Raw genomic sequence first — 69,983 nt, forward strand, 5'->3', positions numbered from 1 at the left:
TGCTGCACTGTCAGAGGGTCAGTACTGAGGGAGTGTCGCACTGTCAGAGGGTCAGTACTGAGGGAGTGCCGCACTGTCAGAGGGTCAGTACTGAGGGAGTGCTGCACTGTCAGAGGGTCAGTACTGAGGGAGTGCCGCACTGTCAGAGGGTCAGTACTGAGGGAGTGCTGCACTGTCAGAGGGTCAGTACAGCGTGAGTGCTGCACTGTCAGAGGGTCAGTACTGAGGGAGTGCCGCACTGTCAGAGGGTCAGTACTGAGGGAGTGCCGCACTGTCAGAGGGTCAATACTGAGGGAGTGCCGCACTGTCAGAGGGTCAGGACTGAGGGAGCGCTGCACTGTCAGAGGGTCAGTACTGAAGGAGTGCCGCACTGTCAGAGGGTCAGTTCTGAGGGAGTGCCGCACTGTCAGAGGGTCAGTACTGAGGGAGTGCCGCACTGTCAGAGGGTCAGTACTGAGGGAGTGCCGCACTGTCAGAGGGTCAGTACTGAGGGAGTGCTGCACTGTCAGAGGGTCAGTACTGAGGGAGTGCTGCACTGTCAGAGGGTCAGTACTGAGGGAGTGCTGCACTGTCAGAGGTGTCCGGGGAGCCGGGGTGGTGTCCGGGGAGCCGGGGGTGGTGTCCGGGGAGCCGGGGGGGTGGTGTCCGGGGAGCCGGGGTGGTGTCCGGGGAGCCGGGTGGTGTCCGGGGAGCCGGGGTGGTGTCCGGGGAGCCGGGGTGGTGTCCGGGGAGCCGGGGTCGTGTCCGGGGAGCCGGGGTCGGGTCCGGGGAGCCGGGGTCGGGTCCGGGGAGCCGGGGTCGGGTCCGGGGAGCTGGGGTCGTGTCCGGGGAGCTGGGGTCGGGGAGCCGGGGTCGCGTCCGGGGAGCCGGGGTCGCGTCCGGGGAGCCGGGGTCGCGTCCGCGGAGCCGGGGTCGCGTCCGGGGAGCCGGGGACAGGTCCGGGGATCCGGGGTCGTGTCCGGGGAGCCGGGGTCGCGTCCGGGGAGCCGGGGTCGCGTCCGGGGAGCCGGGGTCGCGTCCGGGGAGCCGGGGGTCGTGTCCGGGGAGCCGGGGTCGTGTCTGGGGAGCCCGGGGTCGTGTCCGGGGAGCCGGGGTCGTGTCCGGGGGAGCACTTCACCGACGGCTCTTCAACTTCCTCGTGGAAGTTTGGGAATTTTCCGATGTCTTTGGGAGCGCAGGGAGCTTCCCAAGGTGGAAAAACAAGGTGGTCCCCAGACACACTGGCACCGGGGAACTGGACATTCAGGAGCAAACGCAGGGTCTCAGAGAGGACCCTCCCGCGCTTCCCACACAACCACTCCCCCACCCCTCACCCACCGCCCCCACCCCCACACACCACTCCCCCATCCCCCCCACCCCCACCCCCCCTCACCCCCCACACCCACACCACGTCCAAACCCCACATCCCCCTCACCCCCCCACCCCCTCACCCACCGCCCCATCCCCCCCCCCACCCGCCTCCACCTCCAACCCCCCCACCCCCACACCCCCACCCCCGCAACCCCCACCCACCTCCAACCCCCCCCACCCCCCACTCCCCCATCCCCCCCCACTCCCCCATCCCCCCCCACTCCCCCATCCCCCTCACCCACCGCCCCCCCTCACCCCCCACCCACACCACGTCCAACCCCACCATCCCCTCACCCCCCCACCCACCGCCCCCACCCCCACACCCCCTCACCCCCCACCACCTCCAACCCCCCCCACCCCCACTCCCCCATCCCCCTCACCCCACCGCCCCCCCCCATCCCCCACACCCCCGTCCCCCAGACACATAGCCAGAAACTTGTCACCTACATCAATGAGGGTGGAGATGTCGCGGATGAAGTAGTCACTCACAGCCGCGTTGGCCACCGACATGTCAGCAAATACTCGTTCCGCGCTTTGGTGCATTTCAACTGGTTCTCCAGGTAACGTTGCAGCTTCTGGAAGAGAAACTGCCGCTTAGAGACAGCGAGAGTGCAGAGGGAGCTAACACCGTGCTGTACCTGTCCTGGAGTGTTTGATGGGGACAGTGTAGAGGGAGCTTTACTCTGTATCTAACCCCGTGCTGTACCTGTCCTGGGAGTGTTTGATGGGGACAGTGTAGAGGGAGCTTTACTCTGTATCTAACCCCGTGCTGTACCTGTCCTGGGAGTGTTTGATGGGGACAGTGTAGAGGGAGCTTTACTCTGTATCTAACCCCGTGCTGTACCTGTCCTGGGAGTGTTTGATGGGGACAGTGTAGAGGGAGCTTTACTCTGTATCTAACCCCGTGCTGGACCTGTGCTGGGAGTGTTTGATGGGGACAGTGTAGAGGGAGCTTTACTCTGTATCTAACCCCGTGCTGTACCTGTCCTGGGAGTGTTTGATGGGGACAGTGTAGAGGGAGCTTTACTCTGTATCTAACCCCGTGCTGGACCTGTCCTGGGAGTGTTTGATGTGGACAGTGTAGAGGGAGCTTTACTCTGTATCTAACCCCGTGCTGTACCTGTCCTGGGAGTGTTTGATGGGGACAGTGTAGAGGGAGCTTTACTCTGTATCTAACCCCGTGCTGTACCAGTCCTGGGAGTGTTTGATGGGGGACAGTGTAGAGGGAGCTTTACTCTGTATCTAACCCCGTGCTGTACCTGTCCTGGGAGTGTTTGATGGGGACAGAGTAGAGGGAGCTTTACTCTGTATCTAACCCCGTGCTGTACCTGTCCTGGGAGTGTTTGATGGGGGCAGTGTAGAGGGAGCTTTACTCTGTATCCAACCCGTGCTGTACCTGTCCTGGGAGTGTTTGATGGGGACAGTGTAGAGGGAGCTTTACTCTGTATCTAACCCAGTGCTGTACCTGTCCTGGGAGTGTTTGATGGGGACAGTGTAGAGGGAGCTTTACTCTGTATCTAACCCTGTGCTGTACCTGTCCTGGGAGTGTTTGATGGTGACAGTGTAGAGGGAACTTTACTCTGTATCTAACCCCGTGCTGTACCTGTCCTGGGAGTGTTTGATGGGGACAGTGTAGAGGGAGCTTTACTCTGTATCTAACCCCGTGCTGTACCTGTCCCGGGAGTGTTTGATGGGGACAGTGTAGAGGGAGCTTTACTCTGTATCTAACCCCGTGCTGTACCTGTCCTTTACTCTGTATCTAACCCCGTGCTGTACCTGTCCTTTACTCTGTATCTAATCCCGTGCTGTACCTGTCCTGGGAGTGTTTGATGGGACAGTGCAGAGGGAGCTTTACTCTGTATCTAACCCCATGCTGTACCTGTCCTGGGAGTGTTTGATGGGGACAGTGTAGAGGGAGCTTTACTCTGTATCTAACCCCGTGCTGTACCTGTCCTGGGAGTGTTTGATGGGGACAGTGTAGAGGGAGCTTTACTCTGTATCTAACCCCGTGCTGTACCTGTCCCGGGAGTGTTTGATGGGGACAGTGTAGAGGGAGCTTTACTCTGTATCTAACCCGTGCTGTACCTGTCCTTTACTCTGTATCTAACCCCGTGCTGTACCTGTCCTGGAGTATTTGATGGGGACAGTGTAGAGGCAGCTTTACTCTGTTATCTAACCCTGTGCTGTCCCTGTCCTGCGAGTGTTTGATGTGGACAGTGTAGAGGGAGCTTTACTCTGTATCTAACCCCGTGCTGTACCTGTCCTGGGAGTGTTTGATGGGGACAGTGTAGAGGGAGCTTTACTCTGTATCTAACCCCGTGCTGTACCTGTCCTGGGAGTGTTTGATGGGGACAGTGTAGAGGGAGCTTTACTCTGTATCTAACCCCGTGCTGTACCTGTCCTGGGAGTGTTGGATGGGGACAGTGCAGAGCGAGCTTTACTCTGTATCTAACCCCCGTGCTGTACCTGTCCTGGGAGTGTTTGATGGGGACAGTGTAGAGGGAGCTTTACTCTGTATCTAACCCCGTGCTGTACCTGTCCTGGGAGTGTTTGATGGGGACAGTGTAGAGGGAGCTTTACTCTGTATCTACCCCGTGCTGTACCTGTCCTGGGAGTGTTGGATGGGGACAGTGCAGAGCGAGCTTTACTCTGTATCTAACCCCGTGCTGTACCTGTCCTGGGAGTGTTTGATGGGGGAACAGTGTGGAGGGAGCTTTACTCTGTATCTAACCCCCGTGCTGTACCTGTTCTGGGAGTGTTTGATGGGGACAGTGTAGAGGGAGCTTTACTCTGTATCTAACCCCGTGCTGTACCTGTCCTGGGAGTGTTTGATGGGGACAGTGTAGAGGGAGCTTTACTCTGTCTCTAACCCCGTGCTGTACCTTTTCCTTCAGTTTTCTCGATCTTTCGGAGGGAGCTCCGTCTCTGGATCTTACTGTCCAATCCGAGTTGGCCTCCTTGCTCGCTGGGCTTTCCCATCTGCTTCTCTTCCAGCTTCTCGACCTCTTTCAGCTTGCTCTCTGCATTGGTGCTCTCCAGGTGGTACATGTGATAGTTCTTCATGGCCTGCTTCAGGAACACAAGTTAGAGCCACTGCCGATCTTGCCACACTGGGACAGGGTTCTGGTGGTACCTGGATAGCGGGGATTCCCCTCCCAGTTCACACCCACGGGATTCCCCTCCCGTTCACACCCGCGGGATTCCCCTCCCGTTCACACCCACGGGATTCCCCTCCCGTTCACACCCACGGGATTCCTATCCCGTTCACACCCACGGGATTCCTCTCCCGTTCACACCCCACGGGATTCCCCTCCCGTTCACACCCACGGGATTCCCCTCCCGTTCACACCCACGGGATTCCCCTCCCGTTCACACCCGCGGGATTTCCCTCCCGTTCACACCCGCGGGATTCCCCTCCCGTTCACACCCGCGGGATTCCCCTCCCGTTCACACCCGCGGGATTCCCCTCCCGTTCACACCCGCGGGGATTTCCCTCCCGTTCACACCCACGGGATTTCCTATCCCGTTCACGACCCGCAGGGATTCCTCTCCCGTTCACACCCACGGGATTCCCCCTCCCGCTCACACCCACGGGATCCTCTCCCGTTCACACCCGCGGGATTCCCTCACGTTCACACCCGCGGGATTCCCCTCACGTTCACACCCACGGGATTCCTCTCCCGTTCACACCCGCGGGATTCCCCTCCCGTTCACAACCCGCGGGATTCCCCTCCGTTCCACACACGCGGGGATTCCCCTCCCGTTCACACCCGCGGGATTCCCCTCCCGTTCACACCCGCGGGATTCCCCTCCCGTTCACGACCCGCGGGGATTTCCCTCCGTTCACACCCACGGGATTCCTATCCCGTTCACACCCGCAGGATTCCTCTCCCGTTCACACCCACGGGATTCCCCTCCCGCTCACACCCACGGGATTCCTCTCCCGTTCACACCCGCGGGGATTCCCCTCACGTTCACACCCGCGGGATTCCCCTCACGTTCACACCCACGGGATTCCTCTCCCGTTCACACCCGCGGGATTCCCCTCCCGTTCACACCCGCGGGATTCCCCTCCCGTTCACACCCGCGGGATTCCCCTCCCATTCACACACGCGGGGATTCCCCTCCCGTTCACACCCGCGGGATTCCCTCCCGTTCACACCCGCGGGATTCCCCTCCCGTTCACACCCGCGGGATTCCCCTCCGTTCACACCCACGGGATTCCCCTCCCGTTCACACCAGCAGGGATTCCCGTCCCGTTCACGCCCGCAGGGATTCCCCTCCCGTTCACTACCCACGGGATTCCCCTCCCGTTCACACCCACGGGATTCCCCTCCCGTTCACACCACGGGATTCCCCTCCCGTTCACACCCGCGGGATTTCCCTCCCGTTCACACCCGCGGGATTTCCCTCCCGTTCACACCCGCGGGATTCCCCTCCCGTTCACACCCGCGGATTCCCCCTCCCGTTCACACCCGCGGGATTCCCCTCCCGTTCACCACCCGCGGGGATTTCCCTCCCGTTCACACCCACGGATTCCTATCCCGTTCACACCCGCAGGGATTCCTCTCCCGTTCACACCCACGGGATTCCCCTCCCGCTCACACCCACGGGATTCCTCTCCCGTTCACACCCGCGGGATTCCCCTCACGTTCACACCCGCGGGATTCCCCTCACGTTCACACCCACGGGATTCCTCTCCCGTTCACACCCGCGGGATTCCCCTCCCGTTCACACCCGCGGGATTCCCCTCCCATTCACACACGCGGGGGATTCCCCTCCCGTTCACACCCGCGGGATTCCCCTCCCGTTCACACCCGCGGGATTCCCTCCCGTTCACACCCGCGGGGATTTCCCTCCCGTTCACACCCACGGGATTCCTATCCCGTTCACACCCGCAGGGATTCCTCTCCCGTTCACACCCACGGGATTCCCCTCCCGCTCACACCCACGGATTCCTCTCCCGTTCACACCCGCGGGATTCCCCTCACGTTCACACCCGCGGGATTCCCCTCACGTTCACACCCACGGGATTCCTCTCCCGTTCACACCCGCGGGATTCCCCTCCCGTTCACACCCGCGGGATCCCCTCCCGTTCACACCCGCGGGATTCCCCTCCCATTCACACACGCGGGGATTCCCCTCCCGTTCTACACCCGCGGGATTCCCCTCCCGTTCACACCGCGGGATTCCCCTCCCGTTCACACCCGCGGGATTCCCCTCCCGTTCACACCCACGGGATTCCCCTCCCGTTCACACCAGCAGGGATTCCCGTCCCGTTCACGCCCGCAGGGATTCCCCTCCCGTTCACACCCGCGGGATTTCCCTCCCGTTCACACCCGCGGGATTCCCCTCCCGTCACAACCCGCGGGGATTCCCCTCCCGTTCACACCCACGGGATTCCTATCCCGTTCACACCCGCGGGATTCCCTCCCGTTCACACCCGCGGGGATTTCCCTCCCGTTCACACCCGCGGGATTCCCCTCCCCGTTCACACCCACGGGATTCCTATCCCGTTCACACCCGCAGGGATTCCTCTCCGTTCACACCCACGGGATTCCCTCCCGCTCACACCCACGGGATTCCTCTCCGTTCACACCCGCGGGATTCCCCTCACGTTCACACCCGCGGGATTCCCCTCACGTTCACACCCACGGGATTCCTCTCCCGTTCACACCCGCGGGATTCCCCTCCCGTTCACACCCGCGGGATTCCCCTCCCGTTCACACCCGCGGGATTCCCCTCCCATTCACACACGCGGGGATTCCCCTCCCGTTCACACCCGCGGGATTCCCCTCCCGTTCACACCCGCGGGATTCCCCCTCCCGTTCACAACCCGCGGGATTCCCTCCCGTTCACACCCACGGGATTCCCCTCCCGTTCACACCCACGGGATTCCCCTCCCGTTCACACCAGCAGGGATTCCCGTCCCGTTCACGCCCGCAGGGATTCCCCTCCCGTTCACACCCGCGGGATTCCCCTCACGTTCACACCAGCAGGGATCCCCCTCTCGTTCACACCCGCGGGATTCCCCTCCCGTTCACACCCACGGGATTCCCCTCCCGTTCACACCAGCGGGGATCCCCCTCTCGTTCACACCCGCGGGATTCCCCTCCCGTTCACACCCGCGGGGATTCCTCTCCCGTTCACACCCACGGGATTCCCCTCCCGTTCACACCCACGGATTCCTCTCCCGTTCACAACCCACGGGATTCCCCTCCCGTTCACACCCGCGGGATTCCCCTCCCGTTCACACCCGCGGGATTCCCCTCCCGTTCACACCAGCGGGGATTCCCCTCCCGTTCACACCCACGGGGAATGCCCTCCCGTTCACACCAGCGGGATTCCCCTCCCGTTCACACCAGCGGGATTCCCCTCCCGTTCACACCATTGGGATTCCCCTCCCGTTCACACGCGCGGGGATTCCCCTCCCGTTCACTGACGCGCGGGGATTCCCCTCCCGTTCACACCCGCGGGATTCCCCTCCCGTTCACACCTGCGGGATTCCCCTCCCATTCACACCCGCGGGGATTCCCCTCCCGTTCACACCCGCGGGATTCCCCTCCCGTTCACACCAGCGGGATTCCCCTCCCGTTCACCACCCACGAGGGTTCCCCTCCCGTTCACACCCCCGGGATTCCCCTCCCGTTCACACCCGTGGGATTTCCCTCCCGTTCACACACGCGGGATTCCCCTCCCGTTCACACCCGCGGGATTCCCTCCCGTTCACACCCGCGGGATTCCCGTCCCGTTCACACCCGCGGGATTCCCCTCCCGTTCACACCCGCGGATTCCCCTCCCCGTTCACACCCGCGGGATTCCCCTCCCGTTCACACCCACGAGGATTCCCCTCCCGTTCACACCCACGAGGGTTTCCCCTCCGTTCACACCCGCGGGGATTCCTCTCCCGTTCACACCAACGCGACGCTGAGTGCCTTTCGCTGCTGGGCGGGGAATTGGAAAGACGGGAGCGGGCAGGGGGGTGGTCGCACAGTTTGGGATAACGGGAGGGGCGATTGTCTAGGACAGGAAGGATTTTGTTCATTGGCAACGATTGTGAATGTTTGGGAATCTCTGCCCCAGAGGCTCCTGCGTTGAGCACATCTGCGCTGTTGTCTGGAGCCGTACTGGAGCCTGCATTGGGCCCAGTTCCGTCCTGGGACCTGCTGCTCAGGGTGGGCTATTGCACCTTGGAGCAACGCAGATTCCCCAGAATAATCCCAAGGGGCAGAAAGGGTTAAATGATGAGGGCAGGTCTCGCAGACAAGGCTCATATCCCGAGTTGTCGAGGATTAAGGGGGTGAAGTTATTGAGGGTTTTTAAGGTGATTAAAGGATTCGATGGGGAGGGGAGAGGTGAAACAGGCTGGAGAGGGGCTGAATGGGCCCTCCTCCTGTTCCTGTGTAACAGGCTGGAGAGGGGCTGAATGGGCCTCCTCCTGTTCCTGTGTAACAGGCTGGAGAGGGGCTGAATGGGCCTCCCTCCTGTTCCTGTGTAACAGGCTGGAGAGGGGCTGAATGGCCACCTCCTGTTCCTGTGTAACAGGCTGGAGAGGGGCTGAATGGGCCTCCTCCTGTTCCTGTGTAACAGGCTGGAGAGGGGCTGAATGGGCCTCCTCCTGTTCCTGTGTAACAGGCTGGAGAGGGGCTGAATGGGCCTCCTCCTGTTCCTGTGTAACATGCTGGAGAAGGGCTGAATTGGCCTCCTCCTGTTCCTGTGTAACAGGCTGGAGAGGGGCCAAATGGGCCTCCTCCTGTTCCTGTGTAACAGGCTTGAGAGGGGCTGAATGGGCCTCCTCCTGTTCCTGTGTAACAGGCTGGAGAGGGGCTGAATGGGCCTCCTCCTGTTCCTGTGTAACAGGCTGGAGAGGGGCTGAATGGGCCTCCTTCTGTTCCTGTGTAAACAGGCTGGAGAGGGGTTGAATGGGTCTCCTCCTGTTCCTGGGTAACAGGCTGGAGAGGGGCTGAATGGCCTCCTGTTCCTGTGTAACAGGCTGGAGAGGGGCTGAATGGGCCTCCTCCTGTTCCTGTGTAACAGGCTTGAGAGGGGCTGAATGGGCCTCATCCTGTTCCTGTGTAACAGGCTGGAGAGGTGCTGAATGGGCCTCCTCCTATTCCTGTGTAACAGGCTGGAGACGGGCTGAATGGGCCTCCTCCTGTTCCTGTGTAACAGACTGTAGAGGGGCTGAATGGGCCTCCTCCTGTTCCTGTGTAACAGGCTGGAGAGGGGCTGAATGGGCCTCCTCCTGTTCCTGTGTAACAGGCTGGAGAGGGGCTGAATGGGCCACCTCCTGTTCCTGTGTAACAGGCTGGAGAGGGGCTGAATGGGCCTCCTCCTGTTCCTGTGTAACAGGCTGGAGAGGGGCTGAATGGGCCTCCTCCTGTTCCTGTGTAACAGGCTGGAGAGGGGCTGAATGGGCCTCCTCCTGTTCCTGTGTAACAGGCTGGAGAGGGGCTGAATGGGTCTCCTCCTGTTCCTGGGTAACAGGCTGGAGAGGGGCTGAATGGGTCTCCTCCTGTTCCTGGGTAACAGGCTGGAGAGGGGCTGAATGGCCTCCTGTTCCTGTGTAACAGGCTGGAGAGGGGCTGAATGGGCCTCCTCCTGTTCCTGTGTAACAGGCTGGAGAGGGGCTGAATGGGCCTCCTCCTGTTCCTGTGTAAACAGGTTGGAGAGGGGCTGAATGGGCCTCCTCCTGTTCCTGTGTAACAGGCTGGAGAGGTGCTGAATGGGCCTACTCCTATTACTGTGTAACAGGCTGGAGACGGGCTGAATGTGCCTCCTCCTGTTCCTGTGTAACAGGCTGGAGAGGGGCTGAATGGGCCTCCTCCTATTCCTGTGTAACAGGCTGGAGAGGGGCTGAATGGGCCTCCTCCTGTTCCTGTGTAACAGACTGGAGAGGGGCTGAATGGGCCTCCTCCTGCTCCTGTGTAACAGGCTGGGGCGGGGCTGAATGGGTCTCCTCCTGTTCCTGGGTAACAGGCTGGGGAGGGGCTGAATGGGCCTCCTCCTGTTCCTGTGTAACAGGCTGGAGAGGGGCTGAATGGGCCTCCTCCTGTTCCTGTGTAACAGGCTGGAGAGGGGCTGAATGGGCCTCCTCCTGTTCCTGTGTAACAGGCTGGAGAGGGGCTGAATGGGCCTCCTCCTGTTCCTGTGCAACAGGCTGGAGAGGTGCTGAATGGGCCTCCTCCTGTTCCTGTGTAACAGGCTGGAGACGGGCTGAATGGGCCTCCTCCTATTCCTGTGTAACAGGCTGGAGAGGGGCGGAATGGGCCTTCTCCTGTTCCTGTGTAACAGACTGGAGAGGGGCTGAATGGGCCTCCTCCTGTTCCTGTGTAACAGGCTGGGGAGGGGCTGAATGGGTCTCCTCCTGTTCCTGGGTAACAGGCTGGGGAGGGGCTGAATGGGTCTCCTCCTGTTCCTGGGTAACAGGCTGGAGAGGGGCTGAATGGCCTCCTGTTCCTGCGTGACAGGCTGGAGAGGTGCTGAATGGACCTCCTCCTATTCCTGTGTAACAGGCTGGAGAGGGGCTGAATGGGCCTCCTCCTGTTCCTGTGTAACAGACTGGGGAGGGGCTGAATGGGCCTCCTCCTGTTCCTGTGTAACAGGCTGGAGAGGGGCTGAATGGGCCTCCTCCTGTTCCTGTGTAACAGGCTGGAGAGGGGCTGAATGGGCCTCCTCCTGTTCCTGTGTAAACAGGCTGGAGAGGGGCTGAATGGGTCTCCTCCTGTTCCTGGGTAACAGGCTGGAGAGGGACTGAATGGCCTCCTGTTCCTGTGTAACAGGCTGGAGACGGGCTGAATGGGCCTCCTCCCATTCCTGTGTAACAGGCTGGAGAGGGGCTGAATGGGCCTCCTCCTGTTCCTGTGTAACAGACTGGGGAGGGGCTGAATGGGCCTCCTCCTGTTCCTGTGTAACAGGCTGGAGAGGGGCTGAATGGGCCTCCACCTGTTCCTGTGTAACAGGCTGGAGAGGGGCTGAATGGGCCTCCTCCTGTTCCTGTGTAAACAGGCTGGAGAGGGGCTGAATGGGTCTCCTCCTGTTCCTGGGTAACAGGCTGGAGAGGGGCTGAATGGCCTCCTGTTCCTGTGTAACAGGCTGGAGACGGGCTGAATGGGCCTCCTCCTATTCCTGTGTAACAGGCTGGAGAGGGGCTGAATGGGCCTCCTCCTGTTCCTGTGTAACAGACTGGAGAGGGGCTGAATGGGCCTCCTCCTGTTCCTGTGTAACAGGCTGGGGAGGGGCTGAATGGGTCTCCTCCTGTTCCTGTGTAACAGGCTGGGGAGGGGCTGAATGGGTCTCCTCCTGTTCCTGGGTAACAGGCTGGAGAGGGGCTGAATGGCCTCCTGTTCCTGTGTAACAGGCTGGAGAGGGGCTGAATGGGCCTCCTCCTGTTCCTCTGTAACAGGCTGGAGAGGGACTGAATGGGCCTCCTCCTGTTCCTATGTAACAGGCTGGAGAGGGGCTGAATGGGCCTCCTCCTGTTCCTGTGTAACAGGCTGGAGAGGGGCTGAATGGGCCGCCTCCTGTTCCTGTGTAACAGGCTGGAGAGGGGCTGAATGGGCCTCCTCCTATTCCTGTGTAACAGGCTGGAGAGGGGCTGAATGGGCCTCCTCCTGTTCCTATGTAACAGACTGGGGAGGGGCTGAATGGGCCTCCTCCTGTTCCTGTGTAACAGGCTGGAGAGGGGCTGAATGGGCCTCCTCCTGTTCCTGTGTAACAGGCTGGAGAGGGGCTGAATGGGCCTCCTCCTGTTCCTGTGTAAACAGGCTGGAGAGGGGCTGAATGGGTCTCCTCCTGTTCCTGGGTAACAGGCTGGAGAGGGGCTGAATGGCCTCCTGTTCCTGTGTAACAGGCTGGAGACGGGCTGAATGGGCCTCCTCCTATTCCTGTGTAACAGGCTGGAGAGGGGCTGAATGGGCCTCCTCCTGTTCCTGTGTAACAGACTGGAGAGGGGCTGAATGGGCCTCCTCCTGTTCCTGTGTAACAGGCTGGGGAGGGGCTGAATGGGCCTCCTCCTGTTCCTGTGTAACAGGCTGGGGAGGGGCTGAATGGGTCTCCTCCTGTTCCTGTGTAACAGGCTGGGGAGGGGCTGAATGGGTCTCCTCCTGTTCCTGGGTAACAGGCTGGAGAGGGGCTGAATGGCCTCCTGTTCCTGTGTAACAGGCTGGAGAGGGGCTGAATGGGCCGCCTCCTGTTCCTGTGCAACAGGCTGGAGAGGGGCTGAATGGGCCCCCTCCTGTTCCTGTAAAACAGGCTGGAGAGGGGCTGAATGGGCCTCCTCCTGTTCCTGTGTAACTGGCTGGAGAGGGGCTGAATGGGCCTCCTCCTGTTCCTGTGTAACAGGCTGGAGAGGGGCTGAATGGGCCTCCCCCTGTTCCTGTGTAACAGGCTGGAGAGGGGCTGAATGGGCCTGTTCCTGTGTAACAGGCTGGAGAGGGGCTGAATGGGCCTCCTCCTGTTCCTGTGTAACAGGCTGGAGACGGGCTGAATGGGCCTCCTCCTGTTCCTGTGTAACAGGCTGGAGAGGGGCTGAATGGGCCTCCTCCTGTTCCTGTGTAACAGGCTGGAGAGGGGCTGAATGGGCCTCCTCCTGTTCCTGTGTAACAGGCTGGAGAGGGGCTGAATGGGCCTCCTCCTGTTCCTGTGTAACAGGCTGAAGAGGGGCTGAATGGTCTCCTCCTGTTCCTGTGTAACAGGCTGGAGAGGGGCTGAATGGTCCTCCTCCTGTTCCTGTGTAACAGGCTGGAGAGGGGCTGAATGGGCCTCCTCCTGTTCCTGTGTAACAGGCTGGAGAGGGGCTGAATGGTCCTCCTCCTGTTCCTGTGTAACAGGCTGGAGAGGGGCTGAATGGGCCTCCTCCTGTTCCTGTGTAACAGGCTGGAGAGGGGCTGAATGGGCCTCCTCCTGTTCCTGTGTAACAGGCTAGAGAGGGGCTGAATGGGCCTCCTCCTGTTCCTGTGTAACAGGCTGGAGAGGGGCTGAATGGGCCTCCTCCTGTTCCTGTGTAACAGGCTAGAGAGGGGCTGAATGGGCCTCCTCCTGTTCCTGTGTAACAGGCTGGAGAGGGGCTGAATGGGCCTCATGTTCCTGTGCAACAGGCTGGAGAGGGGCTGAATGGGCCTCCTCCTGTTCCTGTGTAACAGGCTGGAGAGGGGCTGAATGGGCCTCCTCCTGTTCCTGTGTAACAGGCTGGAGAATGGCTGAATGGGCCTCCTCCTGTTCCTGTGTAACAGGCTGGAGAGGGGCTGAATGGGCCTCCTCCTGTTCCTGTGTAACAGGCTGGAGAGGGGCTGAATGGGCCTCCTCCTGTTCCTGTGTAACAGGCTGGAGAGGGGCTGAATGGGCCTCCTCCTGTTCCTGTGTAACAGGCTGGAGAGGGGCTGAATGGGCCGCCTCCTGTTCCTGTGTAACAGGCTGGAGAGGGGCTGAATGGGCCTCCTCCTGTTCCTGTGTAATAGGCTGGAGAGGGGCTGAATGGGCCGCCTCCTGTTCCTGGGTAACAGGCTGGAGAGGGGCTGAATGGGCCTCCTCCTGTTCCTGTGTAACAGGCTAGAGAGGGGCTGAATGGGCCTCCTCCTGTTCCTGTGTAACAGACTGGAGAGGGGCTGAATGGGCCGCCTCCTGTTCCTGGGTAACAGGCTGGAGAGGGGCTGAATGGGCCTCCTCCTGTTCCTGTGTAACAGGCTGGAGAGGGGCTGAATGGGCCGCCTCCTTTCCTTGGTTCTTGCCTCAAGATACTGATTCTTGTTGGGGTTCAGACTCACTGGGGTTCCCGGGTATCTGCTGCTCTTGACCTTCTAGATGGTAGAGGGCGTGGGTTTGGAAGGTGCTGCCTAAGGGGCCTTGGTGAGTTGCTGCAGTGCATCTTGTAGGCGGTACACACGGCTGCCTCTGTGCTTCGGTGGGGGTTGTGGTGGGGGTTTAAGGATGTGGGTGGGCCTGAATACTGTGAACTATTCCACACATGTGGGCCTCACCTGACCTCCAGTCAGATTTTGCAGCTTCGGGTGGGCTGCGGCGGGCGTCACTGGGCTGGGGGGGGGGGGGGGGGGGGGTCACAGGGGGGGTCACTGGGCTGTGAGTGGCTGGGGGGGGGTCACTGGGCTGTGAGTGGGGGGGGGGGGTTGGTACGGGGGGGAGGGTTGGCACGGGGTGTGGGTTGGTTGGGGGTGGGTTGGTACGGGGGGGGGGGGAGGGTTGGTACGGGGAGGGTTGGTACGGGGGAGGGGGGGTTTTTACGGGGGAGGGGGGTTGGTACAGGGCGGTGGTACGGGGAGGGTTGGTACGGGGGGGGTTGGTACGGGGGGGGTTGGTACGGGGGAGGGGGGGGGTTGGTGCCGGGGGGGTTGGTACGGGGGGGGGGGTTGGTGTGGGGGGGGGGTTGTTGCGGGGGGGGGGGTTGGTACGGGGGTTGGGGCTGGTACGGGGGGGGGGGGAGGGTTGGTGCGGGGGGGTGGGGGTTGGTGCGGGGGGGGGGGGTTGGTACGGGGGGAGGGGTTGGTGCGGTGGGGGGGGGGGTTGGGGCGGGGGGGGTTGGTGCGGGGGGTGTGGGGGTTGGTGCGGGGGGGGGGTTGGTGCGGGGGGGGAGGGGTTGGTACGGGGGGTGTGGGGGTTGGTGCGGGGGGTGTGGGGGTTGGTGCGGGGGGTGTGGGGGTTGGTGCGGGGGGGGGGTTGGTGCGGGGGTGTGGGGGTTGGTACGGGGGGTGTGGGGGTTGGTACGGGGGGTGTGGGGGTTGGTGCGGGGGGGGGGTTGGTGCGGGGGTGTGGGGGTTGGTACGGGGGGTGTGGGGGTTGGTACGGGGGGTGTGGGGGTTGGTACGGGGGGTGTGGGGGTTGGTGCGGGGGGTGTGGGGGTTGGTGCGGGGGGTGTGGGGGTTGGTGCGGGGGGGGAGTTGGTGCGGGGGGGGGGGGTTGGTACGGGGGGAGGGGTTGATGCGGGGGGGGGGTTGGTACGGGGGGGGTTAGTGGGGGAATTCTCAGGCCCACCCCGAACCCTGCCAGTGAAGTGGCAGAGAGAATACTCACCGTCTGCAGCTCATTGGTGACCTTCAGCAGCTCCTCCTGCATCTGAATTGCAACCTCCTTGCTCTGCAGAGGGAACGAGAGGCTGGTTACCGGCGGCACTGCTGCAATGTGATAAACGACCCAATCGTCGGTTTCATTGGGTGATATCGGTGAAGGATAAATATTCATCAACGATTGGCCCACAGTCCCTGAATTGGCCAGGTGGGGTCAATCCCAGAGTCAGACGTCACTGCTCAGTGTCAGGGGTCGTCGCTCAGTGTCAGGGGTCATCCCACAGGTTCAGGGTCATAACCCAGTGTCAGGGGTCATCCCACAGGTTCAGGGTCATAACCCAGTGTCAGGGGTCATCACCCAGTGTCGGGTCATCCCACAGGTTCAGGGTCATTACCCAGTGTCAGGGGTCATCTCATAGTGTCAGGGTCATTGCTCAGTGTCAGGGGTCATCCCACAGTGTCAGGGTCATTACCCAGTGTCAGGGGTCATCCCACAGTGTCAGGGGTCATCCCAGTGTCAGGGGTCATCCCACAGTGTCAGGGTCATTGCTCAATGTCAGGGGTCATCACCCAGTGTCAGGGGTCATCCCACAGTGTCAGGGGTCATCCCACAGTGTCAGGGGTCATCCCACAGTGTCAGGGTCATCCCACAGTGTCAGGGTCATTGCTCAATGTCAGGGGTCATCACCCAGTGTCAGGGGTCATCCCACAGTGTCAGGGGTCATCCCACAGTGTCAGGGTCATTGCTCAGTGTCAGGGGTCATCACCCAGTGTCAGGGGTCATCACCCAGTGTCAGGGGTCATCCCACAGTGTCAGGGTCATCACCCTGCCCGGTGTTCGGTGTTATCAGTGGGGGGAATGTTCCATTTCTGGTTAAACAGCCGGCAATGGGCAGGCGGCCCAACCAAATTGTTGTGAAGCGAGACAGACAGTTGCCGGGGGAGACAGGCAGGCAGTTGCCGGGGAGACAGGCAGGCAGTTGCCGGGGGAGACAGGCAGGCAGTTGCCGGGGGAGACAGGCAGGCAGTTGCCGGGGGAGACAGGCAGGCAATTGCCGGGGAGACAGGCAAACAGTTGCCGGGGGAGACAGGCAGGCAGTTGCCGGGGGAGACAGGCAGGCAGTTGCCGGGGGAGACAGGCAGGCAGTTGCCGGGGGAGACAGGCAGGCAGTTGCCGGGGAAGACAGGCAGGCAGTTGCCGGGGAGACAGACAGGCAGTTGCCGGGGAGACAGGCAGGCAGTTGCCGGGGGAGACAGGCAGGCAGTTGCCGGGGGAGACAGGCAGGCAGTTGCCGGGGGAGACAGGCAGGCAGTTGCCGGGGAGACAGACAGGCAGTTGCCGGGGAGACAGGCAGGCAGTTGCCGGGGGAGACAGGCAGGCAGTTGCCGGGGGAGACAGGCAGGCAGTTGCCGGGGGAGACAGGCAGGCAGTTGCCGGAGGGTGCAGGCAGGCAGTTGCCGGGGGAGACAGACAGGCAGTTGCCGGGGGAGACAGGCAGGCAGTTGCCGGGGGAGACAGGCAGGCAGTTGCCGAGGGAGACAGGCAGGCAGTTGCCGAGGGAGACAGGCAGGCAGTTGCCGGGGGAGACAGGCCGGCAGTTGTCGGGGAAGACAGGCAGGCAGTTGCCGGGGGAGTCAGGCAGGCAGTTGCCGGGGGAGACAGGCAGGCAGTTGCCGGGGGAGACAGGCAGGCAGTAGCCGGGGGAGACAGGCAGGCAGTTGTCGGGGAAGACAGGCAGGCAGTTGCCGGGGGAGTCAGGCAGGCAGTTGCCGAGGGAGACGGGCAGGCAGTTGCCGGTGAGACGGGCAGGCAGTTGCCGGGGGAGAGGGGCAGGCAGTTGCCGGGGGAGACGGGCAGGCAGTTGCCGGGGGAGACGGGCAGGCAGTTGCCGGGGGAGGCGGGCCGTTGCCAGGGAGGCGGGCCGTTGCCAGGGAGGCGGGCCGTTGCCAGGGAGACGGGCTGTTGCCAGGGAGACGGGCCGTTGCCAGGGAGATGGGCTGTTGCCAGGGAGACGGGCCGTTGCCAGGCAGCCGGAAGATTGGCAGATGGTGATTGACTTGGTTGTTCCCTCCATTGTGTCCGGGGGCTCCGGCTCTGTCTGGGGTGAGCGGAGTGTGGGCAGCGTGAAGGACACTGTCTGACCCCAGGCTCTGGCCGAGGAGGGGGGAAGGGAAGGGTAAAGCTATGGACAGTATAATAGTTAATGGAGAGCAAGGCAGCAGGTTACGTGACAGGTTACTATGTAGAGATATGGGTTCAAAGACAAGGAAAATTAGGAGAAAGGGTAAGAGGAAAAATAATTTGCAAAAAGTTACTGATCAAGATGTTAGGATTCATAACAAAGACATAAAAAACAGCATAAGTGTACTTTACCTGAATGCTCGTAGTATACGGAATAAGGTGAATGAGTTGATGGCACAAATCATCGTGAATGACTATGATTTAGTGGCCATTACTGAAACATGGTTAAAGGATGGTCACGACTGGGAGTTAAATATCCGAGGGTATCAAACTTTTCGGAAGGACAGAGGGGATGGTAAGGGAGGTGGTGTAGCTCTGTTATTTAAGGATGACATCCGGGCAACAGTAAGGAATGACATCGGTGCTATGGAGGATAAGGTTGAATCCATTTGGGTGGAAATCAGGAATAGTAAGGCGAAAAAGTCACTGATAGGAGTAGTCTATAGGCCACCAAATAGTAACATTATGGTGGGGCAGGCAATAAGCAAAGAAATAACAGATGCATGTAGAAATGGTACAGCAGTTATCATGGGTGATTTTAATCTACATGTTGATTGGTTTAACCAGGTCGGTCAAGGCAGCCTTGAGGAGGAGTTTACAGAATGTGTCCGGGATAATTTCCTGGAACAGTATGTAATGGAACCTACAAGGGAACAAGCGGTCCTAGATCTGGTCCTGTGTAATGAGGCAGGATTGATTAATGATCTCATTTTCTGGATCCTCTTGGAAGGAGCGACCACAATATGGTGGAATTTAAAATACAGTTGGAGGATGACAAGATAAAATCAAACACTAGTGTTTTGTGCTGAAACAAAGGCGATTACAATGGGATGAGAGAAGAACTAGCTAAGGTAGACTGGGAGCAAAGACTTCATGGTGAAGCAGTTGAGGAACAGTGGAGAACCTTCCGAGCAATCTTTCACAGTGTTCAGGAAAGGTTCATACCGACAAAAAAGAAAGACGGTAGAAAGGGGAAAAGTCGACCGTGGAGATCTAAGGAGGTGAGGGAGAGTATCAAATTGAAGGAAAAAACATACAAAGTGGCAAAAATTAGTGGGAGACTAGAGGACTGGGAAGTCTTTAGGGGACAACAGAAAGCTACTAAAAAAGCCATAAAGAAGAGTAAGGTAGACTATGAAAGTAAACTGGCTCAGAACATAAAAGCAGATAGTAAAAGCTTCTACAAATATATAAGACAAAAAAGAGTGGCTAAGGTAAATATTGGTCCTTTGGAAGATGAGAAGGGAGATTTAATAATAGGAGACGGGGAAATGGCTGAGGAGCTGAACAGGTTTTTTGGGTCAGTCTTCACAGTGGAGGACACAAATAACATGCCAGTGACTGATGGAAATAAAGATGATAGGTGAGGACCTTGAGATGATTGTAATCACTAAGGAGGCAGTATTGGGCAAGCTAATGGGGCTAAAGGTAGACAAGTCTCCTGGCCCTGATGGGATGCATCCCAGAGTGTTAAAAGAGATGGCTAGGGAAATTGTAAACGCACTAGTGATAATTTATCAAAATTCACTAGACTCTGGGGCGGTCCTGGCGGATTGGAAAGTAGCAAACGTGACACCACTGTTTAAAAAAGGAGGTCGGCAGAAAGCGGGTAATTATAGGCCGGTAAGCTTAACTCCGGTTGTAGGGAAAATGCTGGAATCTATCATTAAGGAGGAAATAGCAGGGCACCTGGAGGGAAATTGTCCCGTTGGGCAGAAGCAGCATGGGTTCACAAAGGGTAGGTCGTGTCTGACTAATTTGGTAGAATTTTTTGAGGACGTTACCAGTGCAGTAGATAACGGAGAGCCAATGGATATATCTGGATTTCCAGAAAGCTTTTGACAAGGTGCCACACAAAAGGTTGCTGCATAAACTAAAGATGCATGGCATTGAGGGTAAAGTGGTAGCATGGGTAGAGGATTGGTTAACTAACAGAAAGCAGAGAGTGGGGATAAATGGGTGTTTCTCTGGTTGGCAACCTGTAACTAGTGGGGTCCTTCAAGGATCTGTGTTGGGCCCGCAGTTGTTCACAATTTACATAGACGATTTGGAGTTGGGGACCAAGTGCAATGTGTCAAAGTTTGCAGACGACACTAAGATGAGTGGTAAAGCAAAAAGGGCAGAGGATACCGGAAGTCTGCAGAAGGATTTGGATAGGTTAGGTGAATGGGCTAGGGTCTGGCAGATGGAATTCAATGTTGCCAAGTGTGAGGCGATCCATTTTAGGAGGAATAACAGCAGAATGGATTATTATTTAAACGGTAAGGTGTTAAAACATGCTGCTGTGCAGAGGGACCTGGGTGTGCTGGTGCACGAGTCGCAAAAAGTTGGTGTGCAGGTGCAACAGGGGATTAAGAAGGCTAATCGAGTTTTGTCTTTCATTGCTAGAGGGATGGAGTTCAAGACTAGGGAGGTTATGCTGCAATTGTCTCAGGTGTTGATGAGGCCACATCTGGAGTATTGTGTTCAGTTTTGGTCTCCTTACCTGAGAAAGGACATATTGGCACTGGAGGGAGTGCAGAGGAGATTCACTAGGTTGATCCCAGGGTTGAGGGGATTAGATTATGATGAGAGGTTGAGTAGACTGGGACTGTACTCATTGGAGTTTAGAAGGATGCGGGGGGGATCTTATTGAAACATATAAAATTATGAAGGGAATAGATAGGATAGATGGGGGCAGGTTGTTTCCACTGGTCGGGGAAAGCAGAACTAGGGGGCATAGCCTCAAAATAAGGGGAAGTAGATTTAGGACTGAGTTTAGGAGGAACTTCTTCACCCAAAGGGTTGTGAATCTCTGGAATTCCTTGCCCAGTGAAGCAGTTGAGGCTCCTTCTTTAAACGTTTTTAAGATAAAGATAGATGCCTTTCTAAAGAATAAAGGGATTCGGGGATATGGTGTACGGGCCGGAGAGTGGAGCTGAGTCCACAAAGATCAGCCATGATCTCATTGAATGGTGGAGCAGGCTCGAGGGGACAGATGGCCGACTCCTGCTCCTAGTTCTTATGTTCTTATGAGGAGGGAAGCTGGGTGACACACCGTCTGCACGGTGTCTGAGATATCACAGAGAAAGATTCCCTAACCCGGGATCCTGGAGAGGCAACAGGGAGTGGAAACGCTCTCTCCGGGGCCATTACCTTCTTGCACATGCGTGTCACATCCTCACTGACGTGCGAGAGACGCAGAACGATGTTGTTACTGTAAATCTCACTCAGAGCACCATGGTCCTTGCTCTCGCGACGGGTCTGGTCCAAGATGAGGTACCAGCAGTTGACGGGAGAGAGCAAATTCTGATCCTTCCTATAAAAACAAAGAAATTTCCGTATATCCAGTGTGTGTCCGTACCCCAGTGAGCGTCAGTGTGTGTGGAACCCGTACCCCAGTGAGAGTCAGTGTGTGTGGGACCCGTACCCCAGTGAGAGTCAGTGTGTGTGGGACCCGTACCCCAGTGAGAGTCAGTGTGTGTGGAACCCGTACCCCAGTGAGAGTCAGTGTGTGTGGGACCCGTACCCCAGTGAGAGTCAGTGTGTGTGGAACCCGTACCCCAGTGAGAGTCAGTGTGTGTGGGACCCGTACCCCAGTGAGAGTCAGTGTGTGTGGAACCCGTACCCCAGTGAGAGTCAGTGTGTGTGGGACCCGTACCCCAGTGAGAGTCAGTGTGTGTGGGACCCGTACCCCAGTGAGAGTCAGTGTGTGTGGGACCCGTACCCCAGTGAGAGTCAGTGTGTGTGGGACCAGTACCCCAGTGAGAGTCAGTGTGTGTGGGACCCGTACCCCAGTGAGAGTCAGTGTGTGTGGGACCAGTACCCCAGTGAGAGTCAGTGTGTGTGGGACCCGTACCCCAGTGAGAGTCAGTGTGTGTGGGACCCGTACCCCAGTGAGAGTCAGTGTGTGTGGAACCCGTACCCCAGTGAGAGTCAGTGTGTGTGGGACCCGTACCCCAGTGAGAGTCAGTGTGTGTGGGACCCGTACCCCAGTGAGAGTCAGTGTGTGTGGGGCCCGTACCCCACTGAGCGTCAGTGTGTGTGGGACCCGTACCCCAGTGAGAGTCAGTGTGTGTGGGACCCGCACCCCAGTGAGAGTCAGTGTGTGTGGGACCCGTATCCCAGTGAGAGTCAGTGTGTGTGGGACCCGTACCCCAGTGAGAGTCAATGTGTGTGGGACCCGTATTCCAGTGAGAGTAAGTGTGTGTGGGACCCGTATCCCAGTGAGAGTCAGTGTGTGTGGGACCCGTACCCCAGTGAGAGTCAGTGTGTGTGAGACCCGTACCCCAGTGAGAGTCAGTGTGCGTGGGACCCGTACCCCAGTGAGAGTCAGTGTGTGTGGAACCCGTACCCGAGTGAGAGTAAGTGTGTGTGGGACCCGTACCCCAGTGAGAGTCAGTGTGCGTGGGACCCGTACCCCAGTGAGAGTCAGTGTGTGTGGAACCCATACCCTAGTGAGAGTCAGTGTGTGTGGAACCCGTACACCAGTGAGGGTCAGTGTGTGTGGAACCTGTACACCAGTGAGGGTCAGTGTGTGTGGGACCCGTACCCCAGTGAGGGTCAGTGTGTGTGGGACCCGTACCCCAGTGAGAGTCAGTGTGTGTGGGACCCGTACCCCAGTGAGAGTCAGTGTGTGTGGACCCGTACCCCAGTGAGAGTCAGTGTGTGTGGAACCCGTACCCCAGTGAGAGTCAGTGTGTGTGGAACCTGTACCCCAGTGAGAGCCAGTGTGTGTGGAACCCCTATACCAGTGAGAGTCAGTGTGTGTGGGACCTGTACCCCAGTGAGAGTCAGTGTGTGTGGAACCCCGTACCCCAGTGAGAGTCAGTGTGTGTGGGACCCGTACCTCAGTGAGAGTCAGTGTGTGTGGAACCCATACCCCAGTGAGAGTCAGTGTGTGTGGGACCTGTACCCCAGGGAGAGTCAGTGTGTGTGGAACCCGTACCCCAGTGAGAGTCAGTGTGTGTGGGACCTGTACCCCAGTGAGAGTCAGTGTGTGTGGGACCCGTCCCCAGTGAGAGTCAGTGTGTGTGGGACCGTACCCCAGTGAGAGTCAGTGTGTGTGGGACCCGTACCCCAGTGAGAGTCAGTGTGTGTGGAACTGTACCCCAGTGAGAGTCAGCGTGTGTGGAACTGTACCTCAGTGAGAGTCAGTGTGTGTGGGGCCCGTACCCCAGTGAGAGTCAGTGTGTGTGGGACCTGTACCCCAGTGAGAGTCAGAGTGTGTGGGACCCGTACCCCAGTGAGATTCAGTGTGTGTGGGACCCGTACCCCAGTGAGAGTCAGTGTGTGTGGGACCCGTACCCCAGTGAGAGTCAGTGTGTGTGGGACCCGTACCCCAGTGAGAGTCAGTGTGTGTGGGACCCGTACCCCAGTGAGAGTCAGTGTGTGTGGAACTGTACCCCAGTGAGAGTCAGCGTGTGTGGAACTGTACCTCAGTGAGAGTCAGTGTGTGTGGGGCCCGTACCCCAGTGAGAGTCAGTGTGTGTGGGACCTGTACCCCAGTGAGAGTCAGAGTGTGTGGGACCCGTACCCCAGTGAGATTCAGTGTGTGTGGGACCCGTACCCCAGTGAGAGTCAGTGTGTGTGGGACCCGTACCCCAGTGAGAGTCAGTGTGTGTGGGACCCGTACCCCAGTGAGAGTCAGTGTGTGTGGGACCCGTACCCCAGTGAGAGTCAGTGTGTGTGTGGGACCCGTACCCCAGTGAGAGTCAGTGTGTGTGGGACCCGTACCCCAGTGAGAGTCAGTGTGTGTGGGACCCATACCCCAGTGAGAGTCAGTGTGTGTGGGTCCCGTGCCCCAGTGAGAGTCAGTGTGTGTGGGTCCCGTACCCCAGTGAGAGTCAGTGTGTGTGGGTCCCGTGCCCCAGAGAGAGTCAGTGTGTGTGGGACCCGTACCCCAGTGAGAGTCAGTGTGTGTGGGACCCGTACCCCAGTGAGAGTCAGTGTGTGTGGGACCCGTACCCCAGTGAGAGTCAGTGTGTGTGGGACCCGTACCCCAGTGAGAGTCAGTGTGTGTGGGACCTGTACCCCAGTGAGAGTCAGTGTGTGTGGAACTGTACCCCAGTGAGAGTCAGTGTGTGTGGAACTGTACCCCAGTGAGAGTCAGTGTAAAAGCAGTGGATTAATAATAACCGAATGATGAGAAGCTGAAAGGGGCAGGATTGTCAAAATGCGATTTATGCCAAAACATAGTAAGTTCTACAAGGGAGGGGGCTGTGCTGCACTGAGCTTTCGGAAATGAACCCGGGCAAGAGGGAGGAGTTTCGGGGGGAGCAATCCGGTGATAGTGACCAGAACTCAGGAGAATTTTCGGTCTTTATGGAAAGGGACAAAGATGGACCGGAAGTAAAAAGTATGCGTGGGCAGTCGTCGGGCGGGGGGGAGATCCGACTCCAGAGGGGGGCGCCCACGGTAGCCTGGCCCGCGATCGGGGTCCACCGATCTGCGGGCAGGCTTGTTCCGTGGGGGGCACAGCTTCCTTCGGCGCCGGGACCCTGTAGGGGTCCGCCATATTGCCCAGGAGAAGAGAACCCCCCCGTGCATGCGCACAAATATGCCGGCTAGTCTGTGCATGTGTGGAATCAGGCCGGCGGTTCCGGGCATGCGCGAGATCATGCCAGCCGTTCCGCGCATGCGCGAACGTGCGCCATCCCTTCGCCGCCAGCTGGAGCGGTGCCAACCCATCTGCCGTCCACCTAGCCCCCTAGATAGGTGAGAATTCGTCACCTTGGGGGGCCGTTGACGCCGGAGTCGTTGGCGCCGGTTTTCCTGCCGGCGTGGGGACTTAGTCCCCAGAAGGGAGACTCCTGGCCCTTATCTTTTGACTTTAATCGTTATTATTTTTACCGCTTTCCACCCCTCTGTGTTTGTCTGTCTTGTGCGTGTGGGTATAGGGTGGGGCAGTTAAAGTGGGGGGGTAACCTGTTATCCAGCTGGAATCACTACATGTTTCACCTTTGTTTAAATTATAAATAAACAGTAATTGTGTTGGTATTTACAAACCTGGTGACTGTAATTATTGGGCGACCCTGGGTATTTTAATCGGATTTATTGGTTGACGTGTTGGGACTCGGGGCCTGTGGGGCTGGGATTGACCGTGTACTCGCCCAGCGTGTCGGGAGAGTACAGAGGACGAGAGGGACTTTGGGGTGAATGTACACAGCACTCTGGAGACAGTAGGGCGGGTAGATAAGGTGGTTGAGAAGGCCGATGGGATTCTTTGTCGTTATTTACGGAGGCGTTGAATTGAAGAGCAGGGAGGTTCTGATGGAGCTGTATAAAATCGAGGGGAATGACCAGGATGTTGCCTCGGGTGGTTGGGTTTTCTTTGTTTGGGATGGGGGAGGGACAGTTGGTTTGATGTCCGGGGGTGGGAGAGGGGTTCGGGGGCGGCGAGGGGTGGGCTGCTGTCGGTGAAGGTCTCTTTGTTGATTGGCTGGGCGGAGGCGGCCGCCATCTTGGGTGATGAGTGGGGAGCTCAACTCATAGAACAGGCCCTTCGGCCCACCATGTTGTGCCCAACTAGTCTGAAACTAAGATCAAATCAACCTACTCCCAATCATTCTAGTGCCCTCCATGTGCCGATCCAATAACCGCTTGAAAGTTCCTAAAGTGTCCGACTCCACTACCATAGCTGGGAGTGCGTTCCACACCCCAACCACTCTCTGAGTAAAGAACCTACCTCGGACATCCCTCCTATATCTCCCACCCTGAATCTTATAGTTATGCCCCCTTGTAACAGCTACATCCACCCGAGGAAAAAGTCTCTGAATGTCCACTCTATCCCTCTCATCATCTTGTACACCTCAATTAAGTCACCTCTCATCCTCCTTCGCTCCAAAGAGAAAAGCCCAAGCTCCCTCAACCTTTCCTCATAAGACCTACCCTCCAATCCAGGCAGCATCCTGGTAAATCTCCTTTGCACCCTTTCCAATGCTTCCACATCCTTCCTATAATGAGGTGATCAGAACTGCACACAATATTCCAAATGTGGTCTAACCAAGGTCCTGTACAGCTGCAGCATAACCTCACGGCTCTTAAACTCAATCCCCCTGTTAATAAACGCTAACACACTATCGGCCTTCTTCACGGCTCTATCCACTTGGGTGGCAACTTTCAGAGATCTATGGACATGAACTCCGAGATCTCTGCTCCTCCACATTCTTCAGAACCCTGCCGTTAACCCTGGAGGCACTGCCAGGCTGGAGGCCCTGCCCGGGATGGAGCCCCTGCCCAGGCTGCGGGCTCCGCTCGGGGCTGGAGGCCCTGCCCGGGCTGGAGGCCCTGCCCGGGCTGGAGGCTCTGCCCGGGATGGAGGCTCTGCCCGGGATGGAGGCTCAGCCCGGGATGGTGACCCTGTCTGCGGTGGAGGCCCTGGCCAGGTTGGAGGCCCTGGCCAAGCTGGAGGCCCTGGACAGGCTAGAGGCTCTCCCCGGGTGGGAGGCTCTGCCTGTGGTGGAGGCCCTGCCCAGGCTGGAGGCCCTGTCTGCGGTGGAGGCCCTGCCCAGGCTGGAGGCCCTGCCCAGGCTGGAGGCCCTGCCCGGGTGGGAGGCTCTGCCCGGGTGGGAGGCTCTGCCTGTGGTGGAGGCCCTGCCCGAGCTGGAGGCACATTGGCTCTGTGCAGTCTGGGAAGGCTTCAGGCCCGGACAGACTCCCAGCGGAATTTTATTAAAACATTTGTGACACATCTGGGGCCACATCTAACCGGGATGTTCAACGATTCGTTGTCCCGGGAGCTGCTGCCAACCGTACTGGCACGGGCTTCCGTCTCCCTAATCCTGGAGAAGGATAAGGATGGAGAGGAGTGCGGGTCATACCGGCCCATACCCCCGATGGGCGACAGTGCTGGCATCTCACTTGCCAGTCTGTCTGCCGGGGGGGGGGGGGGGGTTAGTTGAGGATCTGACAGGGTTTGTGAAGGGCCGACAATTGTTGGCCAATATAAGGAGACTTCGGGATGGGGCGATGTCGGAGGTAGTAATCCCCATGGACACGCAGAAAGGGTTTGACCGGGTAGGAAGGGAGCATCACTGATACTCAGGAGGTTTGGGTTCCATTCCAACGCATTGACCTCTGGGTATTTGTGACTGTATTGGGGAATAAGGCAGTGGTGTCCGCCCTGTCCATTACTTATTGCGTTGGCAATTGAGACCCTGGCTACTGTACTGAGGTCGTCCACAGAGTGGGGAGTACAGAGAGGGGGTATGGAACATCGGGTGCCCCTATATGTCGATGATTCCTTGTCTCCGGTGTGGGATAGATTATGGAGGGATTTAAGTGAGTTTGGGTCCTTTTCAGGATATAGACTTAATGCGGGGAACATAGAGAACAGAACATACAGTGCAGAAGGAGGCCATTCGGCCCATCGAGTCTGCACCGACCCACTTAAGCCCCTCACTTCCACCCTATCCCCGTTACCCAATAACCCCTCCTAACCTTTTTTTTGGTCACTAAGGGCAATTTAGCACGGCCAATCCACCTAACCTGCATGGGTTTGGACTGTGGGAGGAAACCGGAGCACCCGGAGGAAACCCACGCAGACACGGGGAGGATGTGCAGACTCCGCACAGACAGTGACCCAAGCCGGGAATCGAACCTGGGACCATGGAGCTGTGAAGCCACAGTGCTAACCACTGTGCTACCCCAAAGAAGAGTGAGGTGTTCCCGATGAGCGTTCAGCGACAGGGGGCACCTATCCCGGTGAACACTCAGGGACAGGGGGCACCTATCCCGGTGAACACTCAGGGTCAGGGGGCACCTATCCCGGTGAACACTCAGGGACAGGGAGCACCTATCCCGGCGAACACTCAGGGACAGGGGGCACCTATCCTGGTGAACACTCAGGGACAGGGGGCACCTATCCCGGTGAACACTCAGTGACAGGGGGCACCTATCCCGGTGAACACTCAGGGACAGGGGGCACCTATCCCGGTGAACACTCAGGGTCAGGGGGCACCTATCCCGGTGAACACTCAGGGTCAGGGGGCACCTATCCCGGTGAACACTCAGGGACAGGGGGCACCTATCCCGGTGAACACTCAGGGACAGGGGGCACCTATCCCGGTGAACGCTGTGGGACAGGGGGCATCTATCCTGGTGAACACTCAGGGACAGGGGGCACCTATCCCGGTGAACACTCAGGGACAGGGAGCACCTATCCCGGTGAACACTCAGGGACAGGGAGCACCTATCCCGGTGAACACTCAGGGACAGGGGGCACCTATCCCAGTGAACGCTCAGGGACAGGGAGCACCTATCCCGGTGAACACTCAGGGTCAGGGGGCACCTATCCCGGTGAACACTCAGGGACAGGGGGCACCTATCCCGGTGAACGCTGTGGGACAGGGGGCACCTATCCCGGTGAACACTCAGGGACAGGGGGCACCTATCCCAGTGAACACTCAGGGACAGGGGGCATCTATCCCGGTGAACGCTGTGGGACAGGAGGCACCTATCCCGGTGAACACTCAGGGTCAGGGGGCACCTATCCCGGTGAACACTCAGGGTCAGGGGGCATCTATCCCGGTGAACACTCAGGGTCAGGGGGCACCTATCCCGGTGAACACTCAGGGTCAGGGGGCATCTATCCCGGTGAACACTCAGGGACAGGGAGCACCTATCCCGGTGAACACTCAGGGTCAGGGGGCACCTATCCCGGTGAACACTCAGGGTCAGGGGGCACCTATCCCGGTGAACGCTGTGGGACAGGGGGCACCTATCCCGGTGAACGCTGTGGGACAGGGGGCACCTATCCCGGTGAACACTCAGGGACAGGGAGCACCTATCCCGGTGAACACTCAGGGACAGGGGGCACCTATCCCGGTGAACATTCAGGGACAGGGAGCACCTATCCCGGTGAACACTCAGGGACAGGGGGCACCTATCCCGGTGAACGCTGTGGGGCAGGGAGCACCTATCCCGGTGAACACTCAGGGACAGGGGGCACCTATCCCGGTGAACACTCAGGGACAGGGAACACCTATCCCGGTGAACACTCAGGGACAGGGGGCACCTATCCCGGTGGACGCAGTGGGACAGGGGGCACCTATCCCGGTGAACACTCAGGGACAGGGAACACCTATCCCGGTGAACACTCAGGGACAGGGAGCACCTATCCCGGTGAACACTCAGGGACAGGGAGTACCTATCCCGGTGAACACGCAGGGACAGGGGGCACCTATCCCGGTGAACGCAGTGGGACAGGGGGCACCTATCCCGGTGAACACTCAGGGACAGGGAGCACCTATCCCGGTGAACACTCAGGGACAGGGGGCACCTATCCCGGTGAACACTCAGGGACAGGGAACACCTATCCCGGTGAACACTCAGGGACAGGGGGCACCTATCCCGGTGAACACTCAGGGACAGGGAACACCTATCCCGGTGAACACTCAGGGACAGGGAGTACCTATCCCGGTGAACACGCAGGGACAGGGGGCACCTATCCAGGTGGACGCAGTGGGACAGGGGGCACCTATCCCGGTGAACACGCAGGGACAGGGAGCACCTATCCCGGTGAACACGCAGGGACAGGGAGCACCTATCCCGGTGAACACTCAGGGACAGGGAGTACCTATCCCGGTGAACACGCAGGGACAGGGGGCACCTATCCCGGTGAACACTCAGGGACAGGGGGCACCTATCCTGGTGAACACTCAGCGACAGGGGGCACCTGTCCCGGTGAACACTCAGGGACAGGGGGCACCTATCCCGGTGAACACTCAGGGACAGGGGGCACCTATCCCGGTGAACACTCAGGGACAGGGGGCACCTATCCCGGTGAACACTCAGGGACAGGGAGCACCTATCCCAGTGAACGCTCAGGGACAGGAGGCACCTATCCCGGTGAACACTCAGGGACAGGGAACACCTATCCCGGTGAACGCTCAGGGACAGGGGGCACCTATCCCAGTGAACACTCAGGGACAGGGGGCACCTATCCCGGTGAACACTCAGGGACAGGGAGCACCTATCCCGGTGAACACTCAGGGACAGGGAACACCTATCCCGTCGAACGCTCAGGGACAGGGAACACCTATCCCAGTGAACGCTCAAGGACAGGAGGCACCTATCCCAGTGAACGCTGTGGGACAGGGGGCACCTATCCCGGTGAACACTCAGGGACAGGGGGCACCTATCCCGGTGAACACTCAGGGACAGGGGGCACCTATCCCGGTGAACACTCAGGGACAGGGGGCACCTATCCCGGTGAACACTCAGGGACAGGGGGCACCTATCCCGGTGAACACTGTGGGACAGGGGGCATCTATCCCGGTGAACGCTGTGGGACAGGGGGCACCTATCCCGGTGAACACTGTGCGACAGGGGGCATCTATCCCGGTGAACGCTGTGGGACAGGGGGCACCTATCCCGGTGAACACTCAGGGACAGGGGGCACCTATCCCAGTGATCGCTCAGGGACAGGGGGCACCTATCCCGGTGAACACTCAGGGACAGGGGGCATCTATCCCGGTGAACACTCAGGGACAGGGGGCACCTATCCCAGTGATCGCTCAGGGACAGGGGGCACCTATCCCGGTGAACGCTGTGGGACAGGGGGCATCTATCCCGGTGAACACTCAGCGACAGGGGGCACCTATCCCGGTGAACACTCAGGGACAGGGGGCACCTATCCCGGTGAATACTCAGGGACAGGGGGCACCTATCCCGGTGAACACTCAGGGACAGGGGGCACCTATCCCGGTGAATGCTGTGGGACAGGGGGCACCTATCCCGGTGAACACTGTGGGACAGGGGGCACCTATCCCGGTGAACACTCAGGGACAGGGGGCACCTATCTGGGCACATTGCCATTTCGGCTGGCCAGGTGCGGTAGATATTTGGGGACACGGGTAGCTGATGGCTGGGATTTGAAAAGTTCGGCTGGTGCGGGCAAGGTTCAAACGGTGAAAATGATGATCCTTCCAAAATTCCGACTTATATCCCAGAGTCTCCAAATCTATTTACCTCAAATCTTTTTCTGGTGAAGATGAGCAAGCTGGCTCAGACCCGTGTATGGGTTCGGAGTGCGTTTTGCAGAGAGATAGGGGTAATTACCACTGGACGGCGAATATCGAACAGGCAGGGCGGAGGATTTGAGACCAGCGAGGCAGAGCAGGCTCGGGGGGCTAAATTGCCCACGTCGATCTCCGATGTTTCCTGTGTCAGGGATTTTGGGGGTAAAGGTGGCGCTGTGCCGGTGGGTGGCGATATTGGGGATGTCGGAGGAGCCGGAGACGCAGGAGGGAAACGGCCTTTGCCTCCCCCATAGCCCGATAGCTGCTGGGGTGGGGGCAGCGGAGTCGTCACGGCGACGACTTGGGGGGGGGGGTCTGCTTATCTCCTTTAAGAATTGGTGATTGTCAGCAAGCCGGGGGGGGGGTGATTGGGGTGGGACGATTTGTGCAAAATAGGGGGTGGGTCGGTGGGTTGTTTGTTTCTGATAACAATGGTGGAGAGTTGAGTGAGTGTTGTGTATATTGTAGAATGGAAAATGTCCTCAACAATATTTGTAAAGACAGTAAGGGGGGAGCAGGAGGTTCAGGCGGGATTGGAACCCAGAGGCTGCTGGGAGTCTGGAACTCGCTGCCTGAGAGGGTGGGAGAGGCGGGAACCCGCATTTAAGAAGCGTTTCAATCGCCACAGTGCACAAGGCTGTTAAACGGGATTAGAGCGGGTTGGTGATTGAGGGCCAGCACAGAGACGAAGGCCCAAATGGCCTCTTCCGGCGCTATAGCACGGTAGCACAGTGGTTAGCCCGGTTGCTTCACAGCTCCAGGGTCCCAGGATCGATTCCCCGCTGGGTCACTGTCTGTGCGGAGTCTGCATGTTCTCCCCGTGTCTGTGGGTTTCCTCCGGGCGCTCCGGTTTCCTCCCACAAGTCCCGAAAGACGTGCTGTTAGGTGAATTGGACATTCTGAATTCTCCCTCTGTGACCCGAACAGGCGCCGGAGTGTGGTGACTAGGGGCTTTTCACAGTAACTTCATCGCAGTGTTAATGTAAACCTACTTGTGACACTAGTAAAGATTATTAAATTAAAACCTCGGTGGCTGAATCATACGGCACTCGCACCGCACCCCCCCCCCCCCCCCCCTGCCATGGCGGGGGCGGCACTTCCCGTTTAGCGCACCCTTCGCCAACTCGAAATGCGCAGCGAGGTTGCGCTGTTAGGGGGCGGATAGTGAGTCCCACCCAGAGGAAACGGTCACAAACACAGTCTGTGAAATTAAGATTTAATTTTTACAGAGAATCGTCCAGCATTGCACAGAAAATCAATTCGATTTAATTTAATAAAGTGCTCCCAGGGATGGTCATTCATCACTGGCAACCTTTCAACAAAGTCCCAACAACCGGTCATCAGTATAATTTATGTCACGGCTCAGACTTAACCCCGTGCTGTACCTGTCCTGGGAGTGTTTGATGGGGACAGTGTAGAGGGAGCTTTACTCTGTATCTAACCCCGTGCTGTACCTGTCCTGGGAGTGTTTGATGGGGACAGTGTAGAGGGAGCTTTACTCTGTATCTAACCCCGTGCTATACCTGTCCTGGGAGTGTTTGATGGGGACAGTGCAATGGGAGCTTTACTCTGTATCTAACCCCGTGCTGTACCTGTCCTGGGAGTGTTTGATGGGGACAGTGTCGAGGGAGCTTTACTCTGTATCTAACCCCGTGCTGTACCTGTCCTGGGAGTGTTTGATGGGGACAGTGTAGAGGGAGCTTTACTCTGTATCTAACCCCGTGCTGTACCTGTCCTGGGAGTGTTGATGGGGACAGTGCAGAGGGAGCTTTACTCTGTATCTAACCCCGTGCTATACCTGTCCTGGGAGTGTTTGATGGGGACAGTGTAGAGAGAGCTTTACTCCGTATCTAACCCCGTGCTGTACCTGTCCTGGGAGTGTTTGATGGGGACAGTGTAGCGGGAGCTTTACTCTGTATCTAACCACGTGCTGTACCTGTCCTGGGAGTGTTTGATGGGGACAGTGTAGAGAGAGCTTTACTCCGTATCTAACCCCGTGCTGTACCTGTCCTGGGAGTGTTTGATGGGGACAGTGTAGAGGGAGCTTTACTCTGTATCTAACCCCGTGCAAAACCAGTCCTGGGAGTGTTTGATGGGGACAGTGTAGAGGGAGCTTTACTCAGTATCTAACCCCGTTCTGTACCTGTCCTGGGAGTGTTTGATGGGGACAGTGTAGCGGGAGCTTTACTCTGTATCTAACCACGTGCTGTACCTGTCCTGGGAGTGTTTGATGGGGACAGTGTAGAGGGAGCTTTACTCTGTATCTAACCCCGTGCTGTCCCTGTCCTGGGAGTGTTTGATGGGGACAGTGTAGCGGGAGCTTTACTCTGTATCTAACCACGTGCTGTACCTGTCCTGGGAGTGTTTGATGGGGACAGTGTAGAGGGAGCTTTACTCTGTATCTAACCCCGTGCTGTACCTGTCCTGGGAGTGTTTGATGGGGACAGTGTAGAGGGAGCTTTACTCTGTATCTAACCCCGTGCTATACCTGTCCTGGGAGTGTTTGATGGGGACAGTGCAATGGGAGCTTTACTCTGTATCTAACCCCGTGCTGTACCTGTCCTGGGAGTGTTTGATGGGGACAGAGTAGAGGGAGCTTTACTCTGTATCTAACCCCGTGCTATACCTGTCCTGGGAGTGTTTGATGGGGACAGTGTAGAGAGAGCTTTACTCCGTATCTAACCCCGTGCTGTACCTGTCCTGGGAGTGTTTGATGGGGACAGTGTAGCGGGAGCTTTACTCTGTATCTAACCACGTGCTGTACCTGTCCTGGGAGTGTTTGATGGGGACAGTGTAGAGAGAGCTTTACTCCGTATCTAACCCCGTGCTGTACCTGTCCTGGGAGTGTTTGATGGGGACAGTGTAGAGGGAGCTTTACTCTGTATCTAACCCCGTGCTGTACCTGTCCTGGGAGTGTTTGATGGGGACAGTGTAGCGGGAGCTTTACTCTGTATCTAACCACGTGCTGTACCTGTCCTGGGAGTGTTTGATGGGGACAGTGTAGAGGGAGCTTTACTCTGTATCTAACCCCGTGCTGTCCCTGTCCTGGGAGTGTTTGATGGGGACAGTGTAGCGGGAGCTTTACTCTGTATCTAACCACGTGCTGTACCTGTCCTGGGAGTGTTTGATGGGGACAGTGTAGAGGGAGCTTTACTCTGTATCTAACCCCGTGCTGTACCTGTCCTGGGAGTGTTTGATGGGGACAGTGTAGAGGGAGCTTTACTCTGTATCTAACCCCGTGCTGTACCTGTCCTGGGAGTGTTTGATGGGGACAGTGTAGCGGGAGCTTTACTCTGTATCTAACCACGTGCTGTACCTGTCCTGGGAGTGTTTGATGGGGACAGTGTAGATGGAGCTCTACTCTGTATCTCACCCCGTGCTGTACCTGTCCTGGGAGTGTTTGATGGGGACAGTGTAGAGGGAGCTTTACTCTGTATCGAACCCAGTGCTGTACCTGTCCTGGGAGTGTTTGATGGGGAGAGTGCAGAGGGAGCTTTACTCTGTATCTAACCCCGTGCTGTACCTGTCCTGGGAGTGTTTGATGGGGACAGTGTAGAGGGAGCTTTACTCTGTATCTAACCCCGTGCTGTACCTATCCTGGGAGTGTTTGATGGGGACAGTGTAGATGGAGCTCTACTCTGTATCTCACCCCGTGCTGTACCTGTCCTGGGAGTGTTTGATGGGGACAGTGTAGAGGGAGCTTTACTCTGTATCTAACCCCGTGCTGTACCTGTCCTGGGAGTGTTTGATGGGGACAGTGTAGAGGGAGCTTTACTCTGTATCTAACCCCGTGCTGTACCTGTCCTGGAGTGTTTGATGGGGACAGTGTAGAGGGAGCTTTACTCTGTATCTAACCCAGTGCTGTACCTGTCCTGGGAGTGTTTGATGGGGAGAGTGCAGAGGGAGCTTTACTCTGTATCTAACCCCGTGCTGTACCTGTCCTGGGAGTGTTTGATGGGGACAGTGTAGAGGGAGCTTTACTCTGTATCTAACCCCGTGCTGTACCTATCCTGGGAGTGTTTGATGGGGACAGTGTAGAGGGAGCTTTACTCTGTATCTAACCCCGTGCTGTACCTGTCCTGGGAGTGTTTGATGGGGACAGTGTAGAGGGAGCTTTACTCTGTATCTAACCCCGTGCTGTACCTGTCCTGGGAGTGTTTGATGGGGAGAGTGCAGAGGGAGCTTTACTCTGTATCTAACCCCGTGCTGTACCTGTCCTGGGAGTGTTTGATGGGGACAGTGTAGAGGGAGCTTTACTCTGTATCTAACCCCGTGCTGTACCTATCCTGGGAGTGTATGATGTGGACAGTGTAGAGGGAGCTTTACTCTGTATCTAACCCCGTGCTGTACCTGTCCTGGGAGTGTTTGATGGGGACAGTGTAGAGGGAGCTTTACTCTGTATCTAACCCCGTGCTGTACCTATCCTGGGAGTGTTTGATGGGGACAGTGTAGAGGGAGCTTTACTCTGTATCTAACCCCGTGCTGTATCTGTCCTGGGAGTGTTTGATGTGGACAGTGTAGAGGGAGCTTTACTCTGTATCTAACCCCGTGCTGTATCTGTCCTGGGAGTGTTTGATGGGGACTGTGTAGAGGGAGCTTTACTCTGTATCCAACCCCGTGCTGTACCTGTCCTGGGAGTGTTTGATGGGGACAGTGTAGAGGGAGCTTTACTCTGTATCTAACCCCGTGCTGTACCTGTCCTGGGAGTGTTTGATGGGGACAGTGTAGAGGGAGCTTTACTCTGTATCTAACCCCGTGCTGTACCTGTCCTGGGAGTGTTTGATGGGGACAGTGTAGCGGGAGCTTTACTCTGTATCTAACCACGTGCTGTACCTGTCCTGGGAGTGTTTGATGGGGACAGTGTAGATGGAGCTCTACTCTGTATCTCACCCCGTGCTGTACCTGTCCTGGGAGTGTTTGATGGGGACAGTGTAGAGGGAGCTTTACTCTGTATCTAACCCCGTGCTGTACCTGTCCTGGGGAGTGTTTGATGGGGGCAGTGTAGAGGGAGCTTTACTCTGTATCTAACCCTGTGCTGTACCTGTCCTGGGAGTGTTTGATGGGGACAGTGTAGAGGGAGCATTACTCTGTATCTAACCCCGTGCTGTACCTGTCCTGGGAGTGTTTGATGGGGGCAGTGTAGAGGGAGCTTTACTCTGTATTTAACCCCGTGCTGTACCTGTCCTGGGAGTGTTTGATGGGGACAGTGTAGAGGGAGCTTTACTCTTGTCTAACCCCGTGCTGTCCCTGTCCTGGGAGTGTTTAATGGGGACAGTGTAGAGGGAGCTTTACTCTGTATCTAACCCCGTGCGGTACCTGTCCTGGGAGTGTTTGATGGGGACAGTGTAGAGGGAGCTTTACTCTGTATTTAACCCCGTGCTGTACCTGTCCTGGGAGTGTTTGATGGGGACAGTGTAGAGGGAGCTTTACTCTGTATCTAACCCCGTGCTGTCCCTGTCCTGGGAGTGTTTAATGGGGACAGTGTAGAGGGAGCTTTACTCTGTATCTAACCCCGTGCGGTACCTGTCCTGGGAGTGTTTGATGGGGACAGTGTAGAGGGAGCTTTACTCTGTATCTAATCCCCTGCTGTACCTGTCCTGGGAGTGTTTGATGGGGACAGTGTAGCGGGAGCTTTACTCTGTATCTAACCACGTGCTGTACCTGTCCTGGGAGTGTTTGATGGGGACAGTGTAGAGGGAGCTTTACTCTGTATCTAACCCCGTGCTGTACCTGTCCTGGGAGTGTTTGATGGGGACAGTGTAGATGGAGCTCTACTCTGTATCTAACCCCGTGCTGTACCTGTCCCGGGAGTGTTTGATGGGGGCAGTGGAGAGGGAGCTTTACTCTGCATCTAACCCCGTGCTGTACCTGTCCTGGGAGTGTTTGATGGGGACAGTGCAGAGGGAGCTTTACTCTGTATCTAACCCCGTGCTGTACCTGTCCTGGGAGTGTTTGATGGGGACAGTGTAGATGGAGCTCTACTCTGTATCTAACCCCGTGCTGTACCTGTCCTGGGAGTGTTTGATGGGGACAGTGTAGAGGGAGCTTTACTCTGTATCTAACCCCGTGCTGTACCTATCCTGGGAGTGTTTGATGGGGACAGTGTAGAGGGAGCTTTACTCTGTATCTAACCCCGTGCTGTATCTGTCCTGGGAGTGTTTGATGTGGACAGTGTAGAGGGAGCTTTACTCTGTATCTAACCCCGTGCTGTATCTGTCCTGGGAGTGTTTGATGGGGACTGTGTAGAGGGAGCTTTACTCTGTATCCAACCCCGTGCTGTACCTGTCCTGGGAGTGTTTGATGGGGACAGTGTAGAGGGAGCTTTACTCTGTATCTAACCCCGTGCTGTACCTGTCCTGGGAGTGTTTGATGGGGACAGTGTAGAGGGAGCTTTACTCTGTATCTAACCCCGTGCTGTACCTGTCCTGGGAGTGTTTGATGGGGACAGTGTAGCGGGAGCTTTACTCTGTATCTAACCACGTGCTGTACCTGTCCTGGGAGTGTTTGATGGGGACAGTGTAGATGGAGCTCTACTCTGTATCTCACCCCGTGCTGTACCTGTCCTGGGAGTGTTTGATGGGGACAGTGTAGAGGGAGCTTTACTCTGTATCTAACCCCGTGCTGTACCTGACCTGGTGAGTGTTTGATGGGGGCAGTGTAGAGGGAGCTTTACTCTGTATCTAACCCTGTGCTGTACCTGTCCTGGGAGTGTTTGATGGGGACAGTGTAGAGGGAGCATTACTCTGTATCTAACCCCGTGCTGTACCTGTCCTGGGAGTGTTTGATGGGGGCAGTGTAGAGGGAGCTTTACTCTGTATTTAACCCCGTGCTGTACCTGTCCTGGGAGTGTTTGATGGGGACAGTGTAGAGGGAGCTTTACTCTGTATCTAACCCCGTGCTGTCCCTGTCCTGGGAGTGTTTAATGGGGACAGTGTAGAGGGAGCTTTACTCTGTATCTAACCCCGTGCGGTACCTGTCCTGGGAGTGTTTGATGGGGACAGTGTAGAGGGAGCTTTACTCTGTATCTAACCCCGTGCTGTACCTGTCCTGGGAGTGTTGGATGGGGACAGTGTAGAGGGAGCTTTACTCTGTATCTAACCCCGTGCTGTACCTGTCCTGGGAGTGTTTGATGGGGACAGTGTAGAGGGAGCTTTACTCTGTATCTAACCCCGTGCTGTACCTATCCTGTGAGTGTTTGATGTGGACAGTGTAGAGGGAGCTTTACTCTGTATCTAACCCCGTGCTGTACCTGTCCTGGGAGTGTTTGATGGGGACAGTGTAGAGGGAGCTTTACTCTGTATCTAACCCCGTGCTGTACCTATCCTGGGAGTGTTTGATGGGGACAGTGTAGAGGGAGCTTTACTCTGTATCTAACCCCGTGCTGTATCTGTCCTGGGAGTGTTTGATGTGGACAGTGTAGAGGGAGCTTTACTCTGTATCTAACCCCGTGCTGTATCTGTCCTGGGAGTGTTTGATGGGGACTGTGTAGAGGGAGCTTTACTCTGTATCCAACCCCGTGCTGTACCTGTCCTGGGAGTGTTTGATGGGGACAGTGTAGAGGGAGCTTTACTCTGTATCTAACCCCGTGCTGTACCTGTCCTGGGAGTGTTTGATGGGGACAGTGTAGAGGGAGCTTTACTCTGTATCTAACCCCGTGCTGTACCTGTCCTGGGAGTGTTTGATGGGGACAGTGTAGCGGGAGCTTTACTCTGTATCTAACCACGTGCTGTACCTGTCCAGGGAGTGTTTGATGGGGACAGTGTAGATGGAGCTCTACTCTGTATCTCACCCCGTGCTGTACCTGTCCTGGGAGTGTTTGATGGGGACAGTGTAGAGGGAGCTTTACTCTGTATCTAACCCCGTGCTGTACCTGTCCTGGGGAGTGTTTGATGGGGGCAGTGTAGAGGGAGCTTTACTCTGTATCTAACCCTGTGCTGTACCTGTCCTGGGAGTGTTTGATGGGGACAGTGTAGAGGGAGCATTACTCTGTATCTAACCCCGTGCTGTACCTGTCCTGGGAGTGTTTGATGGGGGCAGTGTAGAGGGAGCTTTACTCTGTATTTAACCCCGTGCTGTACCTGTCCTGGGAGTGTTTGATGGGGACAGTGTAGAGGGAGCTTTACTCTTGTCTAACCCCGTGCTGTCCCTGTCCTGGGAGTGTTTAATGGGGACAGTGTAGAGGGAGCTTTACTCTGTATCTAACCCCGTGCGGTACCTGTCCTGGGAGTGTTTGATGGGGACAGTGTAGAGGGAGCTTTACTCTGTATTTAACCCCGTGCTGTACCTGTCCTGGGAGTGTTTGATGGGGACAGTGTAGAGGGAGCTTTACTCTGTATCTAACCCCGTGCTGTCCCTGTCCTGGGAGTGTTTAATGGGGACAGTGTAGAGGGAGCTTTACTCTGTATCTAATCCCCTGCTGTACCTGTCCTGGGAGTGTTTGATGGGGACAGTGTAGCGGGAGCTTTACTCTGTATCTAACCACGAGCTGTACCTGTCCTGGGAGTGTTTGATGGGGACAGTGTAGAGGGAGCTTTACTCTGTATCTAACCCCGTGCTGTACCTGTCCTGGGAGTGTTTGATGGGGACAGTGTAGATGGAGCTCTACTCTGTATCTAACCCCGTGCTGTACCTGTCCCGGGAGTGTTTGATGGGGGCAGTGTAGAGGGAGCTTTACTCTGCATCTAACCCCGTGCTGTACCTGTCCTGGGAGTGTTTGATGGGGACAGTGCAGAGGGAGCTTTACTCTGTATCTAACCCCGTGCTGTACCTGTCCTGGGAGTGTTTGATGGGGACAGTGTAGATGGAGCTCTACTCTGTATCTAACCCCGTGCTGTACCTGTCCTGGGAGTGTTTGATGGGGACAGTGTAGAGGGAGCTTTACTCTGTATCTAACCCCGTGCTGTACCTATCCTGGGAGTGTTTGATGGGGACAGTGTAGAGGGAGCTTTACTCTGTATCTAACCCCGTGCTGTATCTGTCCTGGGAGTGTTTGATGTGGACAGTGTAGAGGGAGCTTTACTCTGTATCTAACCCCGTGCTGTATCTGTCCTGGGAGTGTTTGATGGGGACTGTGTAGAGGGAGCTTTACTCTGTATCCAACCCCGTGCTGTACCTGTCCTGGGAGTGTTTGATGGGGACAGTGTAGAGGGAGCTTTACTCTGTATCTAACCCCGTGCTGTACCTGTCCTGGGAGTGTTTGATGGGGACAGTGTAGAGGGAGCTTTACTCTGTATCTAACCCCGTGCTGTACCTGTCCTGGGAGTGTTTGATGGGGACAGTGTAGCGGGAGCTTTACTCTGTATCTAACCACGTGCTGTACCTGTCCAGGCAGTGTTTGATGGGGACAGTGTAGATGGAGCTCTACTCTGTATCTCACCCCGTGCTGTACCTGTCCTGGGAGTGTTTGATGGGGACAGTGTAGAGGGAGCTTTACTCTGTATCTAACCCCGTGCTGTACCTGTCCTGGGGAGTGTTTGATGGGGGCAGTGTAGAGGGAGCTTTACTCTGTATCTAACCCTGTGCTGTACCTGTCCTGGGAGTGTTTGATGGGGACAGTGTAGAGGGAGCATTACTCTGTATCTAACCCCGTGCTGTACCTGTCCTGGGAGTGTTTGATGGGGGCAGTGTAGAGGGAGCTTTACTCTGTATTTAACCCCGTGCTGTACCTGTCCTGGGAGTGTTTGATGGGGACAGTGTAGAGGGAGCTTTACTCTTGTCTAACCCCGTGCTGTCCCTGTCCTGGGAGTGTTTAATGGGGACAGTGTAGAGGGAGCTTTACTCTGTATCTAACCCCGTGCGGTACCTGTCCTGGGAGTGTTTGATGGGGACAGTGTAGAGGGAGCTTTACTCTGTATTTAACCCCGTGCTGTACCTGTCCTGGGAGTGTTTGATGGGGACAGTGTAGAGGGAGCTTTACTCTGTATCTAACCCCGTGCTGTCCCTGTCCTGGGAGTGTTTAATGGGGACAGTGTAGAGGGAGCTTTACTCTGTATCTAATCCCCTGCTGTACCTGTCCTGGGAGTGTTTGATGGGGACAGTGTAGCGGGAGCTTTACTCTGTATCTAACCACGAGCTGTACCTGTCCTGGGAGTGTTTGATGGGGACAGTGTAGAGGGAGCTTTACTCTGTATCTAACCCCGTGCTGTACCTGTCCTGGGAGTGTTTGATGGGGACAGTGTAGATGGAGCTCTACTCTGTATCTAACCCCGTGCTGTACCTGTCCCGGGAGTGTTTGATGGGGGCAGTGTAGAGGGAGCTTTACTCTGCATCTAACCCCGTGCTGTACCTGTCCTGGGAGTGTTTGATGGGGACAGTGCAGAGGGAGCTTTACTCTGTATCTAACCCCGTGCTGTACCTGTCCTGGGAGTGTTTGATGGGGACAGTGTAGATGGAGCTCTACTCTGTATCTAACCCCGTGCTGTACCTGTCCTGGGAGTGTTTGATGGGGACAGTGTAGAGGGAGCTTTACTCTGTATCTAACCCCGTGCTGTACCTATCCTGGGAGTGTTTGATGGGGACAGTGTAGAGGGAGCTTTACTCTGTATCTAACCCCGTGCTGTATCTGTCCTGGGAGTGTTTGATGTGGACAGTGTAGAGGGAGCTTTACTCTGTATCTAACCCCGTGCTGTATCTGTCCTGGGAGTGTTTGATGGGGACTGTGTAGAGGGAGCTTTACTCTGTATCCAACCCCGTGCTGTACCTGTCCTGGGAGTGTTTGATGGGGACAGTGTAGAGGGAGCTTTACTCTGTATCTAACCCCGTGCTGTACCTGTCCTGGGAGTGTTTGATGGGGACAGTGTAGAGGGAGCTTTACTCTGTATCTAACCCCGTGCTGTACCTGTCCTGGGAGTGTTTGATGGGGACAGTGTAGCGGGAGCTTTACTCTGTATCTAACCACGTGCTGTACCTGTCCTGGGAGTGTTTGATGGGGACAGTGTAGATGGAGCTCTACTCTGTATCTCACCCCGTGCTGTACCTGTCCTGGGAGTGTTTGATGGGGACAGTGTAGAGGGAGCTTTACTCTGTATCTAACCCCGTGCTGTACCTGACCTGGGGAGTGTTTGATGGGGGCAGTGTAGAGGGAGCTTTACTCTGTATCTAACCCTGTGCTGTACCTGTCCTGGGAGTGTTTGATGGGGACAGTGTAGAGGGAGCATTACTCTGTATCTAACCCCGTGCTGTACCTGTCCTGGGAGTGTTTGATGGGGGCAGTGTAGAGGGAGCTTTACTCTGTATTTAACCCCGTGCTGTACCTGTCCTGGGAGTGTTTGATGGGGACAGTGTAGAGGGAGCTTTACTCTGTATCTAACCCCGTGCTGTCCCTGTCCTGGGAGTGTTTAATGGGGACAGTGTAGAGGGAGCTTTACTCTGTATCTAACCCCGTGCGGTACCTGTCCTGGGAGTGTTTGATGGGGACAGTGTAGAGGGAGCTTTACTCTGTATCTAACCCCGTGCTGTACCTGTCCTGGGAGTGTTGGATGGGGACAGTGTAGAGGGAGCTTTACTCTGTATCTAATCCCCTGCTGTACCTGTCCTGGGAGTGTTTGATGGGGGCAGTGTAGAGGGAGCTTTACTCTGTATCTAACCCCGTGCTGTACCTGTCCTGGGAGTGTTGGATGGGGACAGTGTAGAGGGAGCTTTACTCTGTATCTAACCCCGTGCTTTACCTGTCCTGGGAGTGTTTGATGGGGACAGTGTAGAGGGAGCTTTACTCTGTATCTAACCCCGTGCTGTACCTGTCCTGGGAGTGTTTGATGGGGACAGTGTAGAGGGAGCTTTACTCTGTATCTAACCCCGTGCTGTACCTGTCCTGGGAGTGTTTGATGGGGACAGTGTAGAGGGAGCTTTACTCTGTATCTAACCCCGTGCTGTACCTGTCCTGGGAGTGTTTGATGGGGACAGTGTAGAGGGAGCTTTACTCTGTATCTAACCCCGTGCTGTACCTGTCCTGGGAGTGTTTGATGGGGACAGTGTAGAGGGAGCTTTACTCTGTATCTAACTCCGTGCTGTACCTGTCCTGGGAGTGTTTGATGGGGACAGTGTAGAGGGAGCTTTACTCTGTATCTAACCCCGTGCTGTACCTGTCCTGGGAGTGTTTGATGGGGACAGTGTAGAGGGAGCTTTACTCTGTATCTAACCCCGTGCTATACCTGTCCTGGGAGTGTTTGATGGGGACAGTGTAGAGGGAGATTAATATCACTCACCTGAATCCTTGGTGGTCTTTGGAATTGCGAATCTTCGATGAGAAGCGCTCAGTGAGTTTGTCCAGCCCTCGGGAATATTCAAGTTCGATCTCAGCCTTTCTGCGGAAGAACTCGGAGAGATCCTGCAGACACTGACTTCGGAATTCTACCTGTGTGTCCAGGCATTTCATCTGGTCCGTTAACTGGCCTCGGATCTCTGTGGCAATCGCAACAAGATCGGACTGTTAGCAAAACGCAACATTGTCCCAAAGAGTTACTCCGACCTCGGATATTAGAGCCGGGCAGAGGAGTCGGATTTAAGGGCGACGGAAGGGGCAGAGAGATTGAGGGAGGGAATTCCGGAGCTCAGGGCCCCTCAGGCAGCTGAAGGCACGGCCGCCAATGGTGGAGCGATGGGAATGGGGGATACGCGAGAGGCCGGAATTGGAGGAGCGTAGAGATCTCGGAGGGTTGTAGGGGCTGGAGGAGGTTACAGAGATAGGGAGGGGTGTAGGGGCTGGAGGAGGTTACAGAGATAGGGAGGGTGTAGGGGCTGGAGGAGGTTACAGAGATAGGGAGGGTGTAGGGGCTGGAGGACATTACAGAGATAGGTAGGCGTGTAGGGGCTGGAGGAGGTTACAGAGATAGGGAGGGTGTAGGGGCTGGAGGAGGTTACAGGGATAGGGAGGGGTGTAGGGGCTGGAGGAGGTTACTGAGATAGGGAGGGGTGTAGGGGCTGGAGGAGGTTACAGAGATAGGGAGGGCGTAGGGGCTGGAGGAGGTTACAGGGATAGGGAGGGGTGTAGGGGCTGGAGGAGGTTACAGAGATAGGGATGGTGTAGGGGCTGGAGGAGGTTACAGGGATAGGGAGGGGTGTAGGGGCTGGAGGAGGTTACAGAGATAGGGAGGGGTGTAGGGGCTGGAGGAGGTTACAGAGATAGGGAGGGCGTAGGGGCTGGAGGAGGTTACAGAGATAGGGAGGGTGTAGGGGCTGGAGGAGGTTACAGAGATAGGGAGGGTTGTCGAGGCTGGAGGAGGTTACGGAGATAGGGAGGGGTGTAGGGGCTGGAGGAGGTTACAGAGATAGGGAGGGTGTAGGGGCTGGAGGAGGTTACAGAGATAGGGAGGGTTGTCGAGGCTGGAGGAGGTTACGGAGATAGGGAGGTTTGTTGGTGCTGGAGGAGGTTACAGAGATAGGGAGGGGTGAAGGGGCTGGAGGAGGTTACAGTGATAGGGAGGGGTGTAGGGGCTGGAGGAGGTTACAGAGATAGGGAGGGGTGTATGGGCTGGAGGAGGTTACGGAGATAGGGAGTGTTGTCGAGGCTGGAGGAGGTTACGGAGATAAGGGAAAGTTGTCGAGGCTGGAGGAGGTTACGGAGATAGGGAGGGTTGTAGGGGCTGGAGGAGGTTACGGAGATAGGGAGGGTGTAGGGGCTGGAGGAGGTTACGGAGATAGGGAGAGTTGTCGAGGCTGGAGGAGGTTACGGAGATAGGGAGGGTTGTCGAGGCTGGAGGAGGTTACGAAGATAGGGAGGGGTGAAGGGGCTAGAGGAGGTTACAGAGATAGGGAGGGGTGCAGGGGCTGGAGGAGGCTACGGAGATAGGGAGGGTTGTAGGGGCTGGAGGAGGCTACGGAGATAGGGAGGGTTGTAGGGGCTGGAGGAGGTTACGGAGATAGGGAGGGTGTAGGTGCTGGAGGAGGTTACGGAGATAGGGAGAGTTGTCGAGGCTGGAGGAGGTTACGGAGATAGGGAGGGTGTAGGTGCTGGAGGAGGTTACAGAGATAGGGAGGGTTGTAGGGGCTGGAGGAGGTTACGGAGATAGGGAGGGTGTAGGTGCTGGAGGAGGTTACGGAGATAGGGAGAGTTGTCAAGGCTGGAGGAGGTTACGGAGATAGGGAGGGTGTAGGTGCTGGAGGAAGTTACAGAGATAGGGAGTGTTGTCGAGGCTGGAGGAAGTTACGGAGATAGGGAGAGTTGTCGAGGCTGGAGGAGGTTACGGAGATAGGGAGTGTTGTCGAGGCTGGAGGAGGTTACGGAGATAGGGAGTGTTGTCGAGGCTGGAGGAAGTTACGGAGATAGGGAGAGTTGTCGAGGCTGGAGGAGGTTACGGAGATAGGGAGTGTTGTCGAGGCTGGAGGAAGTTACGGAGATAGGGAGAGTTGTCGAGGCTGGAGGAGGTTACGGAGATAGGGAGTGTTGTCGAGGCTGGAGGAGGTTACGGAGATAGGGAGAGTTGTCGAGGCTGGAGGAGGTTACGGAGATAGGGAGTGTTGTCGAGGCTGGAGGAGGTTACGGAGATAGGGAGGGTTGTCGAGGCTGGAGGAGGTTACGGAGATAGGGAGAGTTGTCGAGTCTGGAGGAGGTTACGGAGATAGGGAGTGTTGTCGAGGCTGGAGGAGGTTACGGAGATAGGGAGAGTTGTCGAGGCTGGAGGAGGTTACGGAGATAGGGAGGGTGCACTGCGTGTGTGGGTTGGATGTCTGTCCTGGTGATAATGCTTCATGTGTACAAAGAGGTGGTGAGGAGCAGGGTGGCCACATGTGAGTTGGAGGCGAGTGTTGCCGATTGATCTGGGGGTCGAAGGGAGGGGTTCTGCCGGCGATTCTGTCCCAGGTCCAGGATCGGCAGTCCTGTGCGAATTTACACTCTGACCAGTGGATTCTTGCTTCAGTTTTTTCAAAGTTGATGATACAGGACGTGCCGACTAGGCCAACATTTAATCCCCAAGCTCGTGTCTCCATTTCAGAAGTTTTGATACTCATTGCTGTGGGTCTGGACTCACATGGATGCCAGGCTGGGATAGGACGGCAGGTTCCATTCCCCGAAGGTGCTCTGGTGAACCAGATGGGGTTTTACGACATCGGCGATGGTTCCATGGTCACCATAAGGGTTTTAATTCCAGATCTTTATTGAATTCAAATTTCACCACCTGCTCTGGCGAGCCCCCCCCCCCAGGTCTTGCTCTGGGTCTCTGGGTCGCCAGTCCCGTGACAATCCCACTCCGTCTCTGCCTGGCCTGTCAGTGCAGCACGGGGGTTAGCACTGCTGCCTCACAGCTCCAGGGACCCGGGTTCGATTCCGGCCTCGGGAGATTGAGTGAGTTTCCTCTGGGTGCTCCGGTTTCCTCCCTGGTTAGTTGGCGTTATGGGGATAGTCGGCGTTATGGGGATAGGGAGTGGGCCTGTGTAGGGTGCTCTTTCAGAGTTTTGATGGGCCGAATGGCCTCCTTCTGTACTGGTCGGGGTTCTGTACGACTCTGTGATGTCAGGATGCACGCACCTGATTTATTTATTAATCAGGCCAATCTAACGGGCATTTTCATTCAGGTAGGAGTTTGTAAAACTATCCAGAATGGCTTCCTGGGCACGCCGCCCGCTATTCAACCAGGCTCGGTCTCCAGAATCAAACACAGATTGTCGTGGACCATTTCACTCCAGTATCCATGGCAACAAATCAGATAATCAAGCAATCCAAAGCCCCACGGTGCAGGGACACCAGGGGGAGGGTCCCACGGCGCAGGGACACCAGGGGGAGGGCCCCACGGTGCAGGGACACCAGGGGGAGGGCCCCACGGTGCAGGGACACCAGGGGGAGGGCCCCACGGTGCAGGGACACCAGGGGGAGGGTCCCACGGTGCAGGGACACCAGGGGGAGGGTCCCACGGTGCAGGGACACCAGGGGGAGGGCCCCACGGTGCAGGGACACCAGGGTGAGGGCCCCACGGTGCAGGGACACCAGGGGGAGGGTCCCACGGTGCAGGGACACCAGGGGGAGGGTCCCACGGTGCAGGGACACCAGGGGGAGGGTCCCACGGTGCAGGGACACCAGGGGGAGGGCCCCACGGTGCAGGGACACCAGGGGGAGGGTCCCACGGTGCAGGGACATCAGGGGGAGGGCCCCACGGTGCAGGGACACCAGGGGGAGGGTCCCACGGTGCAGGGACACCAGGGGGAGGGTCCCACGGTGCAGGGACACCAGGGGGAGGGTCCCACGGTGCAGGGACACCAGGGGGAGGGTCCCACGGTGCAGGGACACCAGGGGGAGGGTCCCACGGTGCAGGGACACCAGGGGGAGGGTCCCACGGTGCAGGGACACCAGGGGGAGGGTCCCACGGTGCAGGGACACCAGGGGGAGGGTCCCACGGTGCAGGGACACCAGGGGGAGGGCCCTGCGTGCAGGGACACCAGGGGGAAGGGCCCCACGGTGCAGGGACACCAGGGGGAGGGTCCCACGGTGCAGGGACACCAGGGGGAGGGTCCCACGGTGCAGGGACACCAGGGGGAGGGTCCCACGGTGCAGGGACACCAGGGGGAGGGTCCCACGGTGCAGGGACACCAGGGGGAGGGTCCCACGGTGCAGGGACACCAGGGGGAGGGTCCCACGGTGCAGGGACACCAGGGGGAGGGTCCCACGGTGCAGGGACACCAGGGGGAGGGTCCCACGGTGCAGGGACACCAGGGGGAGGGTCCCACGGTGCAGGGACACCAGGGGGAGGGTCCCACGGTGCAGGGACACCAGGGGGAGGGCGCCACGGTGCAGGGACACCGGGGGAAGAGCCGAGGGTGTACAGCATGGTACAAATGGCTTAATCAGAACTAACAGTGAGATGGCTCCATTATTGGGTTCGACTAGTCATTGGGCGATTGGGAAAGGTGAAAATGAGGAAGGTCAGACGACAGAGACCCGGAAACAGTTAGGATCACAGACACACACACTCACACACACACACGTGTATACACAGACTGATGCGTATATACACACACATTGACATATATATATACACATCACACACTGACACGTATGTACACACAAACTGACACATGTACACGCACACAAACTGACACACATGTACACACACTCACACACTGACACACATGTACACACACACACACTGACACGTATGTCCACACAGACACGTATGTACACACACTGACACATATGTACACACACTGACACATATGTACACACACTGACACATATGTACACACACTGACACATATGTACACTGACACATATGTACACTGACACATATGTACACTGACACATATGTACACTGACACATGGGCACAGACACATGGGCACAGACACATGGACACAGACACATGGACACAGACACATGGACACAGACACTGACACATATGTACACACACATGTATGAACACACTGACACGTATGTACACACACACTGACACGCATGTACACACACACTGACACGCATGTACAGACAGTGACACGCATGTACAGACAGTGACACATGTGTACAGACACAGTGACACATATGTACAGACAGTGACATACGTACAGACAGTGACACATATGTACACACAGACAGATGTACACTGACACATGTACACAGACACATGTACACACAGACACATGGACACACACACTGACACATATGTACACACACATGTATGAACACACACTGACACGTATGTACACACACTGACACGCATGTACAGACAGTGACATGTATGTACAGACACTGACGTGTACAGACACAGTGACACATATGTACAGACAGTGACACATATGTACAGACAGTGACACGTATGTACAGACAGTGTGACACATGTACAGACAGTGACACATGAATACTGGCATGTATGTAGACACACTGACATGTATGTACACACAGACATGTACACACGCACTGACACATGTAGACATACACTGACATATGTAGACATACACTGACATGTACACACTCTCACACTGACACATACTCATGTATGTACACGCACTGACACTCATGTATGTACACGCACTGACACATGTACACACTGACACATATGTACACACACTGACATGTACACAGCCACGTATATATACACACTGCCATATATGTACACACTGACACATGTACACAGACATGTATGTACACAGACACGTATGTACAGACACGTATGTACACACAATGTCACGTATGTACACACTGACATTCACACAAACTGACATGTATTCACACACTGACATGTATATACACAGGCACGTATCTACACACTGACACGTATCTACACACACTGGCACATGTACACACTGACACATATGTACACAGACATGTATGTACACAATGTCACGTATGTACACACTGACACGTATCTACACACTGACACGTATCTACACACATTGGCATGTATGTACAGACACTGACACGTATGTACACACACTCACACTTGGCTAACCTTTCAGTTGTGTATCGTACTCGGTGGCTGTTCCCTTCTCTCTTCTCCATCCCTGTGAGGCCATTCTGTGCCCGACCGTCAACACAATCCTGACCCTGGCTGCAACAATTGCAACCCTGCGGTTCCCCACTCCTCACACTGAGCGCAGTGGCTGTGGCCTCTCAACAACGCAACGAAAGTGGCATCTGGCAGCCGCCAAGGACCGAGTCCAGGCCCGACGTCCGAACGAATCCTAAAGCTGATCCCGCTTCACTGGGAAGAGGGGAAATCCGGACGGTGGATTACTTTCCCGTGCGGAGGTAAAACACGATTCAAACAAGCCAGGGTTACAAGATTCACTTCTGCTTCAATCACAAAGTGTTCAGAGTAAAGGTGAGATCTATCACACGCTATCTCGGGACTGATCAGCGTTGTTGTGATGGGGAAGGCGCTGCTGCTGAAAGAGCAACGGAAGCAGATTCAATCGCAACTTTCAAAAGAGTGGTTCAGATAAAAACTGCAGGGGAGAGAATTCACAGCAGGGGAAGAGCGGGGGGGGGGGGGTTAACTGGATCGCTCAAAGGGCCAGCAGAGGCACTGTGGAGTGAATGGCCTCATTCTGCACTATATCAGCCTGAGCTCACAATGTCGGCCCCACGACGGTCTCAGGCTTCAAAAGATGATTCGTCCGATAAGAGAGCTCCTCAAAAGTGCAGAGAGACAGAGACAGAGAGAGAGAGACACAGACACAGAGACACAGAGACACAGAGAGAGACAGAGACAGAGACACAGAGAGACAGAGACACAGAGAGACACAGAGAGACAGAGACACAGACACAGAGACACAGAGACACAGAGAGACACAGACACAGACACAGAGAGACAGAGACAGAGACAGAGAGACAGACACAGACACAGAGACAGAGACACAGAGAGACAGAGACACAGAGAGAGACACAGAGAGAGAGACAGACACAGAGACACAGAGAGACAGAGACAGAGACACAGAGAGAGACAGAGAGAGAGAGAGAGACAGAGACACAGACAGAGACAGAGAGAGACACAGAGACAGAGACAGAGACAGAGAGAGAGACAGAGAGAGAGAGACAGAGACAGACAGAGAGAGAGAGACAGAGACAGAGAGAGAGCGACACAGACAGAGAGTGCGAGAGACAGAGAGAGAGAGGGAGACACAGAGAGCGACGGAGACAGAGAGAGTGCGAGAGACAGAGACAGAGAGAGAGAGAGAGCAACAGAGAGAGAGCCAGAGAGAGCGACACAGAGAGAGCGACAGAGAGAGAGCGACAGAGAGAGAGAGACAAAGAGAGAGAGAGCGACAGAGACAGAGAGTGCGAGAGACAGAGACAGAGAGAGAGGGCGACAGAGACTGCGCGACAGAGACAGAGAGTGCGAGAGACAGCGACAGAGAGAGAGACACAGAGAGAGCGACAGAGCGAGAGAGAGGCAGAGAGACAGAAAGACAGAGAGAGACAGAGACAGAGAGAGAGAGCGACACAGAATCAGATACACAGAAAAAGTGAGATACCAAGTCAGCAAGCGATGAAGAGAGAGATAGAGACATGATGGTAGACAGTGAGACTGTGATGAAGGGGAGAGAGAAATTAAAAACTGGACTCACCTCAACCTTCCTTGAGCGGAGTAGCTGGCGGTGAACAGGGGGAGGGGGAGCGGACAGGGGGGTGGGGGTTGTTGTCCTCACGGTTACCAGTGCGCCTTCAAAAATAAACTTTGCTTCTGTCGGTGATGTGTTTCGGAGAGAGGAAGTGTGCGGTGAGGTGTGAGTCTATGTGACGGAGCGTTCTGCTTTCGCATGGCCACTCCCACTGACGGGGGCCACGTTTTTCCGTATTAAACACCCCAAACCTGCCTGCAGCAACCGCTCCGAGCCAGATACTGACACGCCGGCAATCCGAAACTCCACCGGCCACAGCTCGATCCGAGCTGGTTCATACTGCAGCAGTCAGCGGGCGAGGTTCATAGCAGCCTCACCCTCTCTCTCACCCTCTCCGGCGCCCTCACCCTCTCTCTCTCACCCTCTCCGGCGCCCTCACCCTCTCACCGGCGCCCTCACCCTCTCACTCTCTCTCACCCTCTCCGGCGCCCTCACCATCTCCGGCGCCCTCACACCCTCTCTCTCACCCTCTCCGGCGCCCTCACCCTCTCCGGCGCCCTCACACCCTCTCTCTCACCCTCTCCGGCGCCCTCACCCTCTCACCGGCGCCCTCACCCTCTCACTCTCTCTCACCCTCTCCGGCGCCCTCACCCTCTCTCTCACACCCTCTCCGGCGCCCTCACCATCTCCGGCGCCCTCACACCCTCTCTCTCACACCCTCTCCGGCGCCCTCACCATCTCCGGCGCCCTCACACCCTCTCTCTCACCCTCTCCGGCGCCCTCACCCTCTCCGGCGCCCTCACACCCTCTCTCTCACCCTCTCCGGCGCCCTCACCCTCTCCGGCGCCCTCACCCTCTCTCCCTCACCCTCTCCGGCACCCTCACCCTCACCCTCTCTGTCACAGCATCAATATCGCACAGCACATGGTGAATCACAGGTGAAACCGCAGAGAACAGTTACACCACAGACTGCCAGCATAGATCAGCACTCAGACACAATCACAAACACTGTGACGGGAGTCGATTAAACAGCATCTACAGCTCAAAACACATCAGTAAACTGACGCAGCCCCTCACCATCAATCTATCTCTTCACTGTCAGCTCCTGTACGGTCTGTGTGTGTGTGTGTGTGTGTCTCAGTGTCAGCTCCTGTACGGTGTGTGTGTGTGTCTCAGTGTCAGCTCCTGTACGGTCTGTGTGTGTGTGTGTGTGTGTGCGTGAGTCTCAGTGTCAGCTCCTGTACGGTCTGTGTGTGTGTGTGTGTCTCAGTGTCAGCCCCTCTACGGTCTGTGTGTGTGTGTGTCTCTCAGTGTCAGCCCCTGTACGGTCTGTGTGTGTGCGTGTGTGTGTCTCAGTGTCAGCCCCTGTACGGTCTGTGTGTGTGCATGTCTGTGTGTGTCGCAGTGTCAGCTCCTGTACGGTCTGTGTGTGTGTGTCTCAGTGTCAGCTCCTGTACGGTCTGTGTGTGTGCGTGTGTGTGTCTCAGTGTCAGCCCCTGTACGGTCTGTGTGTGTGCGTGTCTGTGTGTGTCGCAGTGTCAGCTCCTGTACGGTCTGTGTGTGTGTGTGTCTCAGTGTCAGCCCCTGTACGGTCTGTGTGTGTGTGTGTGTCTCAGTGTCAGCTCCTGTACGGTCTGTGTGTGTGTGTCTCAGTGTCAGCTCCTGTACGGTCTGTGTGTGTGTGTGTGTGTGTGTGTGTCTCAGTGTCAGCTCCTGTACGGTGTGTGTGTGTGTGTGTCTCAGTGTCAGCTCCTGTACGGTCTGTGTGTGTGTGTCTCAGTGTCAGCTCCTGTACGGTCTGTGTGTGTGTGTGTGTCTCAGTGTCAGCCCCTGTACAGTCTGTGTGTGTGTGTGTGTGTGTGTGTCTCAGTGTCAGCCCCTGTACAGTCTGTGTGTGTGCGTGTGTGTGTCTCAGTGTCAGCCCCTGTACGGTCTGTGTGTGTGTGTGTGTGTGTGTTTGTGTGTGTCTCAGTGTCAGCTCCTGTACGGTCTGTGTGTGTGTGTGTGTGTGTGTGTGTGTGTGTCTCAGTGTCAGCCCCTGTACGGTCTGTGTGTGTGTGTGTGTCTCAGTGTCAGCCCCTGTACGGTCTGTGTGTGTCTCAGTGTCAGCCCCTGTACGGTCTGTGTGTGTGTGTCTCAGTGTCAGCCCCTGTACGGTCTGTGTGTGTGTGTGTGTCTGTCAGTGTCAGCCCCTGTACGGTCTGTGTCTGTGTGTGTGTGTGTCTCAGTGTCAGCTCCTGTACGGTCTGTGTGTCTGTGTCTGTGTGTGTGTGTGTGTCTCAGTGTCAACTCCTGTACGGTCTGTGTGTGTGTGTGTGTCTCAGTGTCAGCTCCTGTATGGTCTATGTGTGTGTGTGTGTGTGTGTGTGTCTCAGTGTCAGCTCCTGTACGGTCTGTGTGTGTGTGTGCGTCTCAGTGTCAGCTCCTGTACGGTCTGTGTCTGTGTGTGTGTGTGTGTGTCTCAGTGTCAGCTCCTGTACGGTCTGTGTGTGTGTGTGTGTGTCTCAGTGTCAGCTCCTGTACGGTCTGTGTGTGTGTGTCTCAGTGTCAGCTCCTGTACGGTCTGTGTGTGTGTGTCAGTGTCAGCTCCTGTACGGTCTGTGTGTGTTTGTGTGTGTGTGTGTCTGAGTGTCAGCTCCTGTACAGTCTGTGTGTGTGTGTATGTGTCTGTGTGTGTGAGTGTCAGCGCCTGTACGGTCTGTGTGTGTGTGTATCTGTGTGTGTGTGTCTCAGTATCAGCTCCTGTACGGTGTGTGTGTGTGTGTCTCAGTGTCAGCCCCTGTACGGTCTGTGTGTGTGTGTGTCTGTGTGTGTGTGTGTGTCTCAGTGTCAGCTCCTGTACGGTCTGTGTGTGTGTGTGTGTGTGTCTCAGTGTCAGCTCCTATCCGGTCTGTGTGTGTGTGTCTCAGTGTCAGCTCCTGTACGGTCTGTGTGTGTGTCTCAGTGTCAGCTCCTGTACGGTCTGTGTGTGTCTCAGTGTCAGCTCCTGTACGGTCTGTGTGTGTGTGTGTGTCTCAGTGTCAGCGCCTGTACGGTCTGTGTGTGTGTGTGTGTCTGTGTCTCAGTGTCAGCCCCTGTACGGTCTGCGTGTGTCTGTGTGTGTGTGTCTCAGTGTCAGCTCCTGTATGGTCTGTGTGTGTGTGTCTGTGTGTGTCTCAGTGTCAGCCCCTGTACCGTCTGTGTGTGTCTGTGTGTCTCAGTGTCAGCTCCTGTACAGTCTGTGTCTGTGTCTCAGTGTCAGCCCCAGTACGGTCTGTGTGTGTGTGTGTGTCAGCCCCTGTACGGTCTGTGTGTGTGTGTGTGTGTCTCAGTGTCAGCTCCTGTACGGTCTGTGTGTGTGTGTGTGTGTCTCAGTGTCAGCCCCTGTACGGTCTGTGTGTGTGTGTGTGTCAGCCCCTGTACGGTCTGTGTGTGTGTGTGTGTGTCTCAGTGTCAGCTCCTGTACGGTCTGTGTGTGTGTGTGTGTGTGTGTCTCAGTGTCAGCCCCTGTACGGTCTGTGTGTGTGTGTGTGTCTCAGTGTCAGCCCCTGTACGGTCTGTGTGTGTGTGTGTGTCTCAGTGTCAGCCCCTGTACGGTCTGTGTGTGTGTGTGTGTCTCAGTGTCAGCCCCTGTACGGTCGGTGTGTGTGTGTGTCTCAGTGTCAGCCCCTGTACGGTCTGTGTGTGTGTGTCTCAGTGTCAGCCCCTGTACGGTCTGTGTGTGTGTGTGTGTGTCTCAGTGTCAGCCCCTGTACGGTCTGTGTGTGTGTGTGTGTCTGTGTCTCAGTGTCAGCTCCTGTACGGTCTGTGTGTGTGTCTGTGTGTGTGTGTCTGTGTCTGTGTCTCAGTGTCAGCTCCTGTGGGGAGGGGGGCCCTGTTCGCTAACACGAGTTCACTCAGCAGCAGCCATTACTCTGTGATAACGGGTGTGTGACTGAGCAGGAAGTGGTCAGCGAGCTTCGCTCTCTTGGCCCCGCGAAGACCTTTCGTTGCGGACACAGTGTGGGGTGGGGGGGGGGGGGGGATGGGAGGGAATCCACTGCGAGGCAATACCAGGCCCAACCTCACCAGACTGGGGTGCTGTCAGACGTTTCCACTGTGCTGGGACCAGAGGAAGTCAGTGCGACTCACTTCGGGCACAGTCCCCATTGAAACAAACATCGACAGTGGAAGCAGGAGGAGGCCATTCGGCCCCTCGAGCCTGCTCCGCCATTCATTATGATCATGGCTGATCATCAAGTTCAATACCCTGATCCCCTCCCCCACCCGTATCCCTCGATCCCTTTAGCCCCCAAGAGCTGGATCGAATTCCTGCTTGAAATTACAAAACGTTTTGGCCTCAACTACTTTCTGTGGGAATGAATTCCACAGACTCACCGCTCTCTGGGCGAAGAAATTCCCCCTCACCTCAGTCCTAAAAGGTTTTCCCTTATCCTCAAACTATGACCCCTAGTCTGGACCCCCCCACCATTGGGAACATTCTTTCTGAACCCTGCCTAACCCTGTTAGAATTGTGTAAGTTTCTATCAGATCCCCTCTCACTCTTCTAAACTCCAGTGAATATAATCCTAGCCGAATTAGTCTCTCCTCATATGACAGTCCCGCCACCCCAGGAATCAGTCTGGGAAACCTTCGCTGCTCTCCCTCCACAGCAAGAACATCCTTCCTCAGGTAAGGAGACCAAAACTGCCCACAATACTCCAGCTGTGGCCTCACCAATGCCGATACAATTGTGGTAAAACATCCCTATTCCTCAAATCCTCTCGCTATGAAGGCCAACATACAATTAGCCTCATGCACACACACACACTTGTGCATGCACACTCATGCACACACACACACACTCGTGCATGCACACTCATGCACACACACAGTCGTGGACGCACTGATGTGCATTCAAGTAAACCCATTCACGCATGTGTAAATTTGCGTGTGCCCAGTGGTGCGCATACGTGCGTGCGTGCGTACACACATCTCTCCCGTATCCATCTGCACGAGTTGTAGACTGCTGCCAAGCTATTTCCTGGGTCATTAGCCCCTCTTGTTCATGTTCTGACCCTTAGCGAGACCTCAGAGTGTGGGTGGAGATCTGGTTAAGAACTAATAATGTATTTAAAGTAGACGATGGTTTCAGATACAGACCACAAGGATCATAGAACCATTGAATTTACGGTGCAGAAGGAGGCCATTCGGCCCATCGAGTCTGCACCGGCTCTTGGAAAGAGCACCCTACCCAAGGTCAACACCTCCACCCTATCCCCATAGCCCAGTATCCCCAACCAACACTAAGGGCAATTTATCATGGCCAATCCACCTAACCTGCACATCTTTGGACTGTGGGAGGAAACCGGAGCACCCGGAGGGAACCCACGCACACACGGGGAGAACGTGCAGACTCCGCACAGACAGTGACCCAAGCCGGGAATCGAACCCGGGACCCTGGAGCTGTGAAGCAATTGTGCTACCCACCATGCTACCGTGCTGCGGAGGATGGACAATACATACTGGTCTAACTAGCGATGCCCAGACGCTGTAAATGAGTTTTAAAAAAAATATTCTGCCGAGGTCCCAGGTTCGATCCCGGCCCTGGGTCACTGTCCGTGTGGAGTTTGCACATTCTCCCAGTGTCTGCGTGGGTTTCGCCCCCACAACCCAAAGATGTACAGGCTAGGTGGATTGGCCGCGCTAAATTGCCCCTTAATTGGAAACAATTAATTGGGTACTCTAAATTTATTTTCTTTTAAATTAAAAAAAATATCCAAGGGTTTTAAACAGACAAAACAAATTATGCAAGTTCAGAAAGATTGGATTGGATTGGATTTGTTTATTGTCACGTGTACCGAGGTACAGTGAAAAGTATTTTTCTGCGAGCGGCTCAAACAGATCATTAAGTACATGAGAAGAAAAGGGAATAAAAGAAAATACATAATAGGGCAACACAACATATCCAATGTAACTACATAAACATCGGCATCGGATGAAGCATACAGGGTGTAGTGTTAATGAGGTCAGTCCATAAGAGGGTCATTTAGGAGTCTGGTGACAGTGGGGAAGAAGCTGTTTTTGAGTCTGTTCGTGCGTGTTCTCAGACTTCTGTATCTCCTGCCCGATGGAAGAAGTTGGAAGAGTGAGTAAGCCGGGTGGGAGGGGTCTTTGATTATGCTGCCCGCTTTCCCCAGGCAGCGGGAGGTGTAGATGGAGTCAATGGATGGGAGGCAGGTTTGTGTGATGGACTGGGCGGTGTTCACGACTCTCTGAAGTTTCTTGCGGTCCTGGGCCGAGCAGTTGCCATACCAGGCTGTGATGCAGCCCGATAGGATGCTTTCTATGGTGCATCTGTAAAAGTTGGTAAGGGTTAATGTGGACATGCCGAATTTCCTTAGTTTCCTGAGGAAGTATAGGCGCTGTTGTGCTTTCTTGGTGGTAGCGTCGACGTGGGTGGACCAGGACAGATTTTTGGAGATGTGCACCCCGAGGAATTTGAAACTGCTACCCATCTCCACCTCGGCCCCATTGATGCTGACAGGGGTGTGGACAGTACTTTGCTTCCTGAAGTCAGTGACCAGCTCTTTAGTTTTGCTGGCATTGAGGAATAGATTGTTGTCGCTACACCACTCCACTAGGTTCTCTATCTCCCTCCTGTATTCGGACTCGTCGTTATTCGAGATCCGGCCCACTATGATCGTGTCGCCAGCAAACTTGTAGATGGAGTTGGAACCAAGTTTTGCCACGCAGTCGTGTGTGTACAGGGAGTAGAGTAGGGGGCTAAGTACGCAGTCTTGCGGGGCCCCGGTGTTGAGGACTATTGTGGAGGAGGTGTTGTTGTTCATTCTTACTGATTGTGGTCTGTGGGTCAGAAAATCGAGGATCCAGTTGCAGAGGGAGGAGCCAAGTCCTAGGTTTTGGAGCTTTGATATGAGCTTGGCTGGGATTATGGTGTTGAAGGCGGAGCTGTAGTCAATAAATAGGAGTCTGATGTAGGAGTCCTTGTTTTCAAGATGCTCTAGGGATGAGTGTAGGGCCAGGGAAATGGTGTCTGATGTGGACCGGTTGTAGCGGTATGCGAATTGCAGTGGATCAAGGCGTTCTGGGAGTATGGAGGTGATGCGCTTCATGATCAACCTCTCGAAGCACTTCATTACGACTGAAGTCAGGGCCACTGGTCAGTAGTCATTGAGTCACGTTGCCTGGTTCTTCTTTGGTACCGGTATGATGGTGGTCTTCTTAAAGCAGGTGGGGACCTCGGAGTGGAGTAGGGACAGGTTAAAGATGTCCGTGAATACCTCTGCCAGCTGGTCCGCGCAGGCTCTGAGTGCACGACCAGGGATCCCGTCCGGGATAAAGATAAAATAATTTACAAATCTGACTGACATTCTTAACTTTCAAAGTAAATTGTGTTATGGGCCAGGGTTTAGAAAACTCCACAGTATATCATAGAGTTCACCTGACCCACAACTGTTTATTGATTGTGGTTACGGTGAGCGCGAGAGCCTGCCTTTCAGCTGTTACTCAACAGGGGCCTTTAGCACTTTAATCGAAAACAAGTTTTATTCTACGAATTTAGTTAACATTGGTATAAACACGCACAGTAAGAATTATCATCAACTACAAACATAAAGACCCTACACAGCGACAGTAATCCATGTATAAACCTTAATAAATTCCCCCTTTAACTGTTCCAATTCAATGACAAAATCCAAGTAAAACCAGAAACCCCTTTTCAAAGGCGTGGCCCAGCACACGGCATTCTCACTGGTATAAGACTTATTAGTGATACTCTGTTCCCCTTTCCAAACAGCAGGTTTGAATTCCTTCCACAAAGCAATTATCTCTTTTAAGTTACCAAGTAGTTTGGAAACAGCTGTTAAAATGAAGATAGAGGAACACTTCTTTCAACCTGTGCAGTTACCGCTCTCCGCCCGGCGATTCCCGCTCTCAGCTCGGTGATTCCCGCGCTCAGCTCGGTGATTCCCGCGCTCAGCTCGGTGATTCCCGCACCGTGATTCCCGCTCTCCGCCCGGCGATTCCCGCACCGTGATTCCCGCTCTCAGCTCGGCGATTCCCGCACCGTGATTCCCGCTCTCAGCTCGGCGATTCCCGCACCGTGATTCCCGCTCTCAGCTCGGCGATTCCCGCTCTCCGCTCGGCGATTCCCGCACCGTGATTCCCGCTCTCCGCTCGGCGATTCCCGCACCGCGATTCCCGCTCTCCGCTCGGCGATTCCCGCACCGCGATTCCCGCTCTCCGCTCGGCGATTCCCGCACCGCGATTCCCGCTCTCCGCTCGGCGATTCCCGCACCGCGATTCCCGCTCTCCGCTCGGCGATTCCCGCACCGCGATTCCCGCTCTCCGCTCGGCGATTCCCGCACCGCGATTCCCGCTCTCCGCTCGGCGATTCCCGCACCGCGATTCCCGCTCTCCGCTCGGCGATTCCCGCACCGCGATTCCCGCTCTCCGCTCGGCGATTCCCGCTCTCCGCTCGGCGATTCCCGCTCTCCGCTCGGCGATTCCCGCTCCCCGCCCGGCGATTCCCGCTCCCCGCCCGGCGATTCCCGCGCGGCGTTTCCCGCTCTCCACTCGGTGATTCCCGCGCTCAGCTCGGCGATTCCCGCTCTCCACTCGGTGATTCCCGCACCGTGATTCCCGCGCTCAGCTCGGCGATTCCCGCTCCCCGCCCGGCGATTCCCGCTCCCCGCCCGGCGATTCCCGCTCCCCGCCCGGCGATTCCCGCTCCCCGCCCGGCGATTCCCGCTCCCCGCCCGGTGATTCCCGCACCGCGATTCCCGCTCTCCGCTCGGCGATACCCGCTCCCCGCCCGGCGATTCCCGCTCCGCGCCCGGCGATTCCCACGCGGCGTTTCCCGCTCTCCGCTCGGTGATTCCCGCACCGTGATTCCCGCTCCCCGCTCGGCGATTCCCGCTCGGCGATTCCCGCTCTCCGCTCGGCGATTCCCGCTCCCCCCCGGCGATTCCCGCTCCCCGCCCGGCGTTTCCCGCTCCCCGCTCGGCGATTCCCGCTCTCCACTCGGTTATTCCCGCGCTCAGCTCGGCGATTCCCGCTCCCCGCTCGGCGATTCCCGCTCCCCGCTCGGCGATTCCCGCTCTCCACTCGGTGATTCCCGCACCGTGATTCCCGCGCTCAGCTCGGCGATTCCCGCGCTCAGCTCGGCGATTCCCGCGCTCCGCTCGGAGATTCCCGCTCGGCGATTCCCGCTCCCCGCGCTACGCTCCATGATTCCCGCTCTCAGCTCGGCGATTCCCGCTCGGCGATTCCCGCTCTCCGCTCCGTGATTCCCGCTCTCCGCCCGGCGATTCCCGCGCTCCGCTCGGCGATTCCCGCTCGGCGATTCCCGCTCCCCGCTCGGCGATTCCCGCTCGGCGATTCCCGCGCTCCGCCCGGCGATTCCCGCTCCCCGCCCGGCGATTCCCGCGCTCCGCTCGGCGATTCCCGCTCGGCGATTCCCGCTCCCCGCTCGGCGATTCCGGCGCTCCGCCCGGCGATTCCGGCGCTCCGCCCGGCGATTCCCGCTCCCCGCTTCCCGCACCGTGATTCCCGCTCTCAGCTCGGTGATTCCCGCGCTCCGCCCGGCGATTCCCGCTCCCCCCCCGGCGATTCCCGCTCCCCGCCCGGCGATTCCCGCTCGGCGCTTCCCGCTCCCCGCCGGGCGCTTCCCGCTCCCCGCCGGGCGCTTCCCGCTCCCCGCCGGGCGCTTCCCGCTCCCCGCCGGGCGATACCCGCTCCCCGCCGGGCGATACCCGCTCCCCGCCGGGCGATACCCGCTCCCCGCCGGGCGATACCCGCTCCCCGCCGGGCGATACCCGCTCCCCGCTCCCCGCCCGGCGATACCCGCTCCCCGCCCGGCGATACCCGCACCGTGATTCCCGCTCTCTGCTCGGCGATTCCCGCTCTCTGCTCGGCGATTCCCGCTCCCTGCTCGGCGATTCCCGCTCCCTGCTCGGCGATTCCCGCTCCCTGCTCGGCGATTCCCGCTCCCTGCTCGGCGATTCCCGCTCCCAGCTCGGCGATTCCCGCTCCCCGCTCGGCGATTCCCGCTCCCCGCCCGGCGATTCCCGCTCCCCGCCCGGCGATTCCCGCTCCCCGCCCGGCGATTCCCGCTCCCCGCCCGGCGATTCCCGCTCCCCGCCCGGCGATTCCCGCTCCCCGCCCGGCGATTCCCGCTCCCCGCCCGGCGATTCCCGCTCCCCGCCCGGCGATTCCCGCTCCCCGCCCGGCGATTCCCGCCCGGCGATTCCCGCGCTCCGCCTGGCGATACCTGCGCTCCGCCCGGCGATACCCGCTCCCCGCCCGGCGATTCCCGCTCCCCGCCCGGCGATTCCCGCTCCCCGCTCGGCGATTCCCGCCCGGCGATTCCCGCTCCCCGCCCGGCGATTCCCGCTCCCCGCCCGGCGATTCCCGCTCGGCGATTCCCGCTCCACGCTCGGCGATTCCCGCTCCCCGCTCGGCGATTCCCGTTCCCCGCTCGGCGATTCCCGCTCTCCGCTCGGCGATTCCCGCGCTCCACCCGGCGATTCCCGCTCTCCGCTCGGCGATTCCCGCGCTCCACCCGGCGATTCCCGCTCCCCGCTCGGCGATTCCCGCTCGGCGATTCCCGCTCCCCGCTCGGCGATTCCCGCTCGGCGATTCCCGCGCTCCGCCCGGCGATTCCCGCTCCCCGCCCGGCGATTCCCGCGCTCCGCTCGGCGATTCCCGCTCGGCGATTCCCGCTCCCCGCTCGGCGATTCCGGCGCTCCGCCCGGCGATTCCGGCGCTCCGCCCGGCGATTCCCGCTCCCCGCTTCCCGCACCGTGATTCCCGCTCTCAGCTCGGTGATTCCCGCGCTCCGCCCGGCGATTCCCGCTCCCCCCCCGGCGATTCCCGCTCCCCGCCCGGCGATTCCCGCTCGGCGCTTCCCGCTCCCCGCCGGGCGCTTCCCGCTCCCCGCCGGGCGCTTCCCGCTCCCCGCCGGGCGCTTCCCGCTCCCCGCCGGGCGATACCCGCTCCCCGCCGGGCGATACCCGCTCCCCGCCGGGCGATACCCGCTCCCCGCCGGGCGATACCCGCTCCCCGCCCGGCGATACCCGCTCCCCGCCCGGCGATACCCGCACCGTGATTCCCGCTCTCTGCTCGGCGATTCCCGCTCTCTGCTCGGCGATTCCCGCTCCCTGCTCGGCGATTCCCGCTCCCTGCTCGGCGATTCCCGCTCCCTGCTCGGCGATTCCCGCTCCCTGCTCGGCGATTCCCGCTCCCAGCTCGGCGATTCCCGCTCCCCGCTCGGCGATTCCCGCTCCCCGCCCGGCGATTCCCGCTCCCCGCCCGGCGATTCCCGCTCCCCGCCCGGCGATTCCCGCTCCCCGCCCGGCGATTCCCGCTCCCCGCCCGGCGATTCCCGCTCCCCGCCCGGCGATTCCCGCTCCCCGCCCGGCGATTCCCGCTCCCCGCCCGGCGATTCCCGCTCCCCGCCCGGCGATTCCCGCCCGGCGATTCCCGCGCTCCGCCTGGCGATACCTGCGCTCCGCCCGGCGATACCCGCTCCCCGCCCGGCGATTCCCGCTCCCCGCCCGGCGATTCCCGCTCCCCGCTCGGCGATTCCCGCCCGGCGATTCCCGCTCCCCGCCCGGCGATTCCCGCTCCCCGCTCGGCGATTCCCGCTCCCCGCCCGGCGATTCCCGCTCGGCGATTCCCGCTCCACGCTCGGCGATTCCCGCTCCCCGCTCGGCGATTCCCGTTCCCCGCTCGGCGATTCCCGCTCTCCGCTCGGCGATTCCCGCGCTCCACCCGGCGATTCCCGCTCTCCGCTCGGCGATTCCTGCGCTCCACCCGGCGATTCCCGCTCCCCGCTCGGCGATTCCCGCTCGGCGATTCCCGCTCTCCGCTCGCCGATTCCCGCTCCCCGCTCGGCGATTCCCGCTCCCCGCTTCCCGCTCTCCGCTCGGTGATTCCCGCACCGTGATTCCCGCTCTCAGCTTGGCGATTCCCGATCTCCGCCCGGCGATTCCCGCACCGTGATTCCCGCTCTCAGCTCGGCGATTCCCGCTCTCAGCTCGGCGATTCCCGCTCTCAGCTCGGCGATTCCCGCTCTCAGCTCGGCGATTCCCGCTCTCAGCTCGGCGATTCCCGCTCTCAGCTCGGCGATTCCCGCTCTCAGCTCGGCGATTCCCGCTCTCAGCTCGGCGATTCCCGCTCTCAGCTCGGCGATTCCCGCTCTCAGCTCGGCGATTCCCGCTCTCAGCTCGGCGATTCCCGCTCTCAGCTCGGCGATTCCCGCTCTCAGCTCGGCGATTCCCGCTCTCAGCTCGGCGATTCCCGCTCTCAGCTCGGCGATTCCCGCTCTCAGCTCGGCGATTCCCGCTCTCAGCTCGGCGATTCCCGCTCTCAGCTCGGCGATTCCCGCTCTCAGCTCGGCGATTCCCGCTCTCAGCTCGGCGATTCCCGCTCTCAGCTCGGCGATTCCCGCTCTCAGCTCGGCGATTCCCGCTCTCAGCTCGGCGATTCCCGCTCTCAGCTCGGCGATTCCCGCTCTCAGCTCGGCGATTCCCGCTCTCAGCTCGGCGATTCCCGCTCTCAGCTCGGCGATTCCCGCTCTCAGCTCGGCGATTCCCGCTCTCAGCTCGGCGATTCCCGCTCTCAGCTCGGCGATTCCCGCTCTCAGCTCGGCGATTCCCGCTCTCAGCTCGGCGATTCCCGCTCTCAGCTCGGCGATTCCCGCTCTCAGCTCGGCGATTCCCGCTCTCAGCTCGGCGATTCCCGCTCTCAGCTCGGCGATTCCCGCTCTCAGCTCGGCGATTCCCGCTCTCAGCTCGGCGATTCCCGCTCTCAGCTCGGCGATTCCCGCTCTCAGCTCGGCGATTCCCGCTCTCAGCTCGGCGATTCCCGCTCTCAGCTCGGCGATTCCCGCTCTCAGCTCGGCGATTCCCGCTCTCAGCTCGGCGATTCCCGCTCTCAGCTCGGCGATTCCCGCTCTCAGCTCGGCGATTCCCGCTCTCAGCTCGGCGATTCCCGCTCTCAGCTCGGCGATTCCCGCTCTCAGCTCGGCGATTCCCGCTCTCAGCTCGGCGATTCCCGCTCTCAGCTCGGCGATTCCCGCTCTCAGCTCGGCGATTCCCGCTCTCAGCTCGGCGATTCCCGCTCTCAGCTCGGCGATTCCCGCTCTCAGCTCGGCGATTCCCGCTCTCAGCTCGGCGATTCCCGCTCTCCGCTCGGCGATTCCCGCTCTCCGCTCGGCGATTCCCGCTCTCCGCTCGGCGATTCCCGCTCTCCGCTCGGCGATTCCCGCTCCCCGCTCGGCGATTCCCGCTCCCCGCTCGGCGATTCCCGCTCCCCGCCCGGCGATTCCCGCGCGGCGTTTCCCGCTCTCCACTCGGTGATTCCCGCGCTCAGCTCGGCGATTCCCGCTCTCCACTCAGTGATTCCCGCACCGTGATTCCCGCGCTCAGCTCGGCGATTCCCGCTCCCCGCCCGGCGATTCCCGCTCCCCGCCCGGCGATTCCCGCTCCCCGCCCGGTGATTCCCGCACCGTGATTCCCGCTCTCCGCTCGGCGATTCCCGCTCTCCGCTCGGCGATACCCGCTCCCCGCCCGGCGATTCCCGCTCCGCGCCCGGCGATTCCCACGCGGCGTTTCCCGCTCTCCGCTCGGTGATTCCCGCACCGTGATTCCCGCTCCCCGCTCGGCGATTCCCGCTCGGCGATTCCCGCTCTCCGCTCGGCGATTCCCGCTCCCCCCCGGCGATTCCCGCTCCCCGCCCGGCGTTTCCCGCTCCCCGCTCGGCGATTCCCGCTCTCCACTCGGTTATTCCCGCGCTCAGCTCGGCGATTCCCGCTCCCCGCTCGGCGATTCCCGCTCCCCGCTCGGCGATTCCCGCTCTCCACTCGGTGATTCCCGCACCGTGATTCCCGCGCTCAGCTCGGCGATTCCCGCGCTCAGCTCGGCGATTCCCGCTCGGCGATTCCCGCTCCCCGCGCTACGCTCCATGATTCCCGCTCTCAGCTCGGCGATTCCCGCGCTCCGCTCGGCGATTCCCGCTCGGCGATTCCCGCTCTCCGCTCCGTGATTCCCGCTCTCCGCCCGGCGATTCCCGCGCTCCGCTCGGCGATTCCCGCTCGGCGATTCCCGCTCCCCGCTCGGCGATTCCCGCTCGGCGATTCCCGCTCCCCGCCCGGCGATTCCCGCGCTCCGCTCGGCGATTCCCGCTCCCCGCTCGTCGATTCCGGCTCCCCGCTCGGCGATTCCGGCGCTCCGCCCGGCGATTCCGGCGCTCCGCCCGGCGATTCCCGCTCCCCGCCGGGCGATTCCCGCTCCCCGCCGGGCGATACCCGCTCCCCGCCGGGCGATACCCGCTCCCCGCCGGGCGATACCCGCTCCCCGCCGGGCGATACCCGCTCCCCGCCCGGCGATACCCGCTCCCCGCTCCCCGCCCGGCGATACCCGCTCCCCGCCCGGCGATACCCGCACCGTGATTCCCGCTCTCTGCTCGGCGATTCCCGCTCTCTGCTCGGCGATTCCCGCTCTCTGCTCGGCGATTCCCGCTCTCTGCTCGGCGATTCCCGCTCTCTGCTCGGCGATTCCCGCTCTCTGCTCGGCGATTCCCGCTCTCTGCTCGGCGATTCCCGCTCTCTGCTCGGCGATTCCCGCTCTCTGCTCGGCGATTCCCGCTCTCTGCTCGGCGATTCCCGCTCTCTGCTCGGCGATTCCCGCTCTCTGCTCGGCGATTCCCGCTCTCTGCTCGGCGATTCCCGCTCTCTGCTCGGCGATTCCCGCTCTCTGCTCGGCGATTCCCGCTCTCTGCTCGGCGATTCCCGCTCCCTGCTCGGCGATTCCCGCTCCCTGCTCGGCGATTCCCGCTCCCTGCTCGGCGATTCCCGCTCCCCGCTCGGCGATTCCCGCTCCCCGCCCGGCGATTCCCGCTCCCCGCCCGGCGATTCCCGCTCCCCGCCCGGCGATTCCCGCTCCCCGCCCGGCGATTCCCGCTCCCCGCCCGGCGATTCCCGCTCCCCGCCCGGCGATTCCCGCTCCCCGCCCGGCGATTCCCGCTCCCCGCCCGGCGATTCCCGCTCCCCGCCCGGCGATTCCCGCTCCCCGCCCGGCGATTCCCGCTCCCCGCCCGGCGATTCCCGCGCTCCGCCCGGCGATTCCCGCTCCCCGCCCGGCGATTCCCGCTCCCCGCTCGGCGATTCCCGCCCGGCGATTCCCGCTCCCCGCTCGGCGATTCCCGCTCCCCGCTCGGCGATTCCCGCTCCCCGCCCGGCGATTCCCGCTCGGCGATTCCCGCTCCACGCTCGGCGATTCCCGCTCCCCGCTCGGCGATTCCCGCTCCCCGCTCGGCGATTCCCGCTCCCCGCTCGGCGATTCCCGCGCTCCGCCCGGCGATTCCCGCGCTCAGCTCGGCGATTCCCGCTCTCAGCTCGGCGATTCCCGCTCTCAGCTCGGCGATTCCCGCTCTCAGCTCGGCGATTCCCGCTCTCAGCTCGGCGATTCCCGCTCTCAGCTCGGCGATTCCCGCTCTCAGCTCGGCGATTCCCGCTCTCAGCTCGGCGATTCCCGCTCTCAGCTCGGCGATTCCCGCTCTCAGCTCGGCGATTCCCGCTCTCAGCTCGGCGATTCCCGCTCTCAGCTCGGCGATTCCCGCTCTCAGCTCGGCGATTCCCGCTCTCAGCTCGGCGATTCCCGCTCTCAGCTCGGCGATTCCCGCTCTCAGCTCGGCGATTCCCGCTCTCCGCTCGGCGATTCCCGCTCCCCGCTCGGCGATTCCCGCTCCCCGCTCGGCGATTCCCGCTCCCCGCTCGGCGATTCCCGCTCCCCGCCCGGCGATTCCCGCTCCCCGCCCGGCGATTCCCGCGCGGCGTTTCCCGCTCTCCACTCGGTGATTCCCGCGCTCAGCTCGGCGATTCCCGCTCTCCACTCAGTGATTCCCGCACCGTGATTCCCGCGCTCAGCTCGGCGATTCCCGCTCCCCGCCCGGCGATTCCCGCTCCCCGCCCGGCGATTCCCGCTCCCCGCCCGGCGATTCCCGCTCCCCGCCCGGTGATTCCCGCACCGTGATTCCCGCTCTCCGCTCGGCGATTCCCGCTCTCCGCTCGGCGATACCCGCTCCCCGCCCGGCGATTCCCGCTCCGCGCCCGGCGATTCCCACGCGGCGTTTCCCGCTCTCCGCTCGGTGATTCCCGCACCGTGATTCCCGCTCCCCGCTCGGCGATTCCCGCTCGGCGATTCCCGCTCTCCGCTCGGCGATTCCCGCTCCCCCCCGGCGATTCCCGCTCCCCGCCCGGCGTTTCCCGCTCCCCGCTCGGCGATTCCCGCTCTCCACTCGGTTATTCCCGCGCTCAGCTCGGCGATTCCCGCTCCCCGCTCGGCGATTCCCGCTCCCCGCTCGGCGATTCCCGCTCTCCACTCGGTGATTCCCGCACCGTGATTCCCGCGCTCAGCTCGGCGATTCCCGCGCTCAGCTCGCCGATTCCCGCTCGGCGATTCCCGCTCCCCGCGCTACGCTCCATGATTCCCGCTCTCAGCTCGGCGATTCCCGCGCTCCGCTCGGCGATTCCCGCTCGGCGATTCCCGCTCTCCGCTCCGTGATTCCCGCTCTCCGCCCGGCGATTCCCGCGCTCCGCTCGGCGATTCCCGCTCGGCGATTCCCGCTCCCCGCTCGGCGATTCCCGCTCCCCGCTCGGCGATTCCCGCTCGCCGATTCCCGCGCTCCGCCCGGCGATTCCCGCGCTCCGCTCGGCGATTCCCGCTCCCCGCTCGTCGATTCCGGCTCCCCGCTCGGCGATTCCCGCTCTCAGCTCGGTGATTCCCGCGCTCCGCCCGGCGATTCCCGCTCCCCCCCCGGCGATTCCCGCTCGGCGCTTCCCGCTCCCCGCCGGGCGCTTCCCGCTCCCCGCCGGGCGCTTCCCGCTCCCCGCCGGGCGCTTCCCGCTCCCCGCCGGGCGATACCCGCTCCCCGCCGGGCGATACACGCTCCCCGCCGGGCGATACCCGCTCCCCGCCGGGCGATACCCGCTCCCCGCTCCCCGCCCGGCGATACCCGCTCCCCGCCCGGCGATACCCGCTCCCCGCTCGGCGATTCCCGCTCCCCGCTCGGCGATTCCCGCTCCCCGCTCGGCGATTCCCGCTCCCCGCTCGGCGATTCCCGCTCCCCGCCCGGCGATACCCGCACCGTGATTCCCGCTCTCTGCTCGGCGATTCCCGCTCTCTGCTCGGCGATTCCCGCTCCCTGCTCGGCGATTCCCGCTCCCTGCTCGGCGATTCCCGCTCCCTGCTCGGCGATTCCCGCTCCCTGCTCGGCGATTCCCGCTCCCAGCTCGGCGATTCCCGCTCCCCGCTCGGCGATTCCCGCTCCCCGCCCGGCGATTCCCGCTCCCCGCCCGGCGATTCCCGCTCCCCGCCCGGCGATTCCCGCTCCCCGCCCGGCGATTCCCGCTCCCCGCCCGGCGATTCCCGCTCCCCGCCCGGCGATTCCCGCTCCCCGCCCGGCGATTCCCGCTCCCCGCCCGGCGATTCCCGCTCCCCGCCCGGCGATTCCCGCCCGGCGATTCCCGCGCTCCGCCTGGCGATACCTGCGCTCCGCCCGGCGATACCCGCTCCCCGCCCGGCGATTCCCGCTCCCCGCCCGGCGATTCCCGCTCCCCGCTCGGCGATTCCCGCCCGGCGATTCCCGCTCCCCGCCCGGCGATTCCCGCTCCCCGCTCGGCGATTCCCGCTCCCCGCCCGGCGATTCCCGCTCGGCGATTCCCGCTCCACGCTCGGCGATTCCCGCTCCCCGCTCGGCGATTCCCGTTCCCCGCTCGGCGATTCCCGCTCTCCGCTCGGCGATTCCCGCGCTCCACCCGGCGATTCCCGCTCTCCGCTCGGCGATTCCTGCGCTCCACCCGGCGATTCCCGCTCCCCGCTCGGCGATTCCCGCTCGGCGATTCCCGCTCTCCGCTCGCCGATTCCCGCTCCCCGCTCGGCGATTCCCGCTCCCCGCTTCCCGCTCTCCGCTCGGTGATTCCCGCACCGTGATTCCCGCTCTCAGCTTGGCGATTCCCGATCTCCGCCCGGCGATTCCCGCACCGTGATTCCCGCTCTCAGCTCGGCGATTCCCGCTCTCAGCTCGGCGATTCCCGCTCTCAGCTCGGCGATTCCCGCTCTCAGCTCGGCGATTCCCGCTCTCAGCTCGGCGATTCCCGCTCTCAGCTCGGCGATTCCCGCTCTCAGCTCGGCGATTCCCGCTCTCAGCTCGGCGATTCCCGCTCTCAGCTCGGCGATTCCCGCTCTCAGCTCGGCGATTCCCGCTCTCAGCTCGGCGATTCCCGCTCTCAGCTCGGCGATTCCCGCTCTCAGCTCGGCGATTCCCGCTCTCAGCTCGGCGATTCCCGCTCTCAGCTCGGCGATTCCCGCTCTCAGCTCGGCGATTCCCGCTCTCAGCTCGGCGATTCCCGCTCTCAGCTCGGCGATTCCCGCTCTCAGCTCGGCGATTCCCGCTCTCAGCTCGGCGATTCCCGCTCTCAGCTCGGCGATTCCCGCTCTCAGCTCGGCGATTCCCGCTCTCAGCTCGGCGATTCCCGCTCTCAGCTCGGCGATTCCCGCTCTCAGCTCGGCGATTCCCGCTCTCAGCTCGGCGATTCCCGCTCTCAGCTCGGCGATTCCCGCTCTCAGCTCGGCGATTCCCGCTCTCAGCTCGGCGATTCCCGCTCTCAGCTCGGCGATTCCCGCTCTCAGCTCGGCGATTCCCGCTCTCAGCTCGGCGATTCCCGCTCTCAGCTCGGCGATTCCCGCTCTCAGCTCGGCGATTCCCGCTCTCAGCTCGGCGATTCCCGCTCTCAGCTCGGCGATTCCCGCTCTCAGCTCGGCGATTCCCGCTCTCAGCTCGGCGATTCCCGCTCTCAGCTCGGCGATTCCCGCTCTCAGCTCGGCGATTCCCGCTCTCAGCTCGGCGATTCCCGCTCTCAGCTCGGCGATTCCCGCTCTCAGCTCGGCGATTCCCGCTCTCAGCTCGGCGATTCCCGCTCTCAGCTCGGCGATTCCCGCTCTCAGCTCGGCGATTCCCGCTCTCAGCTCGGCGATTCCCGCTCTCAGCTCGGCGATTCCCGCTCTCAGCTCGGCGATTCCCGCTCTCAGCTCGGCGATTCCCGCTCTCAGCTCGGCGATTCCCGCTCTCAGCTCGGCGATTCCCGCTCTCAGCTCGGCGATTCCCGCTCTCAGCTCGGCGATTCCCGCTCTCAGCTCGGCGATTCCCGCTCTCAGCTCGGCGATTCCCGCTCTCAGCTCGGCGATTCCCGCTCTCAGCTCGGCGATTCCCGCTCTCAGCTCGGCGATTCCCGCTCTCAGCTCGGCGATTCCCGCTCTCAGCTCGGCGATTCCCGCTCTCAGCTCGGCGATTCCCGCTCTCAGCTCGGCGATTCCCGCTCTCAGCTCGGCGATTCCCGCTCTCAGCTC

General features: G+C 58.9%; 1 protein-coding gene across 1 annotated transcript; it reads right to left on the minus strand.

The window, feature by feature from the left end:
* Positions 1-4,215: 4,215 nt before the first annotated feature.
* Positions 4,216-49,390, minus strand: LOC140399403 (SLIT-ROBO Rho GTPase-activating protein 1-like). Its single transcript, XM_072488982.1, has 5 exons — positions 48,981-49,390; positions 42,815-43,010; positions 20,746-20,908; positions 15,376-15,438; positions 4,216-4,416 (listed from the first exon to the last, which is right to left on the minus strand). The coding sequence occupies exons 1-5, from the start codon at positions 49,042-49,044 to the stop codon at positions 4,216-4,218; spliced, it is 687 nt and encodes a 228-aa protein (XP_072345083.1). The 5' UTR covers positions 49,045-49,390.
* Positions 49,391-69,983: the final 20,593 nt, after the last annotated feature.

Source organism: Scyliorhinus torazame, chromosome 22 (assembly GCF_047496885.1).
Source record: "Scyliorhinus torazame isolate Kashiwa2021f chromosome 22, sScyTor2.1, whole genome shotgun sequence".
Classification (NCBI taxonomy): Eukaryota; Metazoa; Chordata; class Chondrichthyes; order Carcharhiniformes; family Scyliorhinidae; genus Scyliorhinus; species Scyliorhinus torazame.

Bases quoted from the DNA above. Each gene is read 5' to 3' on its own strand.
- LOC140399403 (XM_072488982.1), bottom strand. From the start codon at position 49,044: ATGGCCTCACAGGGATGGAGAAGAGAGAAGGGAACAGCCACCGAGTAC. The intron at 20,909-42,814 runs GTGAGTGATATT...TTGTTTTTATAG, and splicing joins AAAGACCACCAAGGATTCAG to GAAGGATCAGAATTTGCTCT. The intron at 4,417-15,375 runs GTGAGTATTCTC...TTCCTGAAGCAG, and splicing joins TCACCAATGAGCTGCAGACG to GCCATGAAGAACTATCACAT.